The sequence below is a fragment of the Melanotaenia boesemani genome, chromosome 17, assembly GCF_017639745.1.
Source record: "Melanotaenia boesemani isolate fMelBoe1 chromosome 17, fMelBoe1.pri, whole genome shotgun sequence".
NCBI classification, from domain to species: domain Eukaryota; kingdom Metazoa; phylum Chordata; class Actinopteri; order Atheriniformes; family Melanotaeniidae; genus Melanotaenia; species Melanotaenia boesemani.
The window spans coordinates 3,837,490-3,908,793 of NC_055698.1; the positions used below are offsets into that span (position 1 = coordinate 3,837,490).

The 71,304-nt window shown below is 41.3% G+C and overlaps 3 protein-coding genes, 1 long non-coding RNA gene and 4 other non-coding genes across 10 annotated transcripts; 4 read left to right on the forward strand and 4 right to left on the reverse strand.

Annotated features, from left to right (window-relative positions):
• Window positions 1-14,502: 14,502 nt before the first annotated feature.
• Window positions 14,503-25,453, forward strand: ctps1a (CTP synthase 1a). 2 transcript variants are annotated; one of them, XM_042011470.1, is made up of 18 exons: window positions 14,503-14,671; window positions 15,960-16,141; window positions 16,223-16,393; window positions 16,481-16,581; window positions 18,448-18,564; window positions 18,645-18,728; window positions 19,988-20,068; window positions 20,143-20,294; window positions 20,372-20,504; window positions 21,835-21,923; window positions 22,008-22,102; window positions 22,185-22,247; window positions 23,739-23,782; window positions 23,868-23,964; window positions 24,040-24,095; window positions 24,213-24,309; window positions 24,921-25,065; window positions 25,136-25,453. In XM_042011470.1, exons 2-18 carry the CDS (start codon window positions 15,964-15,966, stop codon window positions 25,224-25,226), a joined length of 1,794 nt encoding a protein of 597 aa, XP_041867404.1. In that variant the 5' UTR covers window positions 14,503-14,671; window positions 15,960-15,963; the 3' UTR covers window positions 25,227-25,453. The 2 variants fall into 2 exon arrangements, with proteins under 2 accessions (XP_041867404.1, XP_041867405.1); XM_042011471.1 differs by having other exon boundaries at window positions 14,516-14,587.
• Window positions 25,454-25,493: 40 nt separating this feature from the next.
• Window positions 25,494-27,517, reverse strand: LOC121656469. Its single transcript, XR_006013397.1, has 6 exons — window positions 27,432-27,517; window positions 26,588-26,650; window positions 26,306-26,362; window positions 26,086-26,133; window positions 25,805-25,873; window positions 25,494-25,638 (listed from the first exon to the last, which is right to left on the reverse strand). It is a non-coding gene; the product is annotated as an uncharacterized LOC121656469 (long non-coding RNA).
• On the reverse strand, window positions 25,699-25,772 carry LOC121628392. Its single transcript, XR_006008164.1, has one exon. It is a non-coding gene; the product is annotated as a small nucleolar RNA SNORD99 (small nucleolar RNA).
• On the reverse strand, window positions 25,919-26,049 carry LOC121628385. The gene has a single exon (XR_006008158.1). It is a non-coding gene; the product is annotated as a small nucleolar RNA SNORA44 (small nucleolar RNA).
• Window positions 26,426-26,562, reverse strand: LOC121628393. The gene has a single exon (XR_006008165.1). It is a non-coding gene; the product is annotated as a small nucleolar RNA SNORA16B/SNORA16A family (small nucleolar RNA).
• Window positions 27,518-27,817: 300 nt separating the features above from the next.
• rab42a (RAB42, member RAS oncogene family a) lies at window positions 27,818-36,991 on the forward strand. Its single transcript, XM_042011474.1, has 2 exons — window positions 27,818-28,440; window positions 31,309-36,991. The coding sequence occupies exons 1-2, from the start codon at window positions 28,226-28,228 to the stop codon at window positions 31,748-31,750; spliced, it is 657 nt and encodes a 218-aa protein (XP_041867408.1). The 5' UTR covers window positions 27,818-28,225; the 3' UTR covers window positions 31,751-36,991.
• Window positions 36,992-38,026: 1,035 nt separating this feature from the next.
• Window positions 38,027-38,162, forward strand: LOC121628390. The gene has a single exon (XR_006008162.1). It is a non-coding gene; the product is annotated as a U11 spliceosomal RNA (small nuclear RNA).
• Window positions 38,163-38,592: 430 nt separating this feature from the next.
• Window positions 38,593-54,072, forward strand: gmeb1 (glucocorticoid modulatory element binding protein 1). 2 transcript variants are annotated; one of them, XM_042011472.1, is made up of 10 exons: window positions 38,593-38,647; window positions 40,837-41,039; window positions 41,176-41,228; window positions 41,318-41,433; window positions 43,534-43,637; window positions 43,740-43,888; window positions 46,137-46,265; window positions 46,355-46,492; window positions 48,961-49,098; window positions 51,912-54,072. In XM_042011472.1, exons 2-10 carry the CDS (start codon window positions 40,912-40,914, stop codon window positions 52,745-52,747), a joined length of 1,791 nt encoding a protein of 596 aa, XP_041867406.1. In that variant the 5' UTR covers window positions 38,593-38,647; window positions 40,837-40,911; the 3' UTR covers window positions 52,748-54,072. The 2 variants fall into 2 exon arrangements, with proteins under 2 accessions (XP_041867406.1, XP_041867407.1); XM_042011473.1 differs by lacking the exon at window positions 38,593-38,647 and having other exon boundaries at window positions 48,976-49,098.
• The last annotated feature ends 17,232 nt before the right edge of the window (window positions 54,073-71,304 follow it).

Genomic DNA, 71,304 nt, shown 5'->3' on the forward strand with positions numbered 1-71,304 from the left:
ATGGACACTAAAGACAGAAAACTTGGTCTTATCATTAAAACTAATGTTGCTGATTGTAAACACAACTGTAAAAATGAAAATTAACTCTGTTATCTCATCCTTGTGAATTACACCAATTTCCTTTTTTTGGTTGCATCTATTAGTGGGCGTGGTTAACCGTCCTCTGTGGGAAGCTGAGTTTTTTACACATTAATGTTTAGAAGGAGAATCATTTTCTGAGTCAGTATTCTGATTTATTGCTGTGGCTGAGGGTTGGAGGACAGTTTTAACAAGACAGCTCTGGGTGAAAAACATGGTCACAGTAAGGACAGTGTAAACGGGAGGGGGGGGGTTCTCTAGGCTGACTTTAAATAGGAATAACCCAACCAAGGACGACATGCATGACATTCAAATTTCCCTGTGCAGATATTAATATTTACATGGACAAGGTCCTACAGAATGAAGAAGAGGACATAGGCAGGTTTTGCCTCCTTTTCCCTGTGTTTCAGGCAGTGGCAGCAGGAGGACATTTGATTTATGGTTTCTATGATCTGCGCCCCGCGAACAAATCCAGTTGTTCCTCTGACACAACTGGGGCCAGGGAAGAGATGAGTAATGTCATTAATCAGTGAATGAAAGGGGGAGGATGGAGGGATCAGGCTTCAGACGAGGGAAGTGTGGGGGTACAACTGCTTGCTGATGTTCCCACACAACCAAGTCATATCTCAATTTGTGCCAAAGCCCTGCTCCGATGTTATCCTCTCAGCATAATTAAATGAAATAAATGTGGCACAGGAGCAGTGAGCCTTAAAGGCCAATGACTGTTTCATTGCGGTGCTGCTGTATGGCATCATTTTGACTTTCTGTGGTACAAACACAATATGTCACATCTCTGCTGGAACAGCTTACACGCATGCCAGAGCACCAACAGATGGAGGCTGAGGATGAGGCATAGATCGATACGGCCACCTGTATCAGCTCTGACAGAATCACACTTAACCTTGATTTTATAGCATTATGATGTTTAGAAACGAAGGAATGTTACACCCAGAATATAGTAAATCTCCTAAGCTTGTTAATGTAGTGGTGGATTTACACCAGTTAGCCAGTCTATGATAATTCTGGCCTCCCGGGTAATAGTGCCTACTGCCGCCAGCAGCTCATCCTCTGGAGGCCGGATTTGGGGCTCGCTATCCTCTGGTGTGCCAGGGATGTCTCCCACAGGGCATGGTGGGAGGGTTTAGTGTGATGTGGGTGTGCGAAAGCGATTGTTTGTGGGTACACAACTTTTTGTTTGTGAATGGCCTTTGGTTGTTCGAGGGGTCCTTTTAAGTTCTTTCAGTCTGTGTCTGTTTCAGAGTAAAGCTGAAGTTATTATCATGCGATGTCTGCATTAGATCGGATCCACGAAGCTGATGCAGATGAAATGTGCACATATACTCGAGCGTAGGGAAACAGCGTCATGTTTGAGTTTCTTTTCTGGATCTGCAGGTGGCAGTAGCAGGGGTGGACTGGAGCAAAAAAGTGGTTTAGTACAAAAAATTTAGTACCCGACTGGCCCACTAAGGGGCCGAGGTGGCAAATGCTGGCAGTGGAACAAATACGTTCAGATTTATGGAATACAGAAAAATATGCATGTAAACATTACTGAAGAGATAATCATTCATCAGGTGGACAAACAATGACCACAATAAATGAAGAGAATGAAGAAACAGAGCTGGAGGTGGAGGCCTAGCACTACCAGTAGTAGCAGGACTCATAGACAGTAATAGACTTATTAACTAGACAGCAGCTACAGAAAACTGAGAAAAACAGCTCATATTTTTCATCTGGCAAAAAATACAGCTAGTTAAAAAACACCTTTACCATGACGCCGCTGGTGCTGGTGCTGGTGCCAGTGCTGGTGTTGGTCCTGGTGCTGGTGCTGGTGCTGGTGCTGGTGCTGGTGCTGGTGCTGGTGCTGGTGCCGTTGCCTGTGCTGGTGCTGGTCCTGGTGCCGTTGCCAATACCCACACAATACCCACACAGAAGAATAAAACTGTCAGAAGAATAAAACTGACATTCAGTATAATATTGATGAATTAGCAAAGTTACTAAAACAGCAGAGTAGCATTTAGCTCACTGGCTTTAAGTGACATACTAAAGAAATTGTGTTAGATCTCAGCTATCATTTTAAAAATGGAAAGGCTAATGAGCACCGACTGGGCCTGGTCTACACGTGATACTGGCATTTTTACAGCCAAACTGTCCTAAATCTGTTGTGCTAAAAGTTGTCATACATTAGAGCCACCTGCCTCACTGGCATCTTCCTCCAGGTCATGTTGTCCACCAGACGTCTACGCAAGAGCTGCAGGCGCTGCTGAGGATGAGGATGACGTAATTAAAAAATATATATGTCATATCCTGACACTTTTACACTTTTTTTTCTCTCTGTCTCTCAACTTTTGTGCTTTTCCCTTATGTTTCTTCTCCATTTTGGCACGGGTGACTGATTGATGAAGATGAAGATGGAGATGAAGATGAAAAAGAAGATGAAGATGAAGAGGAGGAGGGGGACCTGTACCCCTGGCCCGGCCTTCGGCTGTAATTGGCCAAGAGCCCCATGACCGAGGTGAAAGAGGTCTGACACACACACATGTAGGCCAGTGTTGATTATCCAGACACTTGAGGAACTGTTATCATTGGTTACCACCAGCCCAACTGCATTAAATGTTGGTTTTTTTGTTGTTTTGCAGCCACACCGGCCCACTGACCATTGGCCCACCGGGAAAAGTCCTGGTACTCCCGATGGCCCGTTTACCCTTGGGCAGTGAGGCTGGTATTGGCAGGTAAATCCACAGGGTGGAGTTGATGGTTCGCTTCACCTCTGGCAAGTATTACCTGTTTTAAAACAACAGTGGCGGCCGATATGGTACAGTCTTTGAGAGCTCGTGGAAGCAGATGAATAAATTATCTCTCTGTTGAACATTTTACATCATTTATCTCTTCCGTTTACTCTCTCCTTTCTTTTGGCCACACTCTTCGTCAGGTCCAGCATTAATATGTAAATTCAGCAACAGACTAATTTTAAAATGAAGAATAATACCTAAAATTCTTCTTGTCAAAGCAAATCTGTTCGACACAACACAAACACCAGATCATAATGCTTGCTATGATGCAGGACAGGACAGGTTGGGGAAAAACATATGAAAAAGGAAATGTTCTGATTCTCTAAACCAGGGAAGGGGAATTCTGGTCCTCGAGAGCCACAAACCTGCAGGTTTTAGATGTTTCCTTCTTCCAACACATCTGAACCAAATTAAATGGCTTTCCTCATCCGCTTGTTGTCAGGGAAACATCATCAACCTGCAGGACTGTGATCCTTGAGGGCCGACTTTGACCATCCCTGCTGGAAACCGAGTGTTCTGCCTTTCTGACAAACCCTGCATTGTTTCTTCCTGTAAGTACACATTTTTGTGTTTTTATGGCATTGTTGCTGTGCATCGTTTGTGTAAACAAACTGCATCTTGTATATTTGCCTGCCATTGATTCTTTAACTGTTTAATGCCATGTGTATCATATTCGCTATTTAGAAAAAAACGTAAACTTGTTGGTGCCAAATAAATCTGACAGATTTTCCACATTCCAGGTTAAAACACGCAAACATCCAACTGGTGGAAACATTGCTTCCTGATTTACCTTACCTTGACCTTTACACCTACCTGGTCAATGGACAGTCGCCCTTCACAGGAGCAGAATTAAAAGCATAAAGTCAGATTAGAGGCTTATAAATATTTCATGGCAGGATGGGAATCAGACCTTCAGATGTGGGAAGTTCCCCAAACAAAGTTTTTCCTCTTCATGTCAAAGCTGAGTAGAAACCAGCAGATGCAGATAACGTTACCTCGATGTAAAGATTAGGGACGTCCCGGTGAGATATTTAGGAGTTACTAACAATTACTGGGAGGAAACATTATTGTTTAAAGACTGTTTGGTTTATTGAAACCACAAAGGAAAATCCATGTCCAGCCTTTCATTAACACTGAAAACTGCTGTCACCGTGGTGATCCGTGGTGGAGGTTGGATTAGTGGCACATCCACCCGTCACCGTGGTGATCCGGGGTGGAGGTTGAATTAGTGGCACATCCACCCGTCACCGTGGTGATCCGTGGTGGAGGTTGGATTAGTGGCACATCCACCCGTCACCGTGGTGATCCGTGGTGGAGGTTGGATTAGTGGCACATCCACCCATCACCGTGGTGATCCGGGGTGGAGGTTGAATTAGTGGCACATCCACCCGTCACCGTGGTGATCCGTGGTGGAGGTTGGATTAATGGCACATCCACCCGTCACCGTGGTGATCCGTGGTGGTGGTTGGATTAGTGGAACATCCACCCGTCACCATGGTGATCTGTGGTGGAGGTTGGATTAATGGCACATCCACCCGTCACCGTGGTGATCCGTGGTGGTGGTTGGATTAGTGGAACATCCAACCAGTTTCACCGCCATCGCATTTCCACTGGGAGAAACTGGAGATTGTTTGGTTCATTTGCTGCTTCACATAAAAAATGACTTACATATAAACTTCTGATCTGACCGTCCTCCCGGTTACACATGAACAACGTTTCTGTGTTTCTGGTTGGATGAACCAGGATTTCTTTTCAAGAATTAAATGAAAGAGCGAGAACATTTTTAACAACTTTAATGTAATTTGTTGTCTTCTCTTCCCTGCATGCTGTCGTCTTTCTAACTTTTCCAGATCATCCTTTAGCTTCTTTTATCAGGAGTGCAGACAAACAGGAAAATGGACGGGATGTAGGCTGGGGACAATGGCTTGTCTTTTACACAGTTAACCTCAATTACATGTCCGTTAGCAACAGGCTAACGTGAAGTGTCTGGTCCCGGGACGCAATAACGTTAAACCCCTGCAGTTTGCTGCATTTTAGTAACGCGTTATATTAATTAATCATTATATTCTAAATCAGAGCAGCCCACCATAAATAGACTTGGAAAGCGTATGAAACAAAATTTTCTATAAACTTCCCACCAACAAAGTGCTGCTACCCAGCTGAGAGTCTCTGACAGTTTCCAGTTATCTGGTCTGACGACAGCAACACATTTAGCCGTCGTTCAGGATCAGCAGCAGTCTGGAAAATATGTTCCCATTCTTGGGATGTTGACTGGAACATCCAAAGATACAACACGGATGTACCATTATTAATATTATTATCATTAGTAATAGAAGTAGTAGTAGTAGTATTTTATTGTCTTTTTACCACCCATGAACGTCACCGACATGCAGGTCACGTGATCAGCAACGACAGCTAAAAATGGTCAATAGACAATCTGATACTTGTCTTCTTCCCCCTGGTGGAACAGTAATAATACAATAATTAACTATGATAATTTTGACATGTCACACAGTAATAAACAGTAAATATACTAAAAGAATTTTGCTAACTGTTTATATATATATATATATATATTGTTAAAGGGCCAAATAAAGATTTAAGATTAAATAAAAAATCTGGTTGAGCTTAAAAGGCTTAAATCCATTTTGTTATTTTATCTGCCATAAACTAATATATTAAAGCCAAACCTGACAGTGGAAACAAAATGTTCAAAAACACTCTGCCATGCAAATGATTGTTTGATCAATACACATATTCATCTAGTTTTACATGTCAGCTCGAAAAAAAATTGGTATGACATCCATTGATGTAAACATCTGACAAAATATGTTTGTATCAGTGTAAAAAAAACAACTGTGAACCTTGGCAGGAGATGTTAAACATGGGTAAATTCCACACGCTGTAATTGGCAAAACATCGTTGTCCCTAAAGATGGAGCTTTAATCTCTACAGTGTACACAAGCCGACCAGCTACTCGTGCAGCCTTGCATAAACCATCAAAACACTGCTGCACACTAAACGTCTAATGATGTTGCCATGTAATTAATGATTTCTCACTGTGCTTCTCCTCGTTCTGTATTTCACCTGATGAGATAAAATCAGGGTTTCCGCAGTAGCACCTATAACACCTGTAGTGGTTTTATACGTGCTACTGCTACCCAAATGTCCTGCAATAAAACATTTCTTTTACATGGATCTGTATTTTAGAGTGACAGACTTCATCTTTTTCTCCACCCTGTCAACATTGTTAAATTCAGCTCAATTAAATAAATCATTTTTAAAAATTCTCTTAGAGGCCTTTCACTTTATTTCTTTTTTTTTTTTTTTACATTTATTAACCTTCATGTGAATGGCCTCACCTGTTGGTCCATCCACCCAGCCATCCATCCATCCTTCCATCCCAGAGCCACTCCACTGCAGCATCGTTTGCAACACTGTGTAGCTGCAGCCTCTGACATGATCCTGCTCTACTGGGTATATTAGTGTAAATGAAGAGAAGCTACAAGCAGGAAGAGACAGTCAGCAGAGACATCACCATGGTGTTAGACAATGCAATCAGTCCATCCCTCCTCACAGCTCCGCTCTCTCTCTCTTGTACAATTCAGGATTAAACAGCTGCAGCTTTGTTTTCACCTTAATATTATTATTGAGGCACAAGTAGGACAGACCTGCACTTATCTTGGCAGACATCTATTATAAGCCTGTCACTTGCAGGTTTCTGCTGGAAATCAGGACACGATTGGCAGAGCTTAGCTTTATAATATATATATAAGTACAAGTCCATTTACCATTTATAATAGATAGCAACATGCCCCCTGACAGTTTGTTATTATTGAGCTTTTTAATAGTACATTACATCATGAACTAAAACATCTGACAGTTTATCATCATACATGTTTACGCAGTTCTGTACATCTGCTTTGGCTATCCTTTGTGGGTACTCTCTGCTGTTGCTCCTTTCCTTTAGCCTCTTCTTTTAGTTCCAGGTCAAAGTCTAGGACAGGAACTGTGAAGTCTGCATTAAGTCCTGCATCTATTTCAGCCCTATTAAATCTATACAAGCAAAAGTAATTCAAGTACCATCATGTAACGGTATTGGTTGGTACCAAAAAAGGTCATTTTATGTGTTTTTTTTATATATTAGAAAATGAAACTTTGTACAGCTTAACTCCCAAGAGGTGTTGCTTGGTGTGTTTCTGACGTGATCTCACAGGAAAAAACATTGAATACACTCTGGTGCATAAATGCAAGACTTTCAGCATTTAGGCCAAACAATTCCAGGAACTGTCTGGGTCTAATGGGTACAGCGAAGTTCCCTGAAGGCCAACATACCGTCATTAGTTTTTTCTTTGGTTGCGTTTGTTTCACTTAAAGGTACGCTAAAGTGATGTAACATAGAGCTGGTGGGTCGTAGACAAGTCACATATGTTCAATAAACCCCAGGCGTCAATGTTGCTCAATTTTTATGTTTTGTCCAGTTTTCTAGAGGATAATGCCAAAAACCTGCTGTTTATATGGGCACAGAAAAGGCAAGTCCTTTACAGAGACAACATCATCACACAGCAGAAAATACGAAGCTTAATTTACAATTAAAAACAAAAGAAAAAGGAAAAAGAAAGAACATTAAATAAAAAACAGCATTTGAGACATGATCAAGTTAAAAAATTCAAGCTTAAAAGAACCAGATGCAGATCTGGACTCTAAATAAAAACTAGTTCCATACAGCAGAGAACAGGTGGGTCTTTAACCTGGATTCAAATAAACTGAGTGTTTCAGCTGATCTGAGGCTTTCTGGGAGTTTGTTCCAGACATGTGGAGCATAGAAGCTGAAACAGCTTCTCCATGTCTGGTTCTGACTCTGGGAACTGATAAGAAACTGGATCCAGATGGCCTGAGGGTTCTGGTAGGTTCATACTGGGTCAAGAGGCCTCTGATGTATTTTGGTCCTAAACCATTCAGAGTTTTATAGGCCAGCAGGAGAACTTTAAAGTCTATTCTCTGGTAAACAGGCAGCCAGTGTAAAGACCTTAGAGCTGGACTGATGTGGTCCACTTTCTTGGTCTTAGTGAGGACTGGAGCAGCAGAGTTCTGGATCAGCTGCTGGTGTCTGACTGATGTTTTAGGTAGAACCTGTAAAAACACCGTTACAATAATCAAGCCGACTAAAGATGAAAGCTGGACTAGTTTTTCCAGGTCCTGCTGAGACATCAGATCTTTTACCCTTGATATATTCTTAAGGTGATAGTAGGCTGACTTATTAAGTCCCTTGATGTGTTTCTCAAAGTTAAGGTCTGAGTCCATCAATACACCCAGATTTCTGGCCTGGTTGGTGGTTTTTAGGTGTATAGACTGAAGCTCTGTGGTGACCTTTAATCGTTTCTCTTTGGCTCCAAAAACAGACACCTCAGTTTTGTTTTTGTTTAACTGAAGAAAGTTCAGACACATCCAGTCATTAATCTCCTCAATGCATTTACCAAGAGCCTGTATGGGGCCTCAATCTCCTGGTGACATTGTAATATATATCTGTGTGTCATCTGCATAGCTATGGTAATTAATGTTGTTTTTCTTTATAACATGTGCCAGTGGGAGCATGTAGGTGTTGAACAGAAGAGGCCCCAGGATGGAACCTTGGGGAACTCCACATGTAATTCTTGTCTGCTCAGATGTAAAGTTACTTATTGACACAAAGTATTTTCTGTTCTCTAAATTAGATTTAAACCAGTGTAGTGCCGTACCAGAGAGGCCCACCCAGTTCTCCAGTCGTGAGTAATATATTGTGGTCAGCTGCATCAAATGCAGCACTGAGGTCCAGTAAGACTAACACTGACATTTTTCCATTGTCTGTATTAAAACATATGTCATTAAAGACTTTGGTCAGAGCAGTCTCAGTGCTGTGGTGCTGTCTAAAACCTGACTGGAAAACATCGTAGCAGTTATTTTGTGTTAAAAAGTCGTTTAGCTGGTGAAAAACATCTTTTCGATTATCTTACTTAGAAACAAAAGATTTGAGATCGGCTTGTAGTTGCTCATTTGTGTCTTGTCTAGACTGTCCAAGATTATCCTTCAGAGGACACTATGTTTGGATGCAAGCCCTGGACTTGGCACAATATTTAAGAAATACTCCTGAGGAGTATGTGCACTTTGCAAGGTGTAATGTGAGAAAATCAATCTGATCAATCTTCTGTCTACATGTGCAGAATTGGAGTCACGATCTGAAAGATGCAAATAGCTTAATGGTTGTGTCTTAAGTTCAAGAGTACGTTTCTAAAATATTCTAAAACAACATCTGTAAAATATTACTCAGACCCGTTTTTAATTTTAAGCATGTTGTTCTAAATTCAATTCTATTCTATTCTATTCTCAAATCAATTGCAACACACACACATATGTGTGTATATATATTATTAAATTAAATATGTGTATATATATATATATATATATATATATATATATATATATATATATATATATATATATATTATTAAATTTTATTCATCACAGCTTACAAATGAATTGATTGTATCGTATCAACAGAACGAGCAGATGCTACAAATTTCACAGTTACAGACTTTTACTTTTACCAGACTTTTACCCATGTACGTCACATTCACTGATGGCGGAAGCTGCCATTCTGCATGGCAGCTTCAGGGGTTCAGAGTCTTGCTTAGAGACACCTCGGCATGAGCTCTCCGGACCAGGATCAAACCAGCAACCCTTGGGCTACAGGACAACCACTCTACCCACAGAGCAACGTCGCTCCGTGAGTCTGATTAAAAATGTGTGGAAATAAACCCGCCTGAGCCATCTCTGCCACTTGGTTTTAGTATGTAATACCAGTGTTGTCCTATTACTGGCTCACGTTTTCACCATTTAACTGTTGTTACTACTTTAACTATTATCAACAATTTGTTTAAGTTTCTTATTATTATTATTCATATCATTATAATTATTGTCCCAAGGAAATGAAAAGATGCAAAGAAGAATTCTTGCATTGCTTTTTCTTAAGTGTTTAATAATAATGAACAAAAACTTTTATTTGTTTATTTTTTTCAGAAACCAAAATGAAAATCGGATAACCGTCCGTTTATATGTTTTCCAGTTTTATGCTCAGACCATGAGTTTTTATCTGTGACAAGTCATGTGACTCTGAAATTGTCCTCTGCTGCGAGTATGTTGGGTCGAACGTCCAGCATTTGTTCATCATGATAAATACACACTGGATGCAGTTTTTACTTGCTTTGTGTCAATATTTATACTGAGTAGTTGGACAGATAGAATATGGTTGGGTAAAAGTTTACCACATCTCTGCTCTATGACTTGAATCCAACATTTAGCTTGGATATGTTACATTATGTGGCGTTTCGAAGGAAAAACTTCCTGAACGTACACGGACCAAATGCGAGGTTCCTCAGTATCAAATCACATTTACCTTATAACTTGTAGATACACAACACGGTGCTCTCTCTGATGAGAGGAACAAGTAATGAGATGCTGGATGACAGCCAGTGATGAGGGGTGACCCCAGACTTCTGCTCAGTTCTCTACATATTTGCACCAAAACAACCCAACACATAATCATTAGCTTCATTAGATCATGTGCAGACCAGAAGGTGCATGATGCACATGCACTCTCTTAGAGTACATGTTTACTTAAAACAAAGAGAAGCAGCTCGGTCATCTGGGAGCAGTCTGCCTCTCTGTCTGCTGCTTCTGCTCCAGCTCTAATAGGAGGAAATGGCTTGTGATGGGGAGAGGATCCAGCCCTTCTGTGGGAGTTTAATTCAATCACAGCTCCGGTCAAAAATGAATTAAAACTCTCATTAAGCCCCCCTCCTGTATTCCAGAGACTAAGCTGGCTGCTAACGCTCACAAGTAGAGATTTGGGTGTTACATAGTCAGCTCTGCAGCTCTCTGTGTGTGACTCAGCCATCAGTCACCAACTCCATCATTTTGTTGTTTTAATTTGCACCCACACACTGCACACAATGAACCTGGCTGCAGATGAGCCGAACAAGCAGCAGGTAACTGCTGGGCCTCTTGACGTTCCACCTGAGCACGTCACAGCGTGACCAAATTAAAGAGCCAGCCTGGACTTCACATCTCACTGAACACGGTGAAGATGATGCACGGCCTTAGACATCACAAGACCGTTGACCTTTCCAGAGAACACTATAACTAACCACTTTAGACTGTGGTCATTTATTACATGGAGCAAAGCAGCGTAAAGTGTTGTTTTGTGTCCGGGAGAGAAGGAGGAATGTGTGACCCCTGAGGAAAACATCTCTGCCTGCAGCCACGTGTGTGTTTCTGCTGTGGGACCAATTCAGCTTTGCTTTGTGGCTTCTGAGCAGCAGCTTCCATTATCGCCGGAGCCCCGCCAATACGTCCTTACAGCTATTGTCAGGACACAATGGCGTGTTTCTATTCTTGCGCTCAAATGATTGTGTAGTTGTTTCCTTTGTGCATTAAAGGGAATGAAAGCAAATTAATTTCCACTCAGACGAATTTTTGTAAGACATTGTGATCGTCTGCTATTTAAGACGGGGACAATCCAAGGGACTCCAGGCAAAATGTTCTAATGCAGATCAAACCCTAAAGCAAACACAGTCTTCTTTTTTATTTATTTATTAATTTATTCTGTCATCTGGTAATGAGCTTTTAACAGGAGGAAAATGCTTTTTTCCTGTTTGTAAGTCTGCAAGTCTGCAAACATGAGGCAAGAGCTCCCCCTACTGGTGTAAAAGTAGAACACCTGCTGCCTTTAGGGGAAAAGGTGATTAAACAACCAAGAAGAAGCCTTTTAAATGTAAGCCCTCTGGGCATAGACAAGGAGGGGGCTGAAGGCATCAGGAGCCCGACACTGAGCTCCATAGGCAGGCTTTATGTACACAAAACCACCAAGACACAAAACACAATTTAAAAAAAACACAAAACTGAAGCACTGTCTCTGAACTGAAAGTAAGTATAAAAATAATATTAGAATGAAAACATCTGGCTGACGCTGCTGTGAGGAAATTGTATGTTGGGGATCCAGTCACACTGGAAGCCGGCCCACCCATGACCACAAAGGGCCCCACCACAGGAACCACACAGGACAGGGCAGACCGGGGTCCACACCACAGCCACAGGGCTGCAGTGCAGGACCCCCAGCCACCCAGACAAGGGCAGTTACCATGGCAACAACCCCGCAGACAGAGCTACCGGTGTGAAGGATCCCCAGGAGGAAAACACTAGAGTTAAACAGTAAAAACAAGAATAAATAAACTTAGAAACAATAAAAACTGATCAGAGTGACAGTTCAGGAAAATGATTTTTTTAAAAAAGTCAAATAAAATGGAGTTTATATAAACTGTGAACTTGGGTAAAACAAAACAATAAAATGGAGAGCAACATGAATAGGTGGTATTAATTAGATAAGTGAAAATCTAAACAAAATCGAATAAAATTCAGCTAAAAGCTAAAAAGGTCTTGAGCCTCTTATTAAAAACATCAACAGTCTCTGCAGCCCTGAGGTCCTCTGGCAGGCTGGTCCACAGACAAGAGTCGTAATAATGGAACGAGTCCTTGCCATATGTTTTGGTTCTAAACCTTTGAACAACTAACAGACCGATACCAGAGAACCTTAGGGTCCACGAGGGTTCAGAATTTAAAAGTAAGTCAGATAAATAAAAAGGCCCAAGACCATGAGACATTTATAAACAAAAGAAGCTTAAAATCGATCCTGAAATGCATGGGGGGCCAATGCAGCAATTTTAAAACTGGTGTGATGTGTTCCTGCCCTCTGGTCCTCATCAGAAGTCTGCTGCTGAGTTCTGTAGTAGTTGTAGGTTAGAAATAGACTTTTTGGGAAGACCAGAGAGCTGGGCATTACAATAATTATTCTACTAGAAATAAAAGCATCAGCACCTCCATGCTGGCAAGAGAGAGAAAAGAGCGACTCAGGTGATGTTTCTAAAATGATAAAATCCAGTCTTTGTTACATTTCTAATGTGTGGAATAAAATCCACCTCAAAGTAAAAATAAACATCCAGATTTCTCACACACTGAGAATATTTAAAGTTTTGTAATTTTGATAAAATGATCTTTCTTGTCTTCAGCACCGATAATTAAAACTTCATTGTTTATCAGAGGATCATTTTGCACTTCAGCAGCGGATATTTCTCCTAAATGACAGTAAAATGATCCTATTATGCAGACAGAAGTATGTACTAGCTGTTGTCTCTGTTATCAGTAAACCAAGTGCCCCACTGTGGAGCTGAGACCTCCTAAAATCCAGTTTGTATGTGAAAAAATAATTTAACTGTTTAAAAACGATGTTCCTCAAAGAGAGAGCAGAAGGAATTTTCAGGGTGGAATACCATTGAACATTCCAATGATTTTAGTGTGTATAAGGTAGGAGTGTGAGTATAAGTTGGGCTCCCGTGATCACTGACCACTCAGATAGACCTGTCATTCATTAAAAGGTGATAGACCTACACACATGGACATGAGATTACTGTGGGAAAGCTTCATGTCTACCTTTGCCAGAGACAGTGGTAATTTTACTGGGCTCGGAGGCATCTGGGATGGACCATGACACAGTGGAAATCTGCACTGTGGTCAGACCAGTCAGTATTCCAGATATGTTCAGGATGAAAAGGATGTTATGTAGGGCTCACCACCCAGCTACAAGTCCAACAGCCAGGCCCTGTGCTGGGATGAGGTTGTATCAGAGCTCCTGTCAAAGCTCATTTCCACTTCTGTGATAACAGCATTAATGCAGAAAAGTGTACTCAAATGTAGAGCAGCGTGTGCTGCCTTCATGGCCCCATATTTTCAGGGACTCCCATGCATTTTTAAACAAAATAATATAAAACCACTTTCTGCACACATAATGAAACCATGGCTAAGGAAGAAGAGGGTACAGAGACTGAACTGTTTGCCTACAGTCGTGACCTGTCCCCATTAGAGGATGTGTGGAGGATTGTGAAACAAAACGGCACACTTTTAGACATGTTTGCAGCAACTATGGGACAAGATAACACTTCAAACTTTTCCTCACTTCAGAATGAGTTTAATAAGATGTGAGGACTGGCAATAATAAAAAGGGTTAATGTTTTACTGTCTCAACTTCTTTTGGAATATTTTACATTCCTGAAATGCATAAATTAGAATACATTTACTAATTATTAAATATTTGGCTCACACTGTTTGTGATTACATAAAAGTAAAAATGAATTAAAAGACATTTTAAATTTCATTTGTTTGTTTTTTCCATAACATGCCAAATATTTCTCAGTAAAGACCGAAGATGAGTATTCCACATTCTTGGGCTGAACTATTTCCAGTATAATTCCCACTTATATTATCATCTTCTCAAACTGTAAAGGACACCACACTGACTTTTGTGAGTATTTATTTAAAATGTGCACCTTTACCGGTTTGCAAATCATTAAAACGGGTCAATATGTCTGGTTGGCAAACTCTTATATTAATTTGCCTTAAGAATTCGCTGAAAACTGGTCAAAATGAAGCAAAGCAACATTTGAAATCCGATGTGGAAACGCCATTCAAACAGGCCCCAGTCCTTTCCGAGGTGTACTTGAAGGCATCTCTGTGTTGACGAAAGCGTCATGAATGATGTGTAGCGAGTCGCGCTGCACACACGTGTGTGGCCTGTTTGAGGGTCGGTGGGACTGTAGGGGAGCTCTGTAATAAAAAAGGCGCGGGTTTGAGTCGTAAGTTTCTCTCCGACTAACGACTTTGTGGCTGTTTTACTTGTAATTTGTTTAACGAAGACGCACTGGCTCTGGAGTATTTTGGTGAGTGGAAATCTGATGCTGTGTAGAGATTTTTGGCTAGCTTGCCAGCATTGTTGCCAAGTTATATAAAGTAACGGTGTTGAACTTCCGGTAAGAAATTGCTCAAAATAAAACTGTTTTTGGAAAGCTATCGAATAACTCGTTAAAGTGACCTAAGTAGTACAAGTTGTCTAGTAATAAAAGTTGGTTTATTATGTTGTTAGAGACTGTCACTACGAACGACTCTGGCACGCGTGCATAGTAATGTCTGTAATTTTAAACAGGAAATTAAACGTTTTGGTTACGTGTTTTTGCTAACTTGTTGACAAAAGTATTTGCGAATACTTGCATCACATCTGACTACAAGGTAGGACTTTGTTCAGAAGATGTTGAATGAGTAAATTTTCACCATATACACTGGTGGAAGTCTTGGTTTTGGGGCCTAACAGACACTCCTGTTTTGATGTTAACTCTTATTAGCCAAAAGCTAACTGAGCAGGCGCTGATAGTTTTGTGTCGTTTAATTTGTATACAGCGTTAACTCGGACGGGCGGTTGCATTACTTCTTCCTTTAGTTTGTAATTCCCCGCCCGCTTGGACTATATAGAGTGAAAAACGGGCGCCTCCGATATACAAAGGGTTTTGTTTGCTTTTATTTACTTATATTAGAAACTTAATGTGGCCCATTTCCTCGTACTGATATAAAATTATTACCCGCTCTGTTTTATTTATCTAATATCTGAACATTTGTTTTGAGAGTCACCGTTAATGGTTTTTCTTCCCGTTTCTTTGGGGTTCACGTTACAAATCATGCGAGACTTGGTTTTTTGGTACCTGGTTTGAATTTTTGCTGTACCATGTTAAGTATATGATTTTCTAAATGTTTTTCCTGTGTAATATTATTTGAAAAGGCTCAACATTCACAAACAACAACATAAAAATATTTACGTTGTTCACATAAAACTGAATAACTCTGAATCTAAATATTGAGTAAATGAGTTCTCAGCTACATCGTGGCTTCCATCAGATTTGTCAGTGAGTTTGGTCAGGTGATAACTGCTGTATAAGAGAAGTGATTCAACCTGCTGAAGTCTTCAAGAAAACTCTAAACATCTGGAAAATGACATTTTACCTAGAGAATAGAGCTCCAGTTTAAGGTCCATTCAAACTTTGCACTCTTCTCCAATTTTCTTGTGATTTTTCCAATGATTAAGACAAATGTTCAAAGTCCAACACAATGGAACTGTCAGCTGTCTGATTTTTGTTTTTCTGGTCTACTGATCGGTTCTAATCAGCCATGTGTTTCCAGATCAATGAGCAGAATGATGAAATACATCCTGGTAACCGGTGGCGTCATCTCGGGCATAGGCAAAGGCATCATCGCCAGCAGCGTGGGTACAATCCTCAAGTCATGTGGTCTGCACGTAACAGCCATCAAGATCGACCCCTACATCAATATAGATGCAGGCACATTTTCGCCCTATGAGCACGGTACGACAGCAGTGATGAGCGTAAAGACCATGTCTGCATGTAATGCGTGTGTTGTGATTGGTTCTCTCGGACTGTGTCCAGGTGAAGTGTTTGTGCTTGACGATGGTGGTGAAGTGGACTTGGATCTGGGGAACTATGAACGCTTCCTTGACATCCGGCTGACCAGAGATAACAACTTGACCACAGGGAAGATCTATCAGTCAGTCATCAATAAGGAGCGGAGGGGGGACTACCTGGGGAAGACTGTGCAGGGTAAACGGTTACTTTTGCTGGGAAAAGTGGGGCAGGCTGAAGATTAGTATTTAACTGTGAATACTTTTGCACTTTGTTCTCTTTCAGTGGTGCCACACATCACAGATGCAATCCAGGAGTGGGTTGTGAAACAGGCCAAAGTGCCAGTTGATGATGATCAAGTAGAACCTCAAGTCTGTGTAATAGAGGTAAGCTGGCTGTTGTTTAGAACTAACATTTCGAAGTTAACATGCTGTATCCAGTAAACTAACTGGATATGTTTTGGTAATTTCAGTAGCAGGAAGTAATTGTGGGATGTTGGTGTGGCAGCGGGAGGATTTTAATCTCAGGGTTGGATCAAAATTACAGAAGCGTTGATCTTGATAATAGATGTGACACATATAAGCCCCGTTTCCACTGGCAGGGTGGGACGCATTTTTTATGTTTCCATACATGAAACTGGGAAGGGTTCCCTAATATCCGACCCAACCCGTCCTACTTTGTGGGGACCATTCTGTTGGTCCGACCCGACCCAGAAGGGTGGAGCTTGAAACACTGCAATCCGTTGATTGGTTGGGAAAAAAGTCACTTCCTGTTTGAAGGAAAAGTTATATTTTTAAAGTCACTTGAGCTGTTTTTTACTGTCAGTGTGTGGTAGAGGAGAACTGCTCAGTTAAGAGTCCACAGCTTCAGTTTCACTGGCTGCCCAAAACAATGTGGTCATTGCTCTTAGTCTTCACAAAAATAGTGTAAACAAAATAAACTAATCACGCTAATAAAAAGAGCAGAAGAACAATAGTTAACTGAAAGGATGACTACCCGTCCTGCATCTCTGCTGTCTGCAGCCCACCATGATGTGGAGATTCTGTTTTTAAGACATGTCGGCCTGTTAATGACGATGCTGGAGCGGAATGGACTCCTTTTATCGGAGTGCTTATATCAGAGATTTTTGAAGCACTGCTTTTTTTTGTTTGAAATCGGACCAATTTTTATAGTTTTTTGTGTGATTGCTGGTCCAGTGTGTTAATACAGGATGAAAAAATAACTGAAATCACGTGAGGTTGTGTTGTAAAGAATGAAACCAAACAAGGCAGGAAAACTAGTTTATAGCTTAAATATAGAGGGAAAGAGAAAAGAAGTAAAAAACGACCAATCATTAGACCAACTGGCGACTTGAAAAGTGACGACAGACGAAGCCGGCCTGCGCATGTTGTCGGCTGGTGCCAACCAGGACTGGAAATGCGACAAGTGGCATCCCTGCAACTTTTATTTCGATTTCTACCTCCAACATTTTGCGATTTGAAACCAGTTCACTGTACAAAATCATTTTTATTCACTTTTATTTTACAGTTGAGTATTTAAATGTCTCAGGGCCTTTATTGGGACCTGTTCTGTGTTTTGGGTTGTAGTTTATAGTGTTGTTCTTTACACTATACTATATAATATTATGTTAATAAACTAAGTTCAACTAGTGAATCTTTTGGTTTCTTCAGGTTACAGAAGTTATTATACTTTTCAAACTGGCATCATTATTGAATTATATATCGAGATAAATATCAATATCGATCAATATGGGGGAAATTATCGTGATGTTTTTCTTACCATATCGCCCAGCCCTACATGTGGCATTTAAGACACGGACACCGCTGCGTGCACAATCCGCCCTGCCACGGACAAATGTTTTTCTTGTTCTTGCTGCCTCGAAAACAAGAACAAAGTTCTTTACCAGAGGACCAATCACAAACATGCAATTAGAGCTGTGTATTATTCAGAAGAATAACAGACTATTATCTTTTACAAATGAGGGATTTATCTGAAAAATCAGAGCTAAAAGCAGCTGTGAGGCCAGAGAGGGGAAAACCTACCTGAGACAGAAGTGATGAAGCTGGAGTCAGAAAGATAATTACTCCGTTTGCTCTTGTTATTATAGCTGGCTGCTAATGTCTGATTTATTATGTAACTTGCCTCGTAGTATTTGTTGCGTAATGTGTATGTGTTGTTTAGTATCATGTGATCATGTGTTGGGCTGCTGTAATAACAGCTGGATCCTGATATGAAACGATGTGTGTTTGCAGCTGGGAGGAACTGTGGGCGACATCGAGAGTATGCCTTTCGTCGAGGCCTTCAGGCAGTTCCAGTTTAAAGTGAAGAGGGAGAACTTCTGCAACATCCACGTCAGTCTCGTGCCGCAGGTGAGACGGCGCTCACGCTGGACGACGGAGGGAAACGTTGATGTTACCATCATGTTTATGTGTCTGTGTTACGTCAACAGCCCAGTGCGACAGGAGAGCAGAAGACCAAACCAACACAGAACAGCGTGAGGGAGCTGAGAGGCCTCGGCCTTTCTCCTGACCTGGTGAGCTAGTTGTTGTTACGGAGCAGCACGTTTCAGGGATGAGGTTGTACAAACATGGCCACCTGGTTCTTTGCAGATCTTAAATTGAAGTAAAAATAATCAACAACACATGACCTTTTGCACAGTATTTTTAGCCAGGATGCACCAGCATTGGCTCAGTGGGTAGAGCGGTCGTCTTGTAGCCTGAGGGTTGCTAGTTCGATCCTCGGCCTGTGGAGCTCATTTCAAGGTCTTCCTGAGCAAGACACCAAACCCCAAATTTCTCCTGATGGGTCGTGGTTGAACGCCTAGCATGGCAGCTTCCACCATCAGTGTGTGAATGGGTGAATGTGATGTATGATGTAAAGCGCTGGGTATCATCCCAGCTACAGAAAAGCGCTTTGTAAATACAGACCATTTACCATTTTACCATCTGAGCCACCTCCATACTCTCACCACACGAGGTCGGGCATTGCTGTGCTCCAGGAGGATCCCTGGACCAGGGATGTCACCGTTATAGGTTTCCTTGGAACTTTTGTCAGAGAAATATACTATTGTTACTATTATTATTATAACTATTATTATTATTATTATCTATGTACTATCATATTATTCATTTCACAACACTAAAATGTATATAATCATATGAACAGTCCTTATAGGTATTTAACTTAAAGCATTTCTATTGTTTGATGCCAACAAAACAAAATAATTGAGTAACCAGAAACTTTCATTCCATCTAAATCTCCTCTGTTCAGAATAAATAATAAACTCTGGATTTTGCTGAGAATGGATGGAAAGGTTACAGATATGGAGGTGTTTTCCTTTTTAATCAAGAGCATAATTATTTAATGTGAGAGCAAGATATCTTGCACAGGGACCACGAGGCGAAGTCAGGCCACCGTCATGGAGTCAAACGTGTGGAGGTCATGTTGCTGGGCTCTGCTGGTCTTCATCCTGTTTCTGCACAAAGGAGCAGATCCCGTTCTTGCTGAGGGGTTAGGACCTTTAATAGCCCCATCCAGCTCTTTTATAATAGTTATAAAAGAATGTCTTTAATATTCAAGAAAAACTTGTGTCACGAATATCTGTGAATGGATCAATATCAACCTACTATGCGACCCTTGTAGGGTCCAGGGATGACCCTAGTTAAATGCAAAACTAGTGAAAACCAGAGACCAGTTCTCACCAGTGTTGCTGTTTATCTTTTATCGATCCTTCCTTTGCTATAAAGATTGGGTCCCCTCATTAAAGCTTCATTTCCCGGGTCTTTGTGACAGATCATGTGCCGCTGCACCACCGCTCTGGAGAATTCTGTCAAAGAGAAGATCTCCATGTTCTGCCACGTAGAACCTAAACAGGTGGGTGAAGCTCTGGTGAAGCAGACCCTGACTAATCTCTGCAGCGTTAAACCCACCAACCCGTCTCGCTCCAGGTCATCTGCGTGCACGATGTCTCATCCATCTACAGAGTGCCCTTACTGCTGGAGGACCAGGGCGTGGTGAGCTACCTGAGCCAGAGGCTGAACATGCCCATCGAGACCAAACCCAGGAAGATGCTGACCAAGTGGAAGGAGATGTCAGACAGGTGAGTCACGGATGGAAGAGTTACAAATTCCCCTCTTGAGAGACTAAATTACATTTACAAATGTGTTGCCTCCAAAGGTCAGACAGGCTGCTGGAGCAGTGCTCTATAGCTCTGGTGGGGAAGTACACCAAGTTCTCCGACTCCTATGCTTCTGTTATAAAGGCTCTGGAGCACTCTGCTCTGGCCATCAGCCACAAACTGGAGGTGAAGGTACGTGCACACAGACATGAAGCTCGCAGTCTTTTAGCCTAAAGGCTAATGTTGGAAATGAGAGATTAAAACTAAATATGTCAGATAATTGCTCAACAGTTTATCAGATTAATAAATCATGTGCGCTGCTGACCTTTTAAACTGGTAAAACTAAACATCCTAAGCAACTAAATGCAGTTAATGAACCACAAAAGAGACACACCTGTTTGTAGGTGTTCCACCTGAACTGACAGCCAGCCTGGAGAAGAGACCAGTTCTCCACAATGTGCAAATTATATGCAGATTATTTAAAAGTAGCGCAGCCGTACCAAAACTTGCATATATTGGTTTCTGATATTTTTCTGTGAGGAGTACCTCATGTATTTAGCTGAACAGTGAATTAAACTGATGTAGAACATCAGTAGAAATATCCTACACCTCTAAAAAAACAAATGTTAATGAAAGGGCATACAATTAAACTTTAACACATTTATTTGGATTAATGCAGCCATGGATGTGACATCACTTCCTGTTAATTTCCAGTTCCAAAGCAAATTTTAGCCAGATTGCATATAGTTAACGCGTTACTAAGACAACAATAATCTAGTCTGATAATAAAATACACTGACCTGGAACTAAATAAAAGACGAAGGGGGACTGGAGGGTGTGTTAGAGGACTCGCAATCCTCGACCTCCAAATTTGAAAAGTCTATAAATATGAAATGCATCACAGAACTTAAAATGATGCAGAATTATGAAGTTATTAAAAAAGCAAGGAACCAGATATTTTGCTGTCCTCTGAGGTGAGCAGGGGAGACATTTAGTTTTATTCGATGAAGTCTAGAAGTGGCTGCAGGAAGCTGCAGCAGGTCTGATCTGCTCTGGCTGGAACTGAATCTCATTGGAAAGCACTTTGTAATTTTCATCGAGATGGATGCTGTATAAATAAAATCTTACTTATTGTGTTTTTAATCTTTGAACTGCAAATGCAAAGACTTTTTTGTATTATACGGTTACCATGGTAACAGGTAACTGCAGGGATTTGGCTAGTCTGATCCGACTGCAGTCGGCTGTGTTTGCATCTGGGATGACTTTGCCATTCCAGATGTTTTCACAGTCCTGCTTCTGAAATATTGGCCTGATGATGTGAGCGTTGCTCATCAGTTTCTTCTTCTTCAGCAGTTTGTCACGTGAACCAAACAGGTGTTTCAGAAGCGTAAGAAACAGTGCAGACTGTCTTGTTGTCACTCATGTTCATGTTGATCCTTGTGGAGGAGAAGGAGGCAGTAAAATGAGTCATGTAGGAATGCAGGTTTGATTTCAGCGTGTAAGTTGTGTTTCTTCTTGTCAGTATATAGATTCAGCGCATTTGGAGCCCAGTACTCTGCAGGATGAGCCGGTGAAGTACCACGAGGCATGGCAGAAGCTCTGCAGCGCTGAGTGAGTTTTACACGTCCACAGCATGTCCTGTTTTGGTAAAAATCAGCCTTGTTGACATGTTTTTTTTCTTCATTCTTTCCTCAGTGGAATCCTGGTTCCTGGAGGGTTCGGTGTCAGAGGAACTGAAGGAAAGATTCACGCCATCAACTGGGCCAGGAAACAGAAAAAGCCCTTCTTAGGTACGAGATCGTCGTCCAGAGGATCTCCCTGTTGTTGAAAGTGGCATAGCAGCATCAGTTACTCTGCTTGATGTTTCCACAGGAGTGTGTCTGGGAATGCAGCTGGCTGTTTGTGAGTTTGCCAGGAATGTCCTCGGCTGGACAGGTACTGCTCTCTGTAATGATCACTGGAGCTTTTCTTTTGTCTGCAGCAGGATTTAATTAGTTCATCAAACTTCCCACCAAGTAATGATTTTAGGTATCTGAATGCAACATTCCTCCATCCCTGTTCACATCCTGGTGGAGAGAAAGGCCACGTTCACACCAGATCGTCTGGAGGTTTGCTCTTTTGGTTGGCTTTCACACAGTTACAACAGCTGCTGGTAGGGGGCGCTGTTCCCAACACGCCTGCTGGCCAAGAAGGAAAACAGCTGGTTTGAAAACAGAAATCCTTCCAGGTCACTTTGAGTGTGAATGAGCGTTCACACGGCTCCAAACCGTCTGCAGAAATGAAAAGGACTTCATTTATCCCAGAGAGAAATTACAATTTTGTTGTTTATTTAGGGTTTTTTCTGAGTAAATAATAATTAGATACAGTTTTGTTATCATTTTGAAGGATGCTTTCTGGCAGGAGTGATCTATACTGTTCTGTCGTGCAGACGTGGACCAGGATTTATTTAAAGTGGACCAAACAGGACCAGTGTGAAGGTGGCTGAAGATATTTATTATTCCAAGAATAAAGGAGTGCCGCTTGTTTACACTGGCTCGCTTCCACGGATAGTCCGGTTCATTTGGAGCAGTGTGAATGCTCATTCAGACTCTGGTGCAGAAACTCCAGTTCGGTTGTAAACTGGGATTCTTGGGTCACTTCCAGGTGAACTCTGGTGTGTTTGCTTACAGTGTGAAAGAAAATTCAGGGAAACAAAGAGAGGAAGTGACGTAGATCAACGTGGTGAATATTTGTCTGCCTCTGCTGCTACTGGTCGGAAACCAGATCAGGTCTGAACACCAAAGTAACACCAGAAACCAGACTGAATAAATTCATTCTTTACTTGCCGAAAACATGTTATTTTATGTCCTGGCCAATCAATGAGCTGGATTTTCTTCTTTCTGGATCTTTCTTCTTGCTCAGTGATTGTTTCAGGCACTACTGCCCCCTATTGAGCAGCTGTTGTAACTACCAGACCCGGAAGGACTGCACAAATTAAGAACCTGTTACTGGATGGTAAAAGGATATTTGTGAGGGGTGTGCTTGGGAAGTGGAAATAAGATAATGTCATTCTGAGGTAATGTGATTACCTCAGAATGACGCTCTGAGGTGATCACCCTTCAGATATTCTGTGGTTTTAACACCATTCAGCCCCATCCGCCATGGATGACGTCTGGTCAAACCTACAGAAAAGCTCACAGACCAAACAGGAAGTCGGCCATTTTCAATAAAAATATGGTTAATGCTGTATTTTGGCATTTTCGTGTTTTTTATAATTAATTTAATTCCTTCTATAGTTTTTATCATATCTTCCTATAACATGCTCAGAATTAAGCTTCTGACATTTTAGATTAAAAGGTTTTTAAAGTTTACTTTTTTAGAGGCGTTGCCACGGTACCTGAAATCTCAACATTTGGTCATGTGAATGTCTTCCTGTGTCACGTTTAGATGCCAACTCCACTGAGTTCCACCCAGAATCAGAGCACCCTGTGGTAGGTTTCCCTCTGGTCCAGCATCCATCTGACTCATGCCTGCAGCGCTGCCGTGTTTGATCCACATTCTCTTGTTGAACTTCAGGTGATCGACATGCCGGAGCACAACCCCGGCCAGATGGGCGGCACCATGAGGCTCGGGAAGAGGCGGACCATTTTCAAAAGCACCAACAGCGTACTGCGTAAGAAAAGCCTTCAGGTCTCTGATGCAGCATCTGGTCTGGTTTTCCTCTGCTCACAGCTGCTCTGCGTTCCAGGTAAACTTTACGGAGATGCCGAATATGTGGAAGAGAGGCACAGACATCGCTTTGAGGTAACAATCACTTCTCTATCCTTGCTTTAAAAAAACTTTTTATTTTTTTTAATAGAAAGTTTTCTGTTTTTATTTATTTAAAAACATTATTTTAAAAAGTTGTGTATTCCTGTGAAGGTCAATCCTGAGCTGAAAGATCACTTTGAAGACAAAGGTTTCCGCTTCGTTGGGCAGGATGTGGAAGGAGAGAGGATGGAGGTCATAGAACTGGATGGTAACCAGAATCTTCTTTTTCCTTTAGGCCTCGTTTACGCGCAAAAGCTTTGTTGAGTTTTGGCCTCTTGTTTCCATGATAAGAGTTTTGGGTGGAGGAAACCACAAAGGCCTGAGAACAGGCTCCTGAGGGGAATTTTCTTCACAGGGCGAGTGCTGTCCTTCGAGTCAGCTTGCATCTGCAAACTCGGGCCTGTTTATGACGACAGACGACCGCCGTCTTCTGTGTGCTGCTGAATCTTTCATTTATTTAGGCCCTTAAAGCACAACCAGGTTTTGTGAAACATTTATGCTGCCACGAAAGACACAAAGATCCCAAACTTTAGAGCCACAACCCCAAAGAGAAGACGTTTGTTTCCAGTCCTGCGTTGTCACTCCGGCGCTGCTGTTTTTTTTTAAATAATGCAGTATGCATGCACGGAAACATCGTCCTTGTCACCTTGTCCAGGTGGTGGTGTTGATGGTTCCTGCAGTGATCCCCTCTATGGTTGTGGGGTGGCTCGTACCCTGGCCTGGTTCAGCAGGTCCAGGCCATGATAGTTTCCGTTAGTTTGCATGTATCTAAATGACCTGAACGTAGGAAAGTTCTTCAAACTAAATCTGACTTTTCAGATCACCCATATTTTGTGGGAGTGCAGTACCACCCCGAGTTCACCTCTCGCCCCATCAAACCATCACCTCCCTATCTGGGTTTGCTTCTGGCTGCTGCAGGGAAGCTACAGAGCTACTTACAGAAGGGCTGCCGCCTGTCTCCACGGTAACTAGATGACACATCAGCTTATTCATGCAGTAAAATATGGAGACTAATGCAAGCGCTGTCTTTACAGGGACACATACAGCGATCGGAGCGGCAGCAGCACCCCCGACTCAGAAATAGCAGAACTGAAACTGCCTGCAATCACAACTGACTCTGCATGAAGTTCCTCCTGCTCTTTAGTGTCATGAACTAAATACAGGCAGCTGGGGGTCACATGTGGCCCCTCATTTCTGGAATATCCACCTTGCCTTCCTTCAGTAAACTGCATGGAGAACTCCAGATCCAGTCCTACAGACATCCCTCTATGGTTGTGGCCTTATTGTAAATATACTACTGTAGTCTTGTGCAGTTTTATAGTTTGTCTGAAATGATCTTATGCGACATGGAGGGACAATGAAATAAAGACTCAAAAAAAAAAAATAAAAATGGAGTTCACCTTTTATTGCACTGCATTTAACATGGTTTAAGGTTACATTCATTAAAACTCAGCTCCTTTAGTTCCGGTTCAGTCTTCAGAACTTTTCCTCATGCTCCAACAGACTCCAGCACATCATCCCCCCCATCCTGCTGGACCTAGAAAACAAACTTCAGGTCAGTCCTCATCAGCAACATTTTCTGAATACAGTCATGGCAGCCTGATCTCAGTCCCATATCCGCTAGAGTCATCCAACAGTCCTCATTGTAATAAAATGTCATCACTGATCACATTAAGTCATTACAGGATTTCTGTAACACGTACCGTCAGGTGGAAGATGTGCGTGCACCCCCACTGGACAGTGGCAATGGGATGTCATGAGCAGATTAATGCCTACGAGAAGAAATAAGTTAGACATGTAATGTGTTGCTTGTAAAGGTCTGTAGGACAGCTGAGTGGCTACTGAAGGCAGTTACTGGCCACAGCAGTCACAGACAACCCAATTTTCTTGCATGCACTTGGAGAGCCATGAGCTACAAACAAGCTCAGACCCTTAGGATAACATGCCATAATATTAAACCCCATCAATTTACAGAGAAAATTACCTCGACACTCTACAGTTCTGTTGCACCTGGATCAGCTCGGTCCATCACCTAAACAAGACACATTGAGTTAGCAACTGGAAATGAGCAGTTATTTTAATGTAGGAGTGGTAATTAAAGGCTCAGCTACATAAAACATCAATCAAGATTAATCTCAGTGAGGGCAAGTTTGTCATCACAGCCTGTTAGAGTAAATGCATCCCAGCTCTGGGCTGTTATTTACCTGTAAGAGGAATCTGTAGCCAGGTCCTCCTCCTGCTGCTTTAAGGTTGCTGAAAATCTGCAAGAAGATTGAATCAAGTCAGAAATCCCACGCATTCGACTGATGAATACACTTAAATGTCAGTGTCCTTCCCCTAAATGTTGCTGAAACAGTTACATTTGAACTGAACAGCGACCGTCGGTGGAAGTCTTCATCTTGGCTTCCTATTGACCGTTCGCTGTTACGTGGAAACATGAACGGCTTCGATTGGAGCCTGTGGCCAACAACGCAGACTATTCTCACCTGCATTCTGTGTAGGTGACCATGGTTGCAGAGAATGGATAGGCTGCTGTTTTTCAGTTGATCCTGCAAAAGGAGAAGATGGTTAAACTGTGGATCTTTTATAGGAATGTCAGGACACTTTAGTTTTTATAAAACAAGTCATTTCAATAGATTAGTTTCTATTGAACAAGTAACCCTGATGACACACTGGACTTTAAGTTAACATATGGAGGAACTTTTTTTCCTGAGCTGAGCTTTCCTTAACTTAAACTGCAAGTCCCCTTTACATGACTTAATTTTTTTTTTTTTCGTGATCCATAAGCCATTCTGTTAGCCTTGTTTATACAAATCTGCTAAGTGCTTACGCCTAAATAAAAAGGAAGAATGTCACATGGGTCAGTGTAACATTGTTTCGATGTTTTGGAGTTTATAGAAAAGTCATCTTGATTAAAAAAAAAAAAAAAAAAAAAGGAGGAATGCCAAGGACGCTCCACTTGGCCACGTGGTTTAGACACGTTAGCATTTAAGCTATCACGATGCTAAACTGAAACAAGGCCTTGTTCTAATTTTGACTAAGGCAAGTTTTAATTGATAGTAAAACAGCTAATGCTGTTTAAATCTAACAGTGTAGGCATAAGACGTAACTGCAGCATAATGTAGTTGCTTTAAAGCGAATCTTTGGAAATGTTAGCTAACAAGCTAGCGCATTTGGCTAAGTAGTAGCTAACTACTGACGCATTTAATCTAGAAAATAATGCTATGTTTCCAAGTTAAGATAAGTTGTTATGCGCAAGAAAACAAGTTAAGTGTGAGTTCAAAAGAAAAGCATGGAAACCACAAGTTGAAAAATTAACTTCAGCCTTACCGAAAAGCTGTATATAACTCTTCCGCCTCACCGCGGATGACAGGGAGTAAAGAGGGAAAGGCGTTAGCGGCCGCTAGTTTTATATAGCACAATCAGTCGATCGCTGATTGGCTCGTGTAGTTCACGTGGACATCTTGCATCATGGGAAATGTATTCTTTTGGGGGGGGGGGGGTTTGGGGACTTAGCTGTTCTGCGAAGTTTACTGCCAGTTTTAAACACTTTAATCCCACAACTAAGATTCTCATGCTTTCCTAGACTTGCTTTTCTCCTCTATTGCATGGGGCAAACGTTTATAACTGTGTTAAAGAGAAAACTATAAAGAACATCCAGGCCCGAGCTTGAGGAGAATGATCTTTAACCTGCTTCAGAACCACGGACAGCTACACAACTTTACTGGTCGGTCGCTTCAAATTTTAAGAGGCAATGCGCGCGATATACAACTTCCACTGTGGTAATTGAAGTACATGGAAAAATTTCCACTAAAAAAGATAAATCAGTGCCAACAAATAAACCAAGCTTTCTCGCAGCTTAAGACCTTGCTAAGTGTCTTTCATAACACACAACTGGTTCATTCAGGGCTGCAGCAGGTTTATGGTTTTACATGGGTGAAATCACGAGAGCATAGGTAAGTCTATCACATGATTCCTGCGGTCACTGCGCTCCGCGTCTCTTCCTGAGCAGACGGCAGCAGCAGCCGGGGCTCCGTGTAAACACGCCGCGCGCACAGGGCTTTGTTCCGCACGCACACAAACACGCACCCACACACCGCAGTATCTCATCTTCTAGTCATGCCATGGATATTTTGTGGCAATATCAGTTCCGAATCATCCTACTGGGGGACTCCACGGTGGGGAAGTCGTCGCTGCTGAAACGCTTCACGGACGGAATTTACAGCGATGTGGCGGACCCGACGGTCGGGGTGGATTTTTATGCCCGTTCGCTTGAAATTGAGCCCGGGGTTAAAATAAAGCTGCAGCTCTGGGACACAGCCGGCCAGGAGCGATTCAGGTAAGGGAAACAATGGTGGTAGGTGGGGAAATGGTGCAGGTTTGATTTGACGTGCGGAGACAGAGAGATTTGACGGTAAATCGCGACGAGGCCTTTGGTCGCTGCCGCGTTTGTTGCTCTTTTCAAACGAAACCTTTTGTATGAAAGGAAGGGAAATTTCTTGTCCCATTGGGACGCATTTCAGGATGTCTGTGAGTAGAAAAGGGTCAGGGTGAGATTAATGCCCCCGGCCTGTATAACAACAGCGCATATCGAGCTGCATCACTCATTCACGGATGATGGGCAGCCTCCTCATATTTAGGCCTCAGTTTGATCCCCTTACATTCTGACTCCACTGTCTCCAGGGCAACGCAGGGATGACACGTCTTTTCAAGACATGAATTCTTCAGGTGTGCTTATTTTCCATTCATCTTTCCTGTTGCTGCCTCTGCTTCACACACTTCCTTGTTTCAGAAATGATTTTCTCTGAAGGACTTTGGTGTCCTCAGATGCAGCTTCGCGCTTAGATCATCTTACCCGTTTGAAGCCCAAGCTTCTGATGAGTGTTTTCCTGCAGGCTTCAACACGCTTTACACTTTCACTTCTCCTGTAAGTGTATGTGAAATCAGTCAGCTGTTTTTAAACCGTGTATTACAGATTAGGGTCTGTGTCTGAGTGATGCCCACAGATGCAAAATATGGAAACCTTTCCTCATCCTCAGTAGGGAAATTTAATATTTTTCTGCACCAATGCACAAATACATTTACTTTATCAGATCCACCTTGCTAGTAGTTGTAGCCTCAGTTTCCTGTTCTTACCTGACAGGAGGCACCTGGTGTGGTCTTCTGATGCATTCAGGTCCAGACAACTGCTGCTCGCTGGATGTTTTCTCTTCTTCAGACCATTCTCTGGAAACGTTCAAATTCACTTAAATCCTATTTCTTCCTCATTCTGATGCTCAGTTTGAACTTCAGCAAGTCGTCCTTACCATGTCTACATGACTACATGCTGCCATGTGATTCGCTGGTTAGATATCTGTGTAAATAAAAGAAATGAACAGGTGGACCTAACAAAGTGGCAGTGAGGGTATGTCTGCAATACATTTGAATCTGCACCTTTTAAACCAACATAAAAGAAATCTGGTGTGATTATATTACAGTATAGTGCCATAGGTTGACCAAGGAGGCTCTTGAACCCCATTCATACCTGGTAATAACATCTATTGTCTGTTAGGATATTTTTGGATAAGGGAAATGCATCTGTGCACACAAAACCTACAGGTTTTAGATCAACCACATTTGGACACAAACAAACTGGCCTTGTGGTGTAAAAACAGTCTACAGCATGACCACATTCACACAAGTTAAGCTGGACTCATTATAACATATGAATGTGTCTGCAGAGCTCTCACCCCACACAGAGTGGAGGATTGTGGTTATGCAACCAACACAGATGCAGGCCTCCAAAAAGATGGATGTCATATGTAGGTTTCCCAGGATTAAAAACAAAATAAATGGGTGGAAGGCAAAGGTGAACTTAATTTCCTTTTAATACTTAATTTCACTCCTCCACAAAGTGCTTGTTTTCCTACTTTTAGTTCTGCAGCATCACCAAGCTAAAGGCTCGACAACCACACTGAAACTAGCAAGTATAACCAATACCCCACATACAGTATCTAGAGACAAGCCCCAAGTGGCACCAAAGGTTGACGTGTGTTTGTAAAACTGCTCGTACAACCAACGCAGAGCAGACTCAGAGCCATGTCAGGCTCTTAAAATTTATCCTGTTATCAGTCTCAATGCAGGAAAAATCTGCTTAACAGATGTTAAGACTATCTGCAAACTATCTTTTACGTACATATTTTGGTCAGTTTACAGACGTAGCAAACGGTGCAGGTCCACCAGAAACCACGAGGCCAGGATTGTGCAGTATAGCTCACATGCAGCCAGCCTAAGGAACAGAGAAGAAGAAGAAGCCGGGATGCATTTAATAACCACACAGACTGCTTGTTTCTGAGAAAGTGCATGATCATGATCTCCATCTACACCATGTTTGTTTTTGTCTGAAACTAACATAAGAATTCAGTAGTGAGCACTGAACTCTGCACCGCCCTCTAGTGGATGTATGACCTAACAACCATGCCAATGTAAAGTATGCATGCAGGGCAGCAACGTTCAATAACTTTTGCAACTAATGTACCTATTTATGCACGTAAAGGGAGCATAAATGAGGCTTAAGCCTTTGGTATGAACTTAGTAAAATTAGGACAGCTGGGTATTTTGCAGCAGTAAGCCTAAGTACCAAATGTCAGAACAGCATTATAGAGGTACTTGACCTGGCACTTCTTTTTAGTCAGCTTATGATTTAAAGTCAATTGATTAAGGCATTGGTTTGGTCTTAACCTGTTGATAAATATGTATTTCCTCCCTTCCAACTACCTCCGCAGGTTACACACCACTTTTAAAGCCGAGGTTAATGAAATATGAGTGATGTAGACTATTCCAGGTTATAATCATAACTGTAGGTTACACTTATTTCAGACCACTAACCAATGCTGTTTATCTTAAAAGCCACACTGTACTCCAGTAGCAGATGAGGCTGCAACAGAAATGCTCCTGTTACATCAGCAAGTAGTCCAGTAAATAGTTGCTCCACAACATGTCTTTTATCAATTAAAAAAAAAAAACAGTTTTGGTTGAAAATTGTCCCAACTTGTCAACACTTTTGGCTTGACATGAACTTGTCTCACTTCACTCAAGATATTTCCTGAAAGACGGACAGTAAATTCTTCTCCAAGACTTAATGCTATCTGTTTTAGGCTCCTTTTCTGGTGGCTTGGATGACTCAGCCTTCAGTTGCTAATATGTCATTGTTATGTCTTCCCATCAGGTCCATCACAACGTCATATTACCGCAACTCCGTTGGAGGGCTGCTAGTCTTTGACCTCACCAACCGCAAGACCTTTGAGCACATAATGGAATGGCACAAGGAGGTGAGTGAGCACATCCTGCCTCACCACATGGTCTACATCCTCATTGGCCACAAGAGCGACCTCAACAAGGACCGTAAGGTGAGCCGGGATGAGGCAGAGCAGCTCGCTGCTGAGTTGGGCATCCGCTACGTTGAGACGTCGGCCAAGTGCAACAGCAATGTGGACCGGGCGTTTGAGCTGCTGAGCAGAGACATCTACGAGCTCATGAAGATGGGGGAGATTGTCACCCGTGATGGCTGGGATGGCGTGAAAAGCGGCCTCACTGCCAAGGTCCTTTACCCAGGAGAGGAAGAGGAGGAGATAGCTACCACTTCTGCTGAAAAAGGATGCCATTGCTGACTGAGAACTGCTTGTGTCCAAACACTGTCCCATCACACTGTGAGCTCACCTCGTCTCACAGCCGTCCATCAAAATCGAACCACTCAGGCTCAGCACCCTGTGATATCACCACGCATCACTTCCTCACCTTGTGATTTATGCCCTTTTTTGTGTGGGTCACTCTGACAACTAAGCAAGTTGTGTCTTGTTGTCCATGTGGCGTAGCATGAGTCAAGATGTTTTGGGCCTTGTTTTGTTCAGAAAAACCCACAAAACATGTGATTTTGGAATTTAGACTGTTGCCATTTCTCATTTTCTCCGTACTGCAGCAAATGGATGACTTGGTCAAAGAAGGTACAGAAGGACTAATGCTATGGGTCTGGTCTTACTTTTATTCCATGGTACTGTTGTGGGTTTCTACCTGTCAAGGTGTGCAATGATTTCCTGCAATCTGTTGTGACTCTGAAATTGTAAATAATATTAACAACTACAGAGATGAAGACTGAACAGTCAATGAAACCTAATTAATAATTGGTAGTGTGAACAGATGCAGCTCACACTGTAGTATCTCCATATTCAACCAGTGTGCCCCTCCTGCTGTTGTAAGCTGTGTGCACTCACGCCAAACTGACTTAGAAGTTTCATCATATGTGAATAGACGAGTAATATCTATAAATAGAGATTATTTGTAATTAAAGTGTATACATAAAAGATTAAATCATTCTAATTAAGATAGGCGATCCCATTAAGGTATCTGTACATAACATCAACGTCAGCGGGCAGCATGCAACAGGGTCTTCTCTTGGTCATCAACCTTTAATGACAGAAACAAAAGGTTGAATTTCACCTGCAGCCGTTTGCAGTTTCAGTAAGCATCCATTAATTATGTTTAAAGCTCAGTCCTAAAAAATATCACACAGGCCAGAAGATTTAAATGTGCTAACTCATAAAATCTGCCGTTATACATGGATGGGTTGATGATGTGTTCCAAACACATAACAGAGAGTAGGAACTTTGGGTATAACTGAAGAAAAAGTTAACATTCAGATTCAGGATGTCAGTATTTAGTTCATTGCCATTTTTTGTAGAATTCAGTGACAGGATTAATATGTCTCATGTCTGTGCCATATGTGGCAAACTCATTTCTCTGCTGTTTTACACCGACTGGAGACAGAAGAGGTAATTACATTATATTAAAAAATCACAACTAAAACAACTATTCTGTTTGGGTGTGAATTAAGCAAGAAAAGTTCATCGTGTTGCTTAGTAAGCGTTAAGCTTTTCTAAGGTGTTTGGTCAAAATACCACAGGGACAACGTACAACAGCACCCTTACCAACTGGGTTTTAACAGCCTAGTTGGATGCAACCAGTTTGAAGCTGGACTTAAACTTGCGTCTGCGTGCGGTCGGCTACGGGTAACTGACGCTGGTGAATTTGCTCTCGCACTCGAGTGTAGGGGAATGCATCGTTTTGGTATTGTGTTGCAATTTCTCCTTCTAATCTGAAGGTGGCAGCAGGGGTGGTATCAGCCGGTAAACTCACCAGGTTGGAGTTCTTTTGATGGTTCACTTCACTTCTGCTACATATTTTCTGTTTTAAAACAACAATGTCGTCCAACATGGTGCAGTGTCTTTATGAGCTTGTGAAGGCAAACAAAGAAATAATTCGATCAGCCGCTCATCAATTTTATCCTTTGGATGTTGTTTTTAAAAATGGCGGTTACCACACAAATTCAGCAAGAAGATCCAGAAATCCAGAAACGCGTAATCCCAAACTGACCAATCACAAAGAAGTACGTCCGTGTAACTGCCTGCAAAGCAGGGTTGCACGTCAGGTCTGGAAGAGGTGCGCGTCGAGTCTACACGGATCTACATGGCACCTGGGGAGGTGATGCCGTAACTGACTTACGCAAATGCCACGCAAATATAAATGCAGCTTTAAGGCCCATTTATGCTTGACGCAGAAGACAGATACACAGACGGGTGGACAGTTTCGTCCATCTTCTGTGTTGGTTATGCACGTAACTTGGTCTGTTTTTACAGAGCTTAGCTATCTGTTGTTTGACGCAGAAGACGGAGCAATACCACCAGAAATCGCGGGGGCAGTCCTGAGCAGAACAACTGACATGCGACCAGTGGAAGAAACAAACCAGATAAGAAGGGAATCCAGAAGGAAACAAAAAAGCAGAAGATTGAAGGCGAGCACAGCAACTAGAAATTGCGCGAGCTTTTAAAGAAAGGATATGCGAGTGTTTTAGGATGTGTTGGGCGGTTGGAATCAACTTTATAGTGATGCATTTTAGCACCGCAAAATGGTGTCTGAAACTGATGACATGTCGCGAAATTGAACTCTGAACCTAGCACTGACCACTAGTGGAGGAATTGACTTAACAACCATGGAAAAGACATTAACATTTTCCATGCAAAAGATGCATGGAAGTATGAAGACGGTGACATATGACAATTGAAATGGATGTTGCTATTTACGTACATAAGGGAGCATAAATGGGCCTTTATAGTGAGCCCTCCTTCTTCCTCTTCCATGGAGAGTCCTTCCTTTGAGTTGAATGAGACAGCATTCTGCTAGCAATTGGAAATTGGGACACAAATTACACTCAATATTCATTGAAGCTCACACACACACAGAACAAAGGAACATAGTCTTCTTGATTTTATTATGTAATGATTACATTTCTGCAAAGGTTAATTTTCTCCAAAGCCTTTCTTGTAGCAACACACAAACTAACAGAAAAAAGTTACCCAGAAACTGCAAAGTGTCTGTTAGCCAAACTAAAGAACCTGAAATGTCCATCTAGCATGCTAATGTGTTAGCTTCAATAAAGTCTTTAAAATACTTCGATATTCCTCCTCTGCACTATGTTGTCAGTTGGTTCTGACCAATGTCTTGGGTAAAATCAGCTCAAGAGTAATGGACCAGGTGGGTAAAACAGTCCAATAAAATGTGGTTTTAGCTAACTGTTGCTGGAACTATGCCTTCTAAAATAAAATCTTACAGCCTGGGGCTCAATGTATAGATGGATGCCTCTTCTTGCATTTAACAGAAGAGCAGCTTGTCTGCAAAGATTGCGCTTAACTCGCTTCTCGGCTCCAGCATGAAAACATCATTTTAAAACCAAGGTAACTCTAAACTACAGAACAGCGTTGTGTTGTGTGAGTTGCTAACTTGGTAATTGCCTAAGATACCCAAATATATGAAAACATAAATATATTTTCCCCTCTTCATATTTCCTCTTTTTGCCCAGGCTAGCTGCTTCCTTTTCCACACCTAGCAAGCTTAGCTAGTAGCTTCTTTGCTCCAGACATGGTTACAGACATTCATAGAATCAACTTACTCTCAGAAAAAAAACCTTTTTCTCATTATTTCTATAAAGCTGCTCTGAAAACATAACAGATGCCACTTATATTAATCTCAAAAGGAAAAGTATTTAAACTTAAATCTAAAGCTGAACGTAAAATGGCTTCTTTTGGTGAAAGTATTTTTGTTTTAGCCACTTCTCCCAGGTTAGTCATTCTTTTCTGAGCAGTAAGTTGCATTTATAATGAACACATATCTGCAAAAATGAATTCTTCTGAAGTCTGCGGCAGCTGTAATCTGCCTGATAATCTGCTGATAAGCCTGGAATGTTGAACAGACCATAACTTCTCTCTATTACCTGATCCACCCAGCTTTCACAAAAACACATCTTTACACAAACACAGAGATTATGCATTCTGTAGATTTTACTTTGCATTAAAGTGACCAAACTCACTTAAACAAGGTAATTTATTTATTTTTCACTTCTATGTAATATCTAGGACATATAGTGTACAGTATGGTTGCAGCCTGTTATTTTATAAGGAATGTATTCTGGTAAATCTGCAATTTCCCTTTATTTTTACTTTTCTGCTCAGATTCAAATTTGAAGCTTCCTGGTGAACCACCATCAAACCGGGGGCCTGTATACACTCTGTTTTTGTTTGTGCAACAATCAGATGTTAGCATTTAATTTCCTCAATGCAGATAAAGACTTCCACCACCTTTCTTACTTGTATCTCTCATGTATACAGGGTTAAATTGTGTAATATTCTATGTTAATAGTGTGCTGTCAGGAAGCTGCTCTCCAGTGAGCATGACTCTCATTCCTCAATGCTCAGAACAAGAGCTGCATTATTAGACACCTCTAAACCACCAGTGAGAAAAGTCCAAGCATTTAATTTACATTTTCAACTGTATTTTTTAATCTTACAAGTTGTGCTACCACATTAACAGCAGCTGTGGGGACGGTGACCACAGAAACCACAGTCTGAGGTCTCTTAGCCAAAAAGTGTGACTGAAGTTATAAAACAGAAAATGGATGTGTTGACTTAATAACATCATGACTTACTCTGCACACATTTCAAAATTTATTTAGATGCAATAAATATGTAGGGAACAGCATAAATAATGTTCATTTCTGACATATTCAACAGACAGTTAGCTTTTAACCAATTTATTCTGTGTCCATTTTTACATTATGAGTAGAATATGATGATCTGATTGCTTTCTGAAGCTGTAATATTCGTTTAATATAATAAATTCAAGATGGTGCACTAATTGTCTATGTGAATCTAGAAAGTGGGTAAGTTAGCTTTCGCTAACACTGGCTTTACTAGTAGTTTGCAAATGTCTAATTAGTCAGTGTAGCACATTGATTTTTACACTCCAGAATGTTGTGCAAAGACATTTTTACTAAATTAATAATTTTGTTTTTATTGTAGAGTAAAATTTCATGTAAACTTTTTTTTTGTTGGGCTGAAGAATTAACTTTATTATTTTTTTTATTTTTGTAAAACAAATAACATAAAATGACTTTTAGAGTAGGATGTTTCGACCTAGTGAACTAGAACTCCCTTTATTTAAGTTTAAGTTGTACCAAATGAAGAGTGTTGCGCTGTGCCAGGTTTCCGTTGGGTAGGAAGTACAGGTGAATGTTACCGCACTTCCAAGAAAGAAATCAAATACGCACATTTTAAAATTATGTAACTGCACCATTTTATTTAATTTTATTCTATTTTTAAATCTCTGTTCAGTCTTCTTTCTCAGAATCAGCAGCTGTTTGGTTGCAAACGCAAGATGGAACAGCTTCTGGTCTCCAGGTGCCACATTCCACAATATTATTCCAGAACTTTTATTTATTTTATACATACTATGTAAAAGGGATTATCCTTTTCTTTAATGTGATTTTACTAATTGTTTAAATAAATAAATAGATGTCAAATAAATTCTCTTTGACTGTTTTGAGTTTTCTTTCTTTCTTTCTTTCTTTCTTTCTTTCTTTCTTTCTTTCTTTCTTTCTTTTTCTTTCTTTCTTTCTTTCTTTCTTTCTTTCTTTCTTTCTTTCTTTCTTTCTTTCTTTCTTTCTTTCTTTCTTTCTTTTTCTTTCTTTCTTTCTTTCTTTCTTTGCTTCCTTCCTTACACAAGGGTTTGGCGCCATCTTGTGACACATTGAAGGACTGTGACCTAAATTTGTCAGTCTGAATTATTTAGGGTTTTCAAGATAACAATAATATTTAATAATGATAATACTAATATTATATTATATTATATTATATTATATTATATTATATTATATTATATTATATTATGTTATATTATATTATATTATATTATATTATATTATATTATATTATATTATATATTTGACAGTATATTTGGCATTAATTTACTCTAAACCAGCTAATTTCATTGTTAAGAAGCACCTACCCATTCGTTTTGAACGAGAGTATGTTCAGACCTTTAAATTAGTTTATTTCATAATACTATGGTCTTCATTATTGTGTCCAACCCCAACAGAATTATTTGTAACCTCACACACAGACTCAAATGTTTTTAATATTGGCTATTGACGAAATGTGGACAAAAACAGTAGGGAGACCAAATGTATATGAAATTTAAAATGTCTTACTCTTTCATATACTATCTATGCACTCCTATGCAATGCAGAAAGAACACAGAAAGGTTTCCTACAACACCTGAAAGCAGCACAGAATAACACGGCCAGCATCCAATAAAAGACAACGATACTAGTTAACTCCGCCTGTTTTCTACCCATCATGCTTTTCGAACGGTCAAATCTTACTTATAAAAGGTTTAATTTCTATTAATATCAACAAAAAATGTTTAAATTTGAATTTTGTGATTGTTTTAATAACGCCTAAAATTACCAGACAGCTGTAGGAGGACATGGTCAAAATTTAGACTCTGAGTTAGGGGCATGTTCTTTTGGTTTATATAGTACAGTGAAAAAACGAGTCGTTAAAAAGGGCTTCTATCATGTTTGATACAGGGGAGGTGAGGGTGTCTCATTTCCTCTGCGGAATCGCCATCAAGAGATTTCGGAAGCATAATTTTTGAAGCACGAGGCTGCTAGTGATCAGTATTCCTGGCGCCTCAATCTCGTATGTGAAAAGAAATGTGTGGTGAATACCCTAAAGAGTACAAGAGCTATATAACAGTTTTTCAATAAAAATGAACCTTAAGGACCACTCATCTTTGCAGTTTTAAGGCTCAACTCAACATGTTAGCATTGCAAATGTTAGCAGAAACGTTTATCTTTGCAGGACAACTTTATTAGATGAAATGTTCTATTGCCCCAAAATGGAAAGATCTCAAGGGGGAAGAAATAACTGATCCAGAAGTCTAAAATGGAACTCAGTTAATAGAGAGCAAAGCCACCTGACATTAAATATTCCACAGTATCCCACTTAAATAAACAGTTGATAGTATTTTTCTCAGTTTTCGTGAATCTGTTAGATGCTGACAGCTCAGCGCGTGGAAGCAGGGCGAGCGCTATTCAGCAGGAAGTTAATCTATATCACTCAAGTACGCATGCGCCGAACCTCTCCACAATCTAGGGATGCGTTTGTCTTCATAAAACGGTAAGGTTAGGCCTTTTCTACAATGTGAATTTAAATATACATTGCTGTTAAGTACCAGCCATTCTTACGACACAAACAGTCATTTTAGCCGTGGGGTTTGTGATAAATATATTGCGGAAGGGGTTCAGCCAGCCAGGCTCGTACAGAATGGAGGGGCAACGCCGTCGCCGTGCCGTTGTTTGCTGTACGTGCCGCCGCACAGGGAGACGTCATTTTGAGGGGGAGCGGAGAGTTAAAATGCAGAGTTACGAAAGGACGTACGGTTCATAGACAAGCGGCACGCAGCCGTCATACTTTAAATGCAAACCTTTACCGGTCTCAGAGTGTATTGCTCCCAGTTTTATCATTATTCCCCGCACATCAAGTTACGCCCTTGCGTTAGCTGTAATGGCTACCACCGAGGCTAGTCTGAGTAGCTCTATGGATCCCAACAGCGAAAAGCGGCAGGTTTCCCGTTGTGGTGACAACCCTGCCAACTTCAGGAAACAGAAGTATAATGTGTAAGAAAGAGCTGGATTCAGCATCAGCGAAGCTGTGAAGCATACCAACCGAGCTAACACCCCTAATATTCAAGCTAACTGCGGTTTCCTTCCCTGTAGCGCGCGAAAAGGAGAAAAATAAACTCCCCAATGTTGTTTTTAGAAGAAATCTGGATGTTTGTAAATATTTTCTACTCTGTTGTGAAATATTTGACTGTAAAACACATGTTATGTCAGTTCGCCAACCGCCCTGGTTCTGTGAGCGAATTATAGAATGTAATTAAGAATGACTTTATTTATATTAACACTGCTAACTTACTTTTCTGTCATGATTACATTTACGGTCCAACCATTTGTGAAGAATCTCCCTTTTCCGGGTTTACATCAAACTATGCATTAATTTAGCTGAATTGGTGCATTGTATTCTACTTTTAATTGTCACGCGAAGAAAAATGTGACAGAAAACATCTGACAGTTAACATTTTAATTTATATTTAAATGTTATATTACAATTTAATTTAGTTAATAGTTTATGATAGATGAGTTTAACCATATCTGTAGTAAAAGAAAATACCTATTACAGTGTTGAACATGTTAACATTTTCTAACTAATATTTTCCAAAATAATATTTTGAAAAGTTAGCCCAAATTTAGCCAATGTGGACTCTTAGAAATAGTTTTGGGTGATACTAAAGTTTTTCCTGTCGATATGATATCATTAGTTTATGGTACTTTTTCATTGATACCAATGCTGATACATTTTGACCTTTAAATCACACAACTGCAGTGTGCTTTAATATCTTCATTGTTAGGGCAAAATGAAATATAAATAAAACTCATGAGCATAAATACTTGAAAGCAATGCTTATAAGATAATATTATAATATATTAATAAGTAAATTAGACAAAAATAAGATTAAATTTATTCCTACAATGTTAACATAATTAGACTACGAATTTAGATAAGAATATTTAAATGTTCTTATTAAATATAATGAAAAATATATTAATAATATAATAAAAATAAAACATAGTGCACTTGCATTAAGCCAGAAAAATATAAAAACACAACTCGCCATCACTAACATGTTCAGCATCATCCTGACGTCTCATTGGCTGCTACAGTCATGTGACACGGAACACAGTGAAGGGATACAACATGGCTTTTTTTTACCTAAAACTCTCATCAGTGAAAACAAATATTGCTTCGTATTAGCACAGCGGTATCTCCATATTCAAAAAAGTATCCAATGATTTCACTGGCAGATATCAAAGTATCGACTCCAGAGTATCAATGCACCCTGCCCCAGATACAACCATAGAACACAGCATCCACTCAGGACCGCCTTCTAGTACCGGGTCGTCCTCCTCATCAGGACCGCCTTCTAGTACCGGGTCGGACCTTTTTAATCCTGGTGTGATAGATGGAAGCAGGTGGTGGAAACCTTCCTCAGAGGTTTTCTCCATATTGACATGACAGCATCACACAGTTGCTGCAGGTTTGTCGGCTGCATCCATGATGAGAATCTCCCGTTCCACCACATCCCAAAGCTGCTCTACTGGACTGAGATCTGGTGGCTGTGGAGGCCGTTGGAGTCCAGTGAACTCATCGTCATGTTCTAGAAAGTGACATGGTGGATTGAGTTGCTGCTGTGTGACTGGTTGATTAGATATTTGAAGATGTAGCGCTGAGTTTAGATGTTTTCTTAGTTTCAGATGAAGAGCCCCCTCCATATTTGTTGCATGAATGCAGCCCCTCATCTTTAGTCTGCTCTCCTGAGTGTGATGGAATCCACCGACGAGGTCACGGTGTCCGTGGGCAACGTAGTGATGGTGAAGGCTGACGGTGGGGGTGACTGTGATGACCCCAATAAGACTCAGGTCATCCTCCAGCTCCAGCCAATCACTGCTGGGTATGTACTGAAGCCAGGATATGGATGCAAACTAAAACTACAGTCCACTTTAACATTTAAAAGCACATGAAACGCAGCTACAGTCATGATAATTAGCTTAAACCACCAATACGAAGTATCTGGGTTTTCTTTTCAGAGACGAGTCTGCTGAAACAGATGCAGCCGTCATGGCGGTCGAAGCTCCATCAGGTAAGATAAGAGGCTCTTAAGAATTTGAATCCATAATTTGATCATTATTTCACAAACCTGTTGGTAAATGTTTCTTTTGTTCCCTGTAGAGCAAACGGAGGGCGATGATGTTGAGATCGGCTGTCCCATCACATGTGGCGACTGTAAAGCTGTGCTGCTGGTCAAGAAGTTTGTGTGTCCTGGAATCAATGTGAAATGTGTGAAGGTTGGTTTTCTTCTGCGTGGGGATGCCAGAGAATGACTTATGTAAAACCCACATACAGTAGATTTAAAGTGCTCACACTCCTGAAATAAAGTTCAGGTGACAAAATTCTCACTTTTCTCATATTTACATTTTTTTCTACATTTAAGATATAAATTTTAACAATATATGTCCAGGTCAAATATAAGAACATCATAAAAAGAGTTATAACAACTACTATGATAGTATTCCTAACAACAATAATACCGAAAACAATGATAATAATTATAAACAGCAATAAGAACAGTCATCTTCACCAAAATTAATAGTAATAACTCAGCTTAAAGCTCCTAGGAACGGAGTAAATACAGTTCCTCCCAGTTGGGCCGGGGGAGGTCGCCATGGTAACACATCCTGGCATTTTAACAGGGATGTGTACACCCTTTATGAGGGCGGGAGGTAGACATGGATGATCATGTCATCATACGTGCTTTGTTTCTTTACGAAGTTCCAGGCTGGAAAACATGATATGCTGTTAACAGTTTACAGGACCTCACTCTAAAGCAGCGTTAGAAACAGCTGTTCTCTCTGGTCCTTCAGTTTTGGCTCAGCTGAGCCTGTAATGAAAAGCAAAGAACAAGAAATCCTCCATTTTTTGTAATTACTGCATGATGATGCCACAGTATCTGTTGGTATATACTGAATACAAAAAGAAAATTCAGCTAAAACCTTTGCTGAACTTGATTATTGAGATCAAGTTCCAGACCATTTCTGTGGGAAAATATCCTTTTTTTGCTGTAGTTCCCCATCTGGAGTCCCTGAGGATCACAGTGGGTGCACAGGGGCTTTACTCCAATTCTAATAAGCCCAGTTCTATTTTCTCACAAATTCCATGTTTTCAGTTTTCATCCGCAGAATTCTGTTTACTCTGTAGCCTCATGTTTTCCAACAGGAATGTGTCTCATGTCGTGGATGTAGGAAAGATTTTTACACCAATTTTTAAAAAGTTATTTCAGCTGCAGAGGCCTTAATGACAAAGTTTCTAGACAGGAAAGAGGTCAGCGACAGAGGGGGGGACCTGCAGCAAAGGGCTTTAGACCCCGCTGCATGGTGGCGCCGTGGTACCGGGATTCAAACCTGCTCCGGCTGCATGGCGGCGCCGTGGTACCGGGATTCAAACCTGCTCCGGCTGCATGGTGGCGCCGTGGTACCGGGATTCAAACCTGCTCCGGCTGCATGGTGGCGCCGTGGTACCGGGATTCAAACCTGCTCCGGCTGCATGGCGGCGCCGTGGTACCGGGATTCAAACCTGCTCCGGCTGCATGGCGGCGCCGTGGTACCGGGATTCAAACCTGCTCCGGCTGCATGGCGGCGCCGTGGTACCGGGATTCAAACCTGCTCCGGCTGCATGGCGGCGCCGTGGTACCGGGATTCAAACCTGCTCCGGCTGCATGGCGGCGCCGTGGTACCGGGATTCGAACCTGCTCCAGCTGCATGGCGATGCCGTGGTACCGGGATTCAAACCTGCGCCGGCTGCACGGTGGCGCCGTGGTACCGGGATTCAAACCTGCGCCGGCTGCATGGTGGTGACTTTGTCTGTGTTTAATCATACGACCCTACTCCTGAACGATGTCGGCTTCATTAGTTCTGTTTCTGGAACTGCAGGAAGTAGAAGAATTATTTCATGAATGTCTCTACAGAATCTTTACGAATCAAACAGTTGGGTGAGCAAAGATATCACAGCTGCTTTCACACAATCGCTTCCATTCAGATCAAATCACAAAAAGTAAACAAATGAATTAAAATCAATACTTTTTCCTGAGCTCAGTTAAAAAGATGTAAATGAAAAATAATCCGCTCAAAAACAGACTGAACCACATTCAGGTTTAAAGTTTTCTCATAATGTAAACCACATGGAAATCCCAGAAGATCAGCAGAAGATACTCAGACCAACAACCAGTCTTTTAAATCCCCTTTCATCCTCTTTCTGATGCTCAGTTTGAACTTAGGTCGTCTTCACCATGTCTGCATGATGCTGCCGTGTGATTGGCTGCTTGGATATCTGCGTTAACAGAAAGTTGAACAGGCGGGGCTAATAAAACATATCTGTGATCTCTCCTGCAGTATGAAGACCAGCTGATCAGTCCCAAGCAGTTTGTACACATCTCTGGAAAAGCCACTCTGAAAGACTGGAAGAGAGCCATCAGGATGGGCGGAGTCATGCTGCGGTGAGGGGATTAACAACCTAAAACCACATCGTTACCTGTAACAAACACCGACGACCTGGTGGAATATTCTTTCTTAATTCTTCCTCTTTTGTTTCTGTTCAGAAAAATGATGGATTCAGGCCAGCTGGACTTCTACCAGCACAGCACGCTGTGCACCAACACGTGTCGCAGCACCAAGTTTGACCTTTTAATCAACAACACTCGCTTCCCTCCAGGCAGCAGTGGGCTCAGCACGCCCACGTCCTCTCAGGGTGAGAAGATTCCCAACATTCAGGGTAAAATGTGGTTTTTCAGAGCACAGACTGCCTCTGGTTAACTACACTGCTTGTGTTCAGTCACATGACAGCGTGAAGGGATGGGAAGACTGATATCAATGCCATGATCAGTTCTGGTTACCAATCTGGTTCTTTATCAATTCCTGACCCAATTTTTTAAAGAAGAAGAAACAAGATTGACTATTTAATATCTAAACCGAGTAATCGGTAATCTGATCTGGATGCCAGAACTACAGATCTGCTCTGGAAAGGGTCAATAATGCATCACTTCATATAAAAACTGTAGATGTTCACATGAAGTCAACTAAGACTGCAATAAAATAAACACCGGCCCTGTATGGGGACTCGAATACTAGGTGCTTTGGAAAATTTAGAACTGGTTCCTGAGTGGAACCTGGTTTTGATTCCCATCCCTAGTCAGAGATGAGAGAAGGCATCTGAGTATTTTCAGCGTTTAGAGGGGAGTTAACGCTCCAGATACCTGGGTGATGTCATAGATCTTTGTAGGTTAAACAAGAAAGATTTAAGCTTCGTGTTCTCGACTGCAGCTTCAGACCAGCTTCTTTTTAGATAAAAACAAGGAAAATCTTGGATGTCTAGCAGTACTTTGATCAGGGATAGGTAAAAGTTGGGATTAGGGCTGGGTATCGTCACTAAAATCCTGAATCAATTAAGTTTGATTCACAACAGCCTACTTCAATTTGATTTCAAATAAATCCGATTAGATTACAAATCGATTCACTTATAGCTAATTATGTTACACCACCTATATTTCTTGGATAATAAAGACATTCTCAGATGACTTTATTTTTATTATTATTATTTTTTTTTAATAAAATATTGAGTGAATTTACTTGACAGTCAAAGTAGGTTATCTGGGAGTAATCAGATTACTGTAATAATCTAATTTGACACCTTTACATTAATTTCTGAAACACCAGAACAATCCAGTGTTTCCCAGATTCCCAGCCAGAAATGTTGTGATGGAAACACTCAGGACTTTTTAAATGTCCCGATGAAAGCATTTCATTCCGCGGATATTATCACCAGCATCAACCTGTTTACTGTTTGATAAAAGGACGAAGTGTAAACCTGTTGTAGAGGAAATTTGACTTTAAATGATCACACCGGATTTATTTTAAACTACGTGTGCGGTGACATCACTTCCTATTGTTGAACATGACGGCTCCGTTAGCATTAGCTGCTAATATGAGCGGTAATATGCTGCAAAAGACTTTATAGGTGGATGTCATCCACACTGGTGAATGAAAACATCTGAATGTGACATCATCTCAGCAAGAGAAGCTGATTGGACGGAGGAAACCAGTTGTGTTTATGTATACAGAAATCTCACCGAGCCTCTGTAAGTCATGCAAGAATAGAGCCATGTTAGCGGAAATGAGGTCATTTTAAAAAATCGATCTCCAAATTTTTTTAATCAATATTGTATTTATTTCATTTGAATTGATTGAAATCGACGAATCGATTTTTTTTTAACCTAGCCCTCGTTGGGCCAAATTCTGCTTTTTTCCTGCTTCTGTAAATATGCATATTAGGGTTTTTATGGCGTTGGTGCTTGATGACATAAGTACATCTGCAACCATGAGGTGTATTTGAACACCGCTGGAGTCATAGTAATGGGAACACTTGTTAGGGTGTAAATATCAGTATATTTGTTACTGGAGAAGAATAAATGTAGATGGCATAAAGCACAAATGATAAAAGTTTCAGGCTTTCCTAAAAACAAAACTTTCAGGATGGATATGAATATCTCTTTGGAAAGATGATGCTGTAGCTCTAAACCTGTCGGATCAGGAACATTTTCTCTGCACAGACTCTGATCGGGTGAAGAGGTTTTAGTTCACAGTTTAGTTATTAAACATCTCATTATGTCACATTTATGCTTCAGATAATAAAGAAACTTTGAAGAGTTTATCCTTGACGTGGAGTTTTTATTGAATCTGCTCTCCAAAAAGCTCCTTATTTTCTGCCGTTTAGGTGGTTAATATTTATTAGAACGTTTGTTGTTGACTATAAATCATTCACACATATCTACCAGACCCATGTTTGGTTTCCAGACTTTACAACAAACCCAGGTCATTTAAATTTGGTTCTGAATTATGTGAGTTCTGGTCAGTTTTGTGCAAATATAGTTTCATAAAACTGCGTTTGTAATGTTTATCATTCATGCCTTTCACACAAGCTTCTGTTTGCATGTAAACAGCAGCGCAGGTGGTCCTGGGTAACGGCAGGGCAGCGGGTGAGGATCGAGCCGAGGTTCTGAGCGGGAAGTTGGACTGGATCTCGAGCTCGCTGGATTCTGGAGACAAGAAGGGATTCAGCGAGATCTCAGGTGATAGAGAAGATGCAAGCAAATACAGATCACTGCAGCCAGAAAGAGGACGAGAAGACGCCTGAGATTCTGTGTCTGTTTGTCCACAGAGGACACGCTGAACTTCTGGAAGGGCATCGCTGATGTGGGTTTACTGAGCGAGGTGGTGACCAACATCAACACAGAGCTGGTGCAGCTGCTGAACGGGGTCCTGCAGCACAGAGAGCAGCCAGTCCTACAGGACACAGGTACATTACCCACATATATGGAGAGAAATCTGCTCAGTTCGGTTACAGATGTGTTGTATGTAACTTGTAAATGTGTGTTCACATCCATACAGATATTAAGCACTTTGATTGCACTTTGATTAACTGTGTGACAGCCTGATGGGTGCAGGTATATTATTTTATTTATCAGGAGACTGACCCTTGCTGATAAAAGTCGTAAAACACCTGAGCTAAAGCGTCACAACCATTACATGAAGACCTGTTAGAGCAGCGGCCACATCCAAGAAATATTCCATTTGTATCGTTCCAGGTGAACAGGAGTCGTTCCCACCCTGGATTTAACTTTGTCTGCTTTCATAAAATGAACAAACAAGTCTGACGTCGTGTTTCAGTTAAAACACAAGACAAAGAGACCATTCAGATGAAATAAAACCAGAATGATTTGAGACCATGGCAGAGTAGGACGAGTTAACATGAGAAGATGGTAACCTGTTACACCACCAGGACACGGAGAAGCTGAACAACCCTTATAGGTAGAAGACAGCAGCTGTTCAGCATGTAAATAACATGATAAATAAAGTCACTAATATTAATATCAGCTACTGAACCAAAAGTGAAGAAACAACTAACATGTATAAACCTTCCCGACTCAGAAACGTAATCATTGAAGCTCCCTAACATCGGATAATTCAGCATCCGTCTTGCATCCTGTCTCTTCTCTGAGATCTCTCCAGCCAGTAAAAGTCAGTGTGGCGTGTGATGTGTTGCTATGCTGTAAAGTGACGGTCGGGGCTGGAAAATAAAAGTTATGAAGTAGTTCTCCATCCTCTGGATGCTGCAGGACAACAACAGCTCCAGGAACCAACATGATGAACGTCCGTCATGTTGGCCAGTCAGAAACAGTCCTAGTCCCATCCATCCATCCATCCGTCCGTCCATCCACTCACTCACCCATCCATCCATCCACCCATCTGTCCGTCCATCCATCCATCCATCCATCTACCCACTCACTCATCCATCCATCCATCCATCCATCTACCCACTCACTCATCCATCCGTCCGTCCGTCCGTCCATCCACCCATCCATCCACCCACCCACCCATCCATCCGTCCATCCATCCACCCGTCCGTCCATCCATCCGTCCGTATATCCACTCACTCACCCATCCGTCCATCCATCCATCCACCCGTCCGTCCATCCACTCACTCACCCATCCATTCATCCATCTATCCATCCATCTATCCATCCACTCACTCATTCACTCACTCACCCATCCATCCATCCATCCATCCATCCATCCATCCATCCATCCCTCTACCCACTCACTCATCCGTCCATCCATCCACCCATCCATCCATCCATCCATCCACCCATCCACCCGTCCGTTCATCTATCCGTCCGTCCGTCCATCCACTCACTCACCCATCCATCCATCCATCCATCCATCCCTCTACCCACTCACTCATCCGTCCATCCATCCACCCATCCATCCATCCATCCATCCATCCATCCATCCATCCATCCATCCACCCATCCATCCATCCGTCCATCTATCCGTCCGTCCATCCACTCACCCATCCATCCATCCATCCATCCATCCATCTTTCCAATTTTAAAATAACTATAGAAGATCATCCAATTAAAATCCAGATGTCCCAGTTCATCCAGTGCCAGTGTCTCCCATTTCTCTTTATATGAACCAAGTAAACCACCCAAAATACACATACATATGTACAAATACTTACATACTGCATATACATTTATGTACATAAACAGAAGTGTGGACACACTTTCCTATTGAACCCTGCGGGTTAGTGCATCCAAACGTTTGACTGATACTGTATAAAAAAGATTAAGTGAAAACACCCGTTAAAGTCTCTCCTCTTCACTGTATCTTGCAAAAACCGTCTTCTTGACACTCTTTTTAAACGTGATCATGCCTGGACTTTGCTGTGGATCCTCTCAGTCTGTTCCACAGTTTTACTCCAAGGACATGAAGCCTAAATCTCACCTCAGAGAGTTTCCCTTTTAAAAAACTCTTTCAGGACGTTTTCTGAGAATAACACGTTTATTGCTTCATACGTGGTTTGTAGCGTGTAAAACTGAACCAGATCAGGAAAATTTAATCTTCAGATTTTAAGTGGATGTTTCTAAAATCTGTGTGTAACATATGAATGTTTATAAAGTTTGTTTTATGTGTGTAAAGTTATTTTACATGTTTAAATTTGGCACACATTTATGAGAACCCAAAGTTCTTTTACACATTTGTAACCTTGATTGAGTGGATTTTCTCTGCAGAATATAACCAAACATAGAAGATCTAACACTGAGGAACATGAATGTGAATCAGAAAGAAAGAATAAATTCAGCAGATGGAGGAAAATCAGCTTTAGGTGCTCTAAAGAAATGACTTCTGATATCAGCTGAATTTCTTCCTCCTTTCTTACTGACCAAGTGACCTTGTGATTGGTTGCCACACTGATCCCAGATTCCTGTCTGATAGAGGTGGCGGTCCTCAGTAATCTGGCTCAAGTCTTTGGCCTACTGGACTCTGTCAAGAAGATTCTGGAGAAAAGGAAGCAGCAGACGGATCCCAGCCAGGAGCAGATCCTCAGCACGCTGGCCAGTAAGTACCATCCTGGTCCTGCGACTTACAGTCAGGTGCACCATATATATATAATTTAACACGCTTTTCAATGTTAATTCATACCGACTGACATGAACCAAGGCGTAAACATTATATTACACTTACAACAATTACAGTAAACCCTTAACACTACTGCCTCATCATGAGTGGGATCGAGCAGAGAGACATACCGGCTCAGACGTTGCCCGTTCTAACAAGGTCTGCGTCAGGTACTGAGGAACCAGGGTACTATGGTGAGGATAGGAAAATGAGATGCGAACAAGGCACTGTTTAGGGCTGCAATGATTAGTCAACGTTGTCAACAGTAGTCAACAATAAAAATTGAATCTAACCATTAATTACTGACGGCAAAAAAAAAAAAACAAAAAAAAAAAACCTACAGAGTGAGACATCGTCTTCTTTTTTTTTTATCTCTGCTTAGAGTTGCACATGCGCAATAAAGTCCGCCAGGGTAAAAATATGGCAGCAGACCAGGAAACAAAACGGTGGCAGAGGACGTCAAAAGTCTGGGATACCTTCACATTAAACTTACTAAATAAATTAAATACATGTGAGATTTGTAAAGCGGACCTTGGCAATGCTCAAACATTTAAAGAGGAGGAACGACGGACTTACATAACAACAAGATGCAAGATTTCAAAGCTGAAATTGAAATAAGAGCCATTTAATAAATATGAGATACATAATCCGATTAGTTGACTAATCGTTTTAATAGTCGATGACTAATCGACTATCAGAACAGTCATTAGTTGTAGCCCTAGTTGGAATGCTACTACGCTACTAACCCTAGTGGGCGGGGCTACATGAAGCATGACTGAGAACAGACTGTCCACAGATGGTCTTCTACACATTCTCCACATTCTACACTGACACTGAAACACATAGTTCAGTGTTCCAACATCCGCAAACAGCAACTGCTATCACAGTTAGTCTGAGGAGACAACTGCAAGAAGAAAACAACTACATTACCAAAAGCTTCTACTGTGCTTACACCAATAACTTAAAACAGCTGCTCTTTTTCTAATATTGTACAAGATTGAGGCCAAATGTAATAAATAAACAGATAAAATACGAACCTTGTGCTCTGCTCAAACTTCCCACCAGCTCTGTTCTTCTCACCGTTGTCTGTCTCTCGGGTGAAAACGCACCGTGGGCCCTAGAAACCCAGAGAGTTCTGTTATGTCAGTGAATTTGCAGCGTTTTCCTCTTGCAGTTGTTTTCATTTATACAGCGCTTGTCTGCATTTGCAGCGCGTTTGCACCTGTCGGCCACCGTATTAGTGAGGTACAGGATGTCAGCATTGCCATGGCAACCTGACTGTACAACTGAAGACTGAGCTCAGTAGGCTGGTACACAGGTACCAGGTGATGGGTCCTTTCAGACCATCTATGGACAGTCTGTTCTCAGGCAGGTTCGGGGGACAGTGACCGACCAATCACATGTCCAGCACACAGAATACGAACTTTTACCGACCAGCAGATGATGCACAGTCCCACAACAAAAACTTTTACAGAACTCCGGCTCACAGCTGCACAATAGATTTGTGGTGTTTTGTGATTTTTAGGATTTTGTTAGTATTCATTTATATATTTTTAGTATTTTGGGGTGTGTGTAATAAGTATATGGGGTGTGTGTAATAGGTCCAGAGCAGGGTAGGTAAGTTTGGTGCTCGAGAGCTACAGTCCTGCAAGTTTTAGATGTTTCCCTGTTTAAACACGCCTGATTCGAATGAAGGAGTCACTGAGTAGAATTTGATAAGGTGTTGGATCCATTTAATGGCAACAGGTGCATTCGAGCAGGGAAACATCTAAAACCTGCAGGACTGCAGCTCTCGATGACCAGGCCTGATCTAGGGGGTGGGACTGTGTGTAGAATCTGGACCAAGCTCTGAATGACTTGTGTTGACTGAGTTGTTGCTGCAATGTGAAGACGATAATGGGTCTATCTAACATGAGAAAAATATAAATAAATACTTGAGTGTTTAAACTGGATTTTCATGTTCTGAATCAGCATCAGTGATAATTTAGTGTAGGTGAAGCCCACTGACCCAGTAACCACTAAATAACCTTCTTTTCCTGAAGTGGAATTAAATAAAAGATACTAACATTTTTATATTGTACCAATATCTTTACTATTTTAACTAAACAGAAGTAATCTGAGTGGACAATGACACACGTGGTAGTAAGAGAAATATGGAAAAGGTAGTGTCCATTACTTTTCCTCAAGGTGTGGCCTTCTTAAATGATTCTGATAATATGCATCAGATATTCCGGCTCATCATTAGACAGCTGGAAGCTCGCTCCCTGGCGCCGACATCCACATTATGTCATCTCCTCAGGTTGTCATAGTGATCCTTCTGACGTCTGGGAGATAAAAGTTTAGCCCTCAAACCAAGTATTCTGCACAGGAAGAGGAAAAGGCTTTAACTGGCTGAATCTATAGGTTGGTTATTGTTGATTTTAATCTTCAGATTGGATCAGAAACTTTCAAATATTTTCAGCCTGTAGACATAAAATAATGAGGAAGGGAGTTTTCTGCCTCTGTAAACTTATCAGTAAGTATGATGCCTGCAAACAGATGCCTGACATGGATGAAGAGTCGCATGGGGACAAAAACCTGCAAACCATAACAAATGTGATTAAACATGTGCAAAATGAAGATCAAGGGTTTTGTTCTGCAGAGGATTAGAGATGCACTTAAAGGCCAGAGGTCATGTTTTTGCGTTATTTGACTTGATGTTTTCTGATTAGTATTGATAAAAGTTTGTCAGCTGACTCGTTGTGTCTCCTCAGACCTGGAAGTCCAGTTGGAGGAGCAGAAGAAGCAGCAACAGGTTCGAGCTCTTCTTTCCTGCCCGCAGAGCAGCAAAAACAAAACTCCCAACAAGCGACCAACCAAGAGGCCTCGTCTTCAGAGGCCCGCCTCCACCACCACCCTCCTGACGTCCCCCATCAACCAGCAGGCTGCCCTGCAGCCACAGCAGTTCACCGTCCTCTCCCCCATCTCACTGTCCTCCGTGGGCCAGCCGTTCACCGTGGCGGGGCTGCCCATCGTCTCCCTGGCTCAGTCCTCCAACACCGTCACCCTCCTCCCCGCCGGCTCGCAGCTCTTCACCCGCTACATGGTCGCCGGAGACGGGAAGGCGGACACCATCACCTTGCACCCGTCGTCCGGCCTCACCCTGGTGGGCGCCACCACTGTGCAGGACTCCAGCCAGCTGGTGAGCCCCGTGGAGCTGATGCAGCTGAGCCAGCAGGGCGGCGGTGCGGAGGTGGTGCCCATCGATGGCCAGATGGTGGACGGCACCATGCTGGTGCAGCAGGAGGTGATGCAAGGAGAGGTGGAGGCTGGCCAGGAGCACACAGTCATCGAGATCAACCCCACCCCCGTAGAACAGGCGGTGGGAGTGATGGAGCTGCAGCTGACCGAGGGGTCGGGCAGAGACGGGGCCACCATGGTGGTCCAGAGCGGGATGGAGGGGACGATGGCGGAGGAGACGCAGTGCCAAATGCAGGAGGTGCAGACTGAAGGGGTCCAGGGGCTGCAGCTGGACGCCAGCGGGCAGCTGTCGGGGGTTCGGATCGTGGTGATCGAGGAAAATACTCAGGACGAAAATAAAGTCAAATGAAGGCCATTTTAACCCCCCCACCCCCCGGCACAGCAGGCAGAAACTCGCTCATCAGACTGTAAATACACAGGAATAACAAACCGCTGGAACCGAAGACCAAGCAACTACAGCGGCCATGTTTTTCCTCATCGCTGTGTTTGTTCAGTTTGTTCATCGCAGCAAAGGCCATCAGAGCAAAGAGCAACTTAGTTTAGTCTGAAGGTCGGTTCTGGTTTATCACAACTTTAGTTCTTCATTTTCTCTGGCTTCCGCCCATCTAACCCCGTCCTAAACATGCACTGCTAGCTATAAGATGACCCCAAAGGCTAATATTTAGCCAAAGGACACATCAGATCAGAGGAACATTTACTGTAATTATCAGGTTTAACTCGCTGATTCTTCATGTTTATTTCCACCCAAACGATAAACAAATAAACTCCTCTTCATCTTGTCAGAAATTGCTGCCACCTGTGTGTTTACAGCTTGGAGACAAGTGCATAAAAAGCTTTCCTATGGAGATGGTCTCATTCACCATGGTGGAACACATTTTAAGCTCTTTTACTTTTAAAATCAAATTAAATATCAGGTTAACCTGATACATGAAGCAGGAAAAAAATGTTTGGAACTTAGATTAAAAATGGGGACAAAGTTGTTATAAACCACAAGTTTCCTTCAAGCCGCTGTGAACAAACTGAAAACAAGACTGTAAATGTTAGAGCGGACATGTTTGGCTTTAACATGGTGCTGATGATCCATCAGTTCACCCCCGCTGCCCACCGGGCTCATTACCAGTAACAGTGTTGGCATTAAAAAGGCGGATTAATTGCACTGTTTGTCGTGTTGTAGTGGCACCCAAGCTGTGTTGTTTTTGCACTGTTTGATGTTCTTTCAGGACAATGGGGCGAAGCTAACATTTCTTCTGAAGACTGACCCCCCTCTCTGGGCTTACCGAGGGTTCTTTTCTTTTTGTGCAAAGCTGAATAGAAACGGACTGAACTCCTCACTGGAACTCACATATTCCCAGTGTCTGCTTGTGTTGCTTTTTTTTTCTATCATTAGATAGCGTGAGCTAACGGGCTGTTTATTTAAGTTAGGATATAAAAGAAAATATATCCATAATGTCAAATTTGCTTGTATTTTACATTTGTAAAGTAGTGACATATTTATTAGTTGTAGAGGTGGGCCTGCTTCAAGGTGCAAACATGGATTAAATTAAGCTCTTTGTTATAGTTCACACCAACCTGTTCAAAACTTGTGCTTTTTCCAATAATTTAATTTAACAAATGAGGGGATTTGCATATTCAATTTGTAATGTGTTTTAATATCAGATTAAAACGAAGAAACAAGGTGTTGTTCAGTGCTTCACCACCAGGGGGCGCTGTGCGTTCACTGTTGAGAGATTTAAACTGAAGCTGGTGGATACTGTCTCCTGCTGTAATCTGTGACTCCACAGCTCCTCGGTTATCACATTTCCATCCTCTCGCAGCCTCCTACGCTTAAATACAGGCCCCGCGTGGGAAATGCATGCAGAGTTTTAGCTGCACACAAACCAGAGGGCTGAAATGAAAACCCACATGACATGATTTCAGTTGTGTTTCTGTTGTGTACATAAAGGAATACATCCCGCCCCAACAACCACCACCACCACCACCATGTAGCTTCATTCAGTCTCTAAATGGGTCTAGTGGGGGGACCAGGTCGGACCTGAGAGCCACCTGAGTCATTCTGAGCTTGTTCCATCAGCAACAGATCAGGTTTACTGGAGAGGCTGAGAGTTCAGCATTGTACACATATGATCACCTCAGCTGTACTGAGTTTAAGATTACACCTGGTAGTCAGTGTAGCCTACAAGCTCTGCTCACATCATTAGAGGACAACTGACTGTCACAGTGCTCCAGCAGATGAGATGAATACGCCTGAATCACTGAATTAACCCTAAACATGCTGATTATAAGCTGCATTCTTTCTTTATCAGGTCTGCCTTCTAGTACCGGGTCGGACATTTTTAATCCTTGGTGTGATAGATGGAACCAGGTGGTGGAAACAGGTTTTGCTCCGTATTGACATGGCAGCATCAAGGATACATGTTAGTGTTCATCCTTGTGTATAGACCAGCTTTGGTAGAGCTCTGCGGTTTGAAGACACACGCCAGAGTTTTGGTTCTTGTACTGACCTCAAAACCTACCTCTTGTTGTCCTTTTGCTGTCCACTGAAGGGGTTGAGTGGCTGCAGCTGGATGCCAGCAGGCAGCTGTCGGGGGTTCGGATTGTGGTGATCCGTGGCACTTCGCTTGGTGAAAGGTGGAATAAACGACAACCTCCGCTGGTAAAATGTGAAGCAAAGTGCAAAAATTTGCAGTTGACCCCTCATCCACTAGGGGCTCCAAAACAGAGCAAATCCCCATAGACTCCCATGTTAAAAAGACCAACTTCACAGCAGAAATAAACATGTTTAATGCCTGGTACAAAAATCCATTTTAGGATTAATGGGTCAAGTTTACCTTCATGACAACTGTGTTTTAATCTTGAAATTTGGCATAATTAGGCGCGTGTCCTTTTGATTGACATTTGTCCAGTATCCACTGCAAGAACAAAGAGTGCAGCACAACAGTGGTTTTTAGCTGGTTAACAGCGCACCTTAGCTTTAGCCCGCCAACCTGCTTAGCTGCTTAGCTACCGTTAGCTCTGGGTTAGCTCTTAGCTACAGGCAGCTCGGAGTTTGATGGGTGTCAATCATCCACCCCCACCTTCACAGTCCCCCTTTCTTTGCCTATTTTTGGATTTTCCGGGAATGACGACACGTGAGACGCTACCAAGATGGCGATGGTGGGAACCGCCCAATGAGCTTCACTTCAGCTCTTCAGAAACCTACGGGTGGTGTTATGGAGGCTCTGTTCATCTTTTATATACAGTATATGGGGTGGAAGCTATTAGAGGAGCATTTAGAGAACATGGCACATTGCAGAGAGAACCAGTAAAAATCCATCTCAACGATGCAGCAGTACCTTATGCAGTAACCACGACTCGGAGAGTGCCACTACCTATAATACCCACAGTTAAGGAGGAACTCTGTAAAATGGAAACTTTGGGGGTTATTTTCACCCAGCCCACTGCAGTCCCATGGTGCCAGTGGTGAACTCAAAAGTAAAAGTGAACATCTGTGTAGACGTGAAAAGGGTGAACATTAATGACACTGTGGCAGGTTTTGTTTTAAACTTCTGCTCTTTGACATCTGCATAGCCCCTGAAATCTTCCAAAGGAAAATGCATGAAATACTATCAGACCTTGAAGGGGTGGAAGCTTATATAGACACGATGATTGTGTATGGGTCTGATATGCTAGAACATGATGCACAACTCGAAAAAGTACGGGAGAAAACCCAGAGAACTGGGCTAAAACTGTACAAAGACTAGTGTTGCTTCAGACAAGAACAACTGTATGGGAAGTTTTGGTTCGGTAAACCCTGATTTATGTTGCGTTTCCACAGCAACCGTACCTTTACCTGGTAGGTAGCGTATTGGTTGGATAGTGATAGATGCGTCAGCAACGTGTGACGTCATAGGGGTGCAACACCTTCCTTTTTTTAATTAACATTTTATGATCATAACAACAAAAACATAATTATAGAAATTATTATTATTAAGTAGACACGATAACTTTTTATAACATCCAACAAAAATGTTTTACAAGAGGATAGAACACAGCAGGTGCATCAGCCTGTGCTCCACACCCATGCCAACACAATTTACACAAGTTATGATCTCTTTTATGTAATGTGCATGGTGTTATATATATATATATATGTATATATATATATATATATATATATATATATATATATAAACATGGAGTTGTTCCTGCTTTGTTATTATTGTTGAGTGACACAAGAGGTGATGACTCCTTCAACCAATCAGTGGATTGCAGTGTGTAAATCTCCACCCTATGGACACGACTGTTAAGATACATGTACTGGTCTGGAGGCGGATACAGCTCGGAGTCAGGGCCATCTGGGATGGTTATGTTTAGAAAGAACACTACAAAAGACACATAACTGCATACACTGTTCATACAAACTAGCAAAAGAAATAATAAAAGCACATGTGAGGCTGACTGATCTGAATCTTAATTATATTTCCATCAACAAAGCAATAACTAAACATGGTCAATAATAAAGCATTTACCATAGCTAATAAATAAAAAGAGCTGAAAATAAGCTTCCTAAAACCTCCTTGATTGTAGTTCCCTGCAGATTTATTAGGTCAGCTTCATACAACACGCTATAATTTGCAGTCATGTGTTCAATAAAGCATGTTTTTCCAGCCTCCTCAAACAAGTTTTTATGAGAAAATTAGCAATCAGAAGGTCTTCCAATTATTCTAGAAACTAATTCCTAACATCATAGATTAACTGACAAATAATTCCCAAACCACAAAAGAACAACATAAATGGCAGCTCTAATTTAATTCATAAGAACGGAAAGCCTTCTTTTATAGTGAAGACGCAGCCCTTCAAAGCCTAACAAAGCAGGATTTAAAACTTATCAGTCTGAAGTACCCATTATGGAGAAGAAGCTGCTGCTGGAAGACTTTACAGACTTTCTTTACCCCTAACTTTCATACCTGTCACTTACAGTTTACTGATGTAACACAGCATGATTTTTGGGTAAGAGCTTTACTAAGAAATCCTCAAAGGTGAAAAGAGCCACCTTTCAGGGTTGCTAGATCACAACTTTGCCAGGTGCACCTGAAGGGTTGGGTGAGACAGATGTCACCGAAGTCTCAAGAGTCAAAACATGAAATCAAACCTAAAGTTCAGCTGGTATCCCCAAGATGATAAAATATTCCTCATACGAAGAATAAGACACTTTAGATTCAGTTGTTCTCAGGGCCTCATGAGTGTAAGTATGAATGTTAAAGAAGAGTTCTTGAGTTTTAGCTTCATGTTTTCAGCATTTTTTTTTCATGCAGGTGCCACCAGCTGCAGCTTAAAGAGAGAATTAGCAAAGACAAGGATGCGATTATTATTCATTCTGGCTTGGCAGGAATCTAAAAAGCAAAACTGGAGTGATGCCAACATGGAAATACTTCACAGTAAATCTGACAGGTTGAGTTATCCTACAAATGTCAAATCCATACTGATTATTAAGCCATGGCTTTGGAAAGAATGACAAAAAGTTTTAATGGACTCCAAGCAGATTCAGACCTCAATGCAACTAGATTACATGTTAATGCGGTTGTCATGGTGTTCAGTGAAATCATGTGCCCAACTCTTTTTTTTGTAATTATTATTATTATTAATGCACTTGTATTGCTTTCTGCACCCTGCTGAAATGTTTTATGTAAAGCACTTTGAATTGTCTTGTACATGAAATGTGCTATACAAATAAATTTGCCTTGCCTTGTAACTGTCCTAAAACTGTAGAGTTATTATAAAATACAAAAGTCTTGAACAAACTCCTCATTTTTTCAGGCAGTTATACATAGTAATACCAGAGTTTGTCCAATTCTAAGGAGCTTGATATTTGGTCTAAGCAGTCTGGATCTTCTTAGACAAGTTTTCTGTCAAGTAGTCTTCAGGAATAGTTCTCCAGGATCCTTGAAGGACTTTCCAAAGCTCTTCAGTTCAGCTTTATTTGTATAGCACATCTTCACAACAACATCATCTCAGGGCTTTACAGACAAATCAGTTTGAGCCAGTTCATAATCAATTTATTTAAGGAAAACCAACAGAGTGCATCGAATCTTGACTTTGATCCAATCCCCCATCCTGAGTGTGCAAGGGGTGACAGTGGAAAGGAAAACTCCTTTTTAACTGGAAGGAAAATCCTCCGTGAGAACCAGAACCAGAAGCGGGGAGGACGACCATCAGCCTAGGATGGAGAGGACAGGAAAGAGAGACCAACAGACACAACTTTTATCCAGGAAGAGCCGCTGATAGAGGAGAAACACGTTAATGATGCCGATACTGTCATGTTTCAACATTGAAGATGAGCAGCGAGATGAAGTGGAAGAGCCCAGTGCATCATGGGACATTCCTCAGCAGTCTAAGCATATAGCAGCATAACTAAGGGACGGCTAGACCCCCCCTAACTATCAGATGTACCAGAAAGGAAGGTTTTAAGTCTGATCTTAAAGGTAGAGAGGGTGTCTGCCTCCCGAACCTAAACTGGGAGCTGGTTCCATCAGAGAGGGGCCTGATAGCCCGAAGGCTCCGCCTCCCATTGGACTCTTAGAGACTCCGGGAACCACAAGTAGACCTGCAGTCTGAGAGAGAAGATCTCTGTTGGTATTATATGGAACTATGAGGTCTTTGATATACAATGAGCCTGGTCATGGAGCTTTATATGTGAGGAGAAGAATTTTAAATTCTATTCTGGATTTAACAGAGAACTATGTATATTTCTGCCCGTTGTTCTGTTCTCTGTCCAGATGATCCCTCACTGCTTCAGTAATGTTCAGGTCCAGGTTCTGGGGAGGATCTTTTCCTCATCAGACCTGTTTCCACTGATCTTCAGTCCAGTTCTTGTCCCATGTGACCCACTGCAGCTTTCTCTCCCTGGTTCTTGACAGCCACGTTTCCATGGAGACCATTTCTGATGAGGCTTTGGCCAACGGTAGAAGGACCAGCTGAAGGTCCAGATGCATCTCTCAGGTCATTACTGGATTTGTTTCTATTTCTTAAGAACGTCTTTTTCATTTGCTGTAGATAAATATTTTAGATCAGAGTTTTTAGCTAAAAGCTCTTTGGAAGTTACCTTGTTGTAAAAATCATACTTTCTTTCTTATCTTTGGTATTTATGCAGCTGAAGAAATGGGAACAAATGATGTGTCTTTGTGACAGGCAGTGCTGGGTAATAATGCGTTACTTCTGTCAGTAACTAAAGCCTCAGTTATACACCAGAAATCTGAGTGTAGTGATGGACTCTGACCTAAAAACCACCAACTGGGAAAGAAATCTACATGTAGCGATGAAATCAGACCCACATTTTTAAAAATAAATTAAGGGAATTACAAAATCAGCCTACTTTCACTTTAAGAATATATCAAGGGTAAAAGATGTGATGTCTCAGCAGGACCTGGAAAAACTAGTCCAGCTTTCATCTTTAGTCGGCTTGATTATTGTAACAGTGTTTTTACAGGTTCTACCTAAAACATCAGTCAGACACCTGCAGCTGATCCAGAACTCTGCTGCTCCAGTCCTCACTAAGACCAAGAAAGTGGACCACATCAGTCCAGCTCTGAGGTCTTTACACTGGCTGCCTGTTCGTCAGAGGATAGACTTTAAAGTTCTGCTGCTGGTCTAGAAAGCTCTGAATGGTTTAGGACCAAAATACATCAGAGACCTCTTGACCCGGTATGAACCTACCAGAACCCTCAGGTCACCTGGATCCAGTTTATTATCAGTTCCAGTGTCAGAACCAGACATGGAGAAGCTGCATTCAGCTTCTATGCTCCACATGTCTGGAACAAACTCCCAGAAAGCCTCAGATCAGCTGAAACACTCAATTAATTTAAATCCAGGTTAAAGACCCACCTGTATCAGTAAAACCTGCAATTTTGGTATCGGATCGATACCAAAATTTGCAGTATCGCTGAGCCCTAAGAACAGGTCATATTAGGAATCCATTAGGCTCTAATCAGGTTTTAAATTTGGGTAAAAGGTACTTCTAATTAAAAACGATAAAAAATTTTATTATTCTAAAATACTTTGGCATCCAGAGGAGCTGGTGACACTCGCCCTACAAACAACCTTTTTAAGAGTATTTTTTATATTAAGACATGGATGGAAAACTTCCTTCATCCAGGACCAAACAGGAGTTCTCGTCATCAGTCCTGAAGCACAAAGAGATGAACTGTTTGTAAAACTACAATCACTTTCTTTAAACCCAACTAAAGAAATTAGAACCTCAGGGTTATTTTTTATTTCAATTTAAATGTGGTATCCCACTTAAAGTAGGATTCTTTCATCTCAGGAATATTTCCAGAGGGCGACAGCTCCTCTCCAGAGCCAGTGCAGACACAGGTCCACGGGGGGAGTATGTGAACTTCAGCTAAAACAAAATTCCATTAACATTATCTTTACTCAACGTAAGGCATTCAGGTTTGTTATACTAATGTTAAATAAAAGTTAAATTAAATTAAAACAATCTTTATTTAAAAAAAAAACAACACATTGTTAAAAACCAATAAAAATAGAGCTGAGGCTTATCAGGTGGGCTGAAACAAGGAGAGGGATCCAGCGAAGGGCCACCTCAAGCACACGTGCAGAACATGCACACTCACACGCACCGACACACGTGATCAGCATGCAGAAGAGGGGAGTGTCACACCAGAAGGGGAGCTGAGACCCAGGAGGGACCACCCCCCCAAGCTCTCAGACCACTGAAAAGCAGAAATTAAAACAGAATGTCTGCGTATTAAAATACAATAAAATGGCAGCACACAAACTAACTAAAACTGCCTTAATTTAAATAATCAAATAAAAACCAGCTGCAAGATGCAGTGCCGGGTCCAGGAAGCCTACTGCTGGGGACGGGGGCCCCCGGAGGTGGATCACCAGTAAATTCCACAAGCACTGAACAGTTCAGATGGAGAATGATAGCAGGTAGTTGGACATCTTCAAATCCGATCAAATTTATTTTATAAAGTGCTTTTCACACCAAAAAGCAACACAAAGTGCTTGATGTAATAAAAACAAAATATGCATAATAAAATAAAACAAGTATTTACACAACAAAGCATAACAAAGCAATTTCAAAATATTCTAGTTTGTCTTTCATACTCACACATGCGTACACACACACACACACACACACACACACACACACACACACACACAAGTAAACCCCCCCCCCCCCCCCCCCCCCCCCCCCCCCAAACCCCCCACTCCCTCCGCTCATCGCTGTGTGTCAAACTGATCTATGAGCAGTGAAGGAACCGCACTGCTGCGATGCCACGCTGCCCCTTTTTCACACACGCCGGGACACCAGCCCACAAGTAATGCAGCCCACTGGGAATCCTCTCGAACCTCTCGATTAGCCGGCATTGCTCTTGATGTGTATTTTTGTCTGTAATAGGCTGACTCTATTTGTATGATGTGCCTGCGCATTACAGGGGTTATTACGGTAGACCAGGAAGTGGGGGCTTTGTACTGACGTCGTAGGTTACATGTGTGTGTTCTGCCTACATGTGTGTGTGTTTTTCTTTTAGTTTATTTAACAAATGAACAAAATAATATACAGAACAAAAACTGTACAGTCAGGGAAACAAGAACAAGCAACACAACTAAGTCCAATGAGTAAATTAAATCCAGGAGATACACACAAACATACATGGAAAGATCAGGTGTGCTTCAGCACCCACACTTAAACATCAGTCAAACTACCAATGAGGAAAGAGCCATCTCAGCGAAACAAGAATCTCTCCAAAATACATTCAGTTTTCAGGGCTTTCGAGTTCTCAAGACCGCTGAGGCTGGAGCTGTACTGCAAAAGATCCTGTAGAAACGGTGCAAAGTTCGGTTTGCCTTCAGCCCATTTCCTTTTGTGAATGTGAAATTTCCTTAAAAGTATAAAAAGTTGTACAAAGAAAGATGAGTCCTTTTCCATTTTTTTATCTTCAAAATAAAGAAAAATGTCCTTCTCTTGCAGATGTATGGAATGATCTGTCTTTCTTTCAATAAAATTCTCTACATTGATCCAGAACAATTTAGTAAACAAACACTGGTAAAACAGATGCTCAATAGTTTCTTCATCCAAGCCGCAAAAAGTACAAGAGTATTCAATATCAATGTGAAATCTTTGTAAAGTATTTTTTTGCTGGAAAAATATAATTTTGTGAGAAACTTCTTTAATTTTATTATTAAGAAAAAAATTGTCATTCATCGACCACATTTTTCTCCAATCGATATCATTAAAGAGAGAAGGAACCACTACATTTACAAAAAGGTTTCTAATTATTTATTACTACAATTATCTTTGGTAATGTCTACATCTCCAAGAAAAATTTTGTATGCAAGATCTGCCACATGAGGTTCAGTTGTAGCTCCTATGAGTAGCTGTAAAACGTTCGTTGGGATGGCAGTAAAAACAACATCATGTTCCTTCATTCCTTCAGTGTAACTGCTTTATCACATTTAGATATAAATTCTTCAGCAGTTTACCGTCAGTTTTCATAAGCTGTGAGACTAATACAATGCCATTGTTTACCCAGTTTTTGTTATATAAAGATCTATTTTTATTAAGTATGCACCTGTTATTACAAATGTAATAGTTTGTGGGAGAGAAATGATGTTTGTACAATAATCTCCATGCTAGCAGTGCTTGTTTGTGAAAATTTGATAGTTTTATAGGTAATTTATCAGGATTATAGTCACATTTTAACAAGAAATTGAGTCCTCCAGTTGAATCAAAAATTAATTTAGGAAAAGTATTCCACATGTTATCTTCTTGAATCAATTTAGTCAGCCATTTAACTTTAAAAGTATTATTTAGAGTTTCGAAGCGTAAGACTTCCAGACCTCCATTTTGTTTTGTGTTACATAATATCTCTTTTTTTAAATAATGGCATTTATTTCTCCAAATGAAATTGAACAGAATTTTATCCAGTTTTTTATATGTATATATATTATATTTTTTTATATGTGGGCATTCCCGAGCCAAGGACACATGGACAGCTCAGGATATCCCTTCGGTCTTGGACAGTCTGCCATTTAAGGAGAGATCCCTCATTAACCACATATTAAATTTTTTTTGTTATTTGTTCAACTATTGGATTGAAATTTGAGTTACGGGCTTTTTCATTTTTGTTAATGACAAATATGTGAAGCTTTTCTTTATCTCCAACATATCAAATTCTTTTAGTGGCAAAAGCACCGATTTGCTCAGGTTCATTTTAAGTCCCGATACTCTAGAAAACATCTCTAAACAATGGATCACCTCATTTTTATTAGCTAAGAAGATGGTTGTGTCATCTGCCAGTTGTGAAAGTTTAAATTCTCTGTCTCCTGCCATGATACCATTAAATGAGCTATTTTTGATGTTTACGGCCATAATTTCTGTGACAAGTAGAAATAAGGAAGGACGTAGAGGACAACCTTGTCTTATACCTCGATGGATGTTAAATATAGGAGTCGTGCCATGGCTCAGCCCAATAGAGCTATTACAGTTTGTATAAAGTGTATTGACTGCTCTTAAAAATCTGTCTCCAAAAACAAAGCTATGTATAGCTTTGAGCGTAAAATTATGACTTACTGTGTGAAATACTTTGTGAAAATCCACAAATAGAATAAAACTATCATCTAAAATATAATCATTATAGTCAGTCATGTCCAAAACCAAACCGACGTTGTTGCACATATTTCTGCCAGGCATGAAACCTGATTGTTCCTCATTAATAATATTGTCTAATCCTAATTTTAATCTTTTAGCAAAGATCATGGCAAATATCTTTGCACCGTTATTTAATAAGCTAATTGGTTTCCAATTCTCAATACTTAATTCATCTTTGGTTTGGTTTTAATAAGGCCTTGGCAAAGGGTGGGAGGTAATTCTCCTTTATCTTTGGCTTCTTCAAAAATGCAGCTAAATACTTTCCAAATGTCTTATAAAATTCATTAATGAAACCATCAGAACCGGGAGACTTGTTGGGAGCCAAAACACTTTTGAACCTCTGCTAAACTGATCTTCTGGTCACAAGTTAATTTGAATCCTTCATCAATATGTCATGGCTCTCGGGCTGGGGTTGACATTTCCCAGCTGTCCCTGAAGGCATTCTTCCGCCTCCTCTGATTGATTGTTGATGCGCTCCACCTGTACTGTGTCTTACTTATACCTGAGGTTATCTGCTTCTCATTGCCCGATCGTCTGTTTTCTCCAGCACGTTTCTAACCAGCTCTCCAGCCTGCAGACCTGTTTCTTCCAGAAGCTTTTGGCCCTACCTGCCCCAGTCTGGTAAAACAATCTAATTCTTGTGTGGATTTTTGGCACCCTGACCTCTGGACTGTCTTTTAGGATTATATTTGGATTATGGACCTTGTTACTCCCCTTTTGGATGATTTGGAGGATTTATCTGGACCTTTCTGAAGGCTCAACCCAAAGTGGAAAACTCAGCACTATTTAACCATCTGATCACAGTAACACTGTTTCTGGTTCAGCAGTCCCAACACCCCCCTGGTGGAGTTTCCCATTGCAGCCCTCTCTCTTCCTGAGATCTCCCTGTTGGCCCCCATCTCCTCTGCTGGTACGTGGTCACCCTACCTTGCACATTCCCTCCAGATCACGCTGGTTCTCACCCTGGTTCTCCTACCTTCACAGGCAAGTGGACTGAGTAACCAGATTCTGCACCCCTGGAAATATTCTCATCTCTGTAATAAATCTTCATCCAATCCTCAGCTCTGACTTTTATTGTGGGTCCAGTTTGCTGATTCCTGACACAATACCTCTAATGTCTTTTTTGGTACTTTAATAAATGAATTGATGCCTTTGTCACTTACAGAATTGGTAGCATATAGATTTTTATAAAAATCAGTAACATTCTGAGAAGTTTTGGATCTTTACATATTTGGCTGTCAATTTTGAGTTTAGAGGGAAGATAAATCATAATTCCTTTTTTTTTTTTTTTCCAAATTAAAAAAATATTTTGTTCTAACCATTTTCTTCTAGATCTGATAAAAGCCCCTCTGGCTCTTCCTTCATATATTTGGTCTAATTTGAGTTGCAATGTTGCCAGTTCTCCAGATTCCTCTTCAGAAAGATTAACCATTTTAGCCAATCCCATTATTTTGGCAATTCTTTCCAAAAAATGTAGCTAAGTTTCTAACCTCAAATTTCATTAATTCCCAGCATTTTCCATAATTGTTTTTAGCTTGTTGCCAGTGTCTTTCAACAACTTGTGTTTTTTTTCTTTTGTAACAGTGATTTATTTACCTTCCAATAATCCCTACTGGAGTTACATTTAAATGGAGTCATATTGACCTTGATAATAACAGCTTTGTGGTCAGTAAAAACAGCAGGCTCTATTAGAACTGATTTCACATTATTCTCAATGTCTGAAGAGATCAGCCAGAAGTCTATCCGAGATTGCTGAGATCTGTCCTTGTTTGACCAGGTATGAGTTTTGATTTGGGTTTCTTTGTCTCCAGATATCAATTGGGTCCATTCTACTACAGATACTATTTAATTCACACACAGATTTGGTTCTTGGCAGGCCATCTGTCTGCAGATTCATCCAAAACTGAATTAAAATCTCCACCCCATTAAACCTTTGTAGTCGTAAATGATAAAAGTAGCTGGTTAAATTTTTCTTCTATTGTAGAAAATTTTGTTTAATGTTGGAGGCATAAATATTAGCAATAACAAATTGAGTTTGCTATCAACAAGAATTATCCATCTACCATTTTTGTCTGATAGATGCTTAATTATATTACCTTTAAATTTTCCTTGTAATATAGATCAGTGATTCCCAACCCTGGTCCTCAAGGCACACTATCCTGCAGGTCTTAGATGTCTCCCTGCTATGACACACCTGATTCAAATCCGTGGCTCATTAGCAGACTTATACAGAACTTGTCAGAGATCCATTTAATGTGAATCAGGTGGGTTGCAGCAGGGAGACGTCTAAGACCTGCAGGATAGTGTGCCTTGAGGACCATGGGTTGGGAATCACTGATATAGCTACCCCTGCTGACTTGTTACTTCCAAATGAGAACCAAATATTCTTCCTCCATTGACTTTTCCAGAATGAAACATCTTCTTTTGTAGCATGTGTCTCCTGTATAAAGTAAAAATCAGCACTTTTGTTTTGACAATACAAAAATAGACACTTTCTCTTTAACAAGTTTTTGACACCCCTGTCATTAACAGTAAGAATGGAAATGACATTAGGAAAATAACAAATAACCAGAAAATATCTTAGAGCAAATGTATCACTGCACTAGTATGTTTGCAATTGAAACATAAAACTCTTAGATATAACAGTACACCATCAGTTCACATTATACTTCACCTATCATATTTGACTTCTTTAGGCCCTGTCTCCCACAAAGAAAGCCTTGTCTCCCTTTTTCCTGGCTGCTTCCACCACTGGCCAAAGACGAATGCGAGTGACACGATCAACTGCAGTCAGACCCTCTTTAAATTGGAGACGGTTGTTCTTCAGGTACTTGTTCGCCTTGGACTCTTTCTATAGTAAATCTCTTGCCGTTCTGGAAACGAATCTGATGATCACTGGACGTGGGGGTTGATTTTATCCTCCATCTTTGGGTCTTCCGATTCTGTGAACAATATCCATCGCTGCTCCTCGACTGGAAGCACAGCATGGCAGATGTCCTTGACTTGAGATCTAATGTTACCATCACCTTTTTCAGGAACACCGTGCAGTCGGAGGTTTTGTCTGCGGCTGTAACCATCAGTTTCATTCACCTTCTGCTCCATGTCTCTTACTTTCTCCTGCAGCAGTTCGCATGCCTTCATAAGAGCTACATTTTGTTTATTTATGTCGTCTACCTCTTGGTGGCAGAAATCCAGAGATTTTTTCAGGGCGTCAATTTGGACGGTATTGTAATGAACGGCTTTATCTGTTTTATCTGCCCTTTCATTAATTTTCTCAGTGACAGCTGAAATTATTGTGTTTTGTAGCTCGTATAGAGAAGGCTGAACTTGTGAGTCAGACCCACCACATTTGCTGTGGCTCTTTTTAGCTTTACAGGTGTGTTTGGAGAGGAGATGCAATAATCCCCAGAGTTCATCTGGCAAGTATAAGAATGCATCTCTTCAATGTTACGCTTTCCCTTGAGGGTAGTATGTTCCGAAGTTTCCATTTGGGACAGTTCAGCTTTGTCGGACTTTTCCGTCGTTAGCTAGTAGCTAAAGCTATATCCACTTGATAGGTGATGTAAATAGTTTATTCACGCTTCCTCTCTTTCTTTTGACAGTTACCTTAGACTTTCAGAAGAGTTATTTAATCTTGGATAGCAATGTAAGATGATGTAAAAGGAGATTTGTGTAGTAATTCCCACAATACTCGGCACTATCCTTAACGTACGTCTGCACCTGTCGCCATCTTGAGTCGACCTTTTTCGTTCTGCCTACATGTGGGGAGCAGCAAAACAATAAATGAGAAAGTGCTCGCAGCTATTATTTCTCCATTCGACTTATATACATATTTCAGCATGAGAATCGGAGGTTTAGCACGAGAGTGTGAGAAGCCACTTAAATGAGTCTCACGGCCATTGCATGCCGGCAGCCCTGCAAAACAAATGCGGCATACCGGCTTGCACAGGTGCTCCACCACGGTCTCTTGCTGCAACATGCTGCTGTCAAGTATGACACTAGAGAGATCACTCAGCAAGAAACCAGAGCGTTCAGTCGAAATACTCCATAGTGAAACCTATACACAGTCTATGGTAAAGTAAGGGGGGGGGACTAATAAAAATGATCTCGGCCGGCAAACTTATTGCGCTCATTTTTTCTTACAGTGCAATTAATTGACTTATTGCTTATTGCGACAGGCCTAGCTGTGAGGAAACAATATTTTGGGGATCCATCCACAGCCCACCCACCCATGACCACAGCGAGCGCCATCACAGGACCCCCCCCCCCCGATCATGTTTGGGCAGGTTCTCCACCACAGCCAGAGGGCTCAGTGAAGAAGACGACCCGGTACTAGAAGGTGGACCTGGTGAAGAGGACGACCCGGTAGTAGAAGGTGGACTACTAGACCTCTCCTACCAGCCATTTTAATCACAGCTGCAGCTTCAGGTACAACTCTCTTTCTCAGGGAGAAGCAAATACCTGAGTTCAGCTGATAGACAGAGGCAGTGACCCCATCATCAGGAGGGGAAGATGGCTGCACTCTTGTTTACACAAACCAAAGCTGGGTTGCCACCTTGTCTGTCAGGGAAACGTGCCTCTTTGCTGGGGGACAGCCAGCAGCTGTGTTGTTGAAACCTGCTGCTGCCTCACATCATAAATCATTTCAACCATTCTCTGGTTGTTTTGCACATCTTTCCTTTCCCTGTAAGCTTTCTGGTGTTTTAGATGACAACATCCCTGTACCACCATAGGGTTTTCCAAAGGTAGATTGTAGACAACACTGAGTATGTGTGTTGGGGGGAGGAGGGGGCTACTAGACCATTAAAGAGCTTCATCCTTTCTCAGAATGAAGCATCAGCAAAGTTTACGTTCAACTTAATCCAGACGTTAAACATTTGCTTATGTTTTACAATTAACAGACGCACCGTTTTATCAGTTTCAACATGGCCATGTGGGAGGGGGCTATCAGTCTCAACGTGCACCAGGCAGGTTAAAATAAATGAAAAATAAAACTCTTGAAAAGGAGGCACACTGGAGTAAATGAAGCAAGCTCTGTGTGAGAGGAGTTTAAAGAGCCTGAGGACATGAGGAGGCAGCGAGGATGTGCTGCTCGTGGTGATGGACAGTTACTCTGAATATAAACTTCAAGGACTGAGGGGGCGAGAGCAGTGGAGGGAGGAGAAGAGTCGAGTCCTAAGAGCCGAACATTTTCATAAATTGATGGCTGCTCTTGTAGGAAGCAAAAGAGCAGAAACAAATTGATGAGCGAGGACAGATGAAGAGTTTGCAGAGTACTGAGGCTTGTTCGTGGCTCATTAAAATGCAGGAGATAAAATGTTATCAAACGCAGAGAGGGACTTCCCATTTAAAATAAAAGAGTATGAGTGTGTATGCAGACATGCTGTAAGAGTGTGGAGGTGGAGTTAAAGTTGTGTTTTTAAAGGTTTTATGAGAGCACATGTGCACACATGAGCACATTTTGCATGTGCTGCTTAGTCACGACAAGGCTGAAGAACAGCAACGTTCTGGAGGTGCTGCTCACCCATCACTTGTGCTTTCAAGCTGTTTTGTAAGTAACAATGAGGCCAGATTAACAGATCTGTGTCTTGTTAAAGAACTCCTTCTGGGAAAATTTCAATTTTCATAAAATAAAATTAAACTCTTGATTGGACATTGAAACAGCAAATGCTCCAGGTAAGTGTAGCTTCCCAGAGTTAAAACACAAGTGAGAGACCTTCCTGTTTATGTGTGCAGTTCTTGCGTAACAGTTCCTGTTTGACGAACAGACCACCTGATGGATATGAAGCATGCTGCATGCAGGCGTTTTCGCTCCCCCAAAGCTTCAGATCTGGAAATGAGCTTCATGCTGTGTACATCTTTAAAATCTCCGCTTAGAGCTGAAGTGTGAGGAATATTTTCACATTGCTGATGAAACAGATGGTGACTATGATTTATTGTTTTCTAAAGAAAAAAATAGATTTAGGTACACCCTTTCCTGGCAGCCACAACTTTCACTGTGATCTAGCCAACAACTTCAGAACTTTGAAACTGTTGTATTCTCCTCACAATAAACTCTGTTCAAAACAAATATAAGTTCTTAGTGATATTATAGCTTCAAAGTAACTTCCTCCGCTACTTTTAGTGGGTTACTTGCTCATACAGGGGCTGCACAGACCCAGCAGGAAGGCTGGATGGATGTATTTGCAGAAACTATGGACAGAGGTCTTTTTATTCTTTATTTTCTTTTTATTTTTCATGAAAACACAAATTAAGCTTAATGTAAATATAGTTTCTAATATCAGAAGTCTCCACCGTTTCTTTCTTCAGATATCTCTCAAAAACATGCAGTTCTCCAAAGTCCGGTAAAGTTGCAGTACACAGCTTCCTTTGCAGTTTTTTTAAGGTCACTTTTGTTTTTCACCTAATTTTTTCTTCAGATTTTAAGAAACGGCCTAATGGCCATAAAGATGAGGCGTTACAATTCCTGACAAGTCACCTCTTACTTACAGGGAGTGTCTTACTGCTCATCATGTCTAAAGAAGGACAGGTGCATACATCAAAGTCTGTAACACATAAGCATCGATGTCAATCATTTTGCAGACGTGAGAGGTGTGAAATTATATTCTGTGAGGTGGAAAATATGTGTTTTACTGTCTGATGTGACATGCTGATGCCTGATCCCAACATAGCCTGAAGCAGTAAATCCTGCTTTAAAACCTCCCCCCACATCCATCCTGATACAACAAAACCCGAATGAACTTCCAATATGGCTGAAACTTCAGTGTTTTGTCTCCATCTGTAAGAGTACTGAGTGAGATCAGTTCTTTCATTAAAACCCATAATAATCCAGTCTGTGTGAGGTCCTTCATTACAGTCATGACTTCTTCTCTGAGTGCAGTCCATATCTCTCTGGAAATCTCTTTAACAACATTCCCAACTGTTGCTGATCCAACATGTTGATATTGTTTGATGAGTTCGTGATCTTGTATTTAATCCTCCGGTAACATCCGTAGTACACAAGCAAGTGTGTGAACAATAACGCTCATGATGCTGCCGTTTGTGTACATGAACGTGAGGTTAAACAGGAGGTATATTTTTACCCTTACGCAACTCCAGGGCATGAGCTCAGATGTAGAAAATCATGTTTCACAGTTTACCCACACAGCCAGCTAACACGCCTTCCAGATGATTTGTTCTTTACACTGACTGAAAACAGAAAAGACTTATTGCAACACTAAACAAATTGACAGATTACAGATTTGTTAATT

Coding starts and splice junctions, on each gene's coding strand:
- rab42a (XM_042011474.1), top strand. CDS start 28,226: ATGGATATTTTGTGGCAATATCAGTTCCGAATCATCCTACTGGGGGAC. Junction 28,441..31,308: donor GCCGGCCAGGAGCGATTCAG/GTAAGGGAAACA, acceptor TCTTCCCATCAG/GTCCATCACAACGTCATATT.
- ctps1a (XM_042011470.1), top strand. CDS start 15,964: ATGAGCAGAATGATGAAATACATCCTGGTAACCGGTGGCGTCATCTCG. Junction 20,505..21,834: donor GCCACAAACTGGAGGTGAAG/GTACGTGCACAC, acceptor TCTTCTTGTCAG/TATATAGATTCAGCGCATTT. Junction 23,965..24,039: donor AAGCACCAACAGCGTACTGC/GTAAGAAAAGCC, acceptor TCTGCGTTCCAG/GTAAACTTTACGGAGATGCC.
- gmeb1 (XM_042011472.1), top strand. CDS start 40,912: ATGGAATCCACCGACGAGGTCACGGTGTCCGTGGGCAACGTAGTGATG. Junction 41,229..41,317: donor GGCGGTCGAAGCTCCATCAG/GTAAGATAAGAG, acceptor TGTTCCCTGTAG/AGCAAACGGAGGGCGATGAT. Junction 41,434..43,533: donor TCAATGTGAAATGTGTGAAG/GTTGGTTTTCTT, acceptor TCTCTCCTGCAG/TATGAAGACCAGCTGATCAG.